This window comes from Salvelinus namaycush, chromosome 1, assembly GCF_016432855.1.
Source record: "Salvelinus namaycush isolate Seneca chromosome 1, SaNama_1.0, whole genome shotgun sequence".
Taxonomy (NCBI): domain Eukaryota; kingdom Metazoa; phylum Chordata; class Actinopteri; order Salmoniformes; family Salmonidae; genus Salvelinus; species Salvelinus namaycush.
This window is the reverse complement of record NC_052307.1, coordinates 83,224,563-83,296,651: the sequence shown is the minus strand read 5'-3', so window position 1 is coordinate 83,296,651 and position 72,089 is coordinate 83,224,563. Positions and strand designations below refer to the sequence as shown.

The 72,089-nt window shown below is 47.3% G+C and overlaps 1 protein-coding gene across 1 annotated transcript; it reads right to left on the bottom strand.

The window, feature by feature from the left end:
* Positions 1–20,407: 20,407 nt before the first annotated feature.
* LOC120049960 (transducin-like enhancer protein 3-B) lies at positions 20,408–67,652 on the bottom strand. The gene is made up of 21 exons (XM_038996494.1): positions 67,222–67,652; positions 66,335–66,540; positions 65,131–65,231; positions 64,763–64,826; positions 62,908–62,952; positions 52,344–52,406; positions 51,987–52,061; positions 41,158–41,371; positions 40,661–40,677; positions 36,965–37,087; positions 36,375–36,425; positions 35,703–35,855; positions 34,433–34,565; positions 34,098–34,270; positions 30,456–30,529; positions 30,078–30,327; positions 27,511–27,758; positions 27,181–27,328; positions 22,728–22,878; positions 22,366–22,442; positions 20,408–22,100 (listed from the first exon to the last, which is right to left on the bottom strand). The coding sequence occupies exons 2-21, from the start codon at positions 66,356–66,358 to the stop codon at positions 21,993–21,995; spliced, it is 2,292 nt and encodes a 763-aa protein (XP_038852422.1). The 5' UTR covers positions 66,359–66,540; positions 67,222–67,652; the 3' UTR covers positions 20,408–21,992.
* Between the last annotated feature and the right edge of the window lie 4,437 nt (positions 67,653–72,089).

Sequence of the window (72,089 nt, the reverse complement as noted above, 5' to 3'; positions counted from 1 at the left end):
TACTTGTAGTACCAGTCTAGAGACTGGGTGGTAGGATGTGAGAGGTATGTACTGTAGTATTCAGTCTAGAGAGGGGTGGTAGGATGTGAGAGGTATGTACTTGTTAGTATTCAGTCTAAAGACTGGGTGGTAGGATGTGAGAGGTATGTACTTGTTAGTATTCAGTCTAGAGACTGGGTGGGTAGGATGTGAGAGGTATGTACTTGTTAGTATTCAGTCTAAAGAATGGGTGGTAGGATGTGAGAGGTATGTACTTGTTAGTATTCAGTCTAAGAATGGGTGGTAGGATGGGGTTCTAGGTTGATGTCTCGTCTGTTTACTCTTAGTAATCAGTGGCTGTGTAAGACGTGGGAGGTAGCAAACACAAGAGCTTGGGGTGGAAGGAGAGACGTTGGGAATTGGCTTTCCACTCCAAGACATACACACACACACACACACACACTACGCCATCTGCTCCTGAGCAAAGAGCACCCATCGCGGGGGCAAGTTGAGCTCACAGGGGGAGCGTTCTGTTTACTGTGATGATGAGTGTGTGTGTGTGTTAAGAGAGGGGTTTCCAGCGGTGACATATCAACGATCACACACAAAGGCCAAGCAAACACACTAAAGAGCCCATCTCCCCTGTCACACACACACACAACACAACCCCTCGCTGTTCTGATTCCCTCAAGATATTATCAGAGAAAGAGACAAGGGGGAGGGAGGGGACAGGGACCATGGTGCTTTCTATTAAGCCACAGAGGCTTGATGTGATGTCATCAAGAGGAGCTTCAAAACAGCAGTGTGCCCCATCTGTTCCCTTCCTCCTCCTCTCACACACACACACACCCACACACACACACACACACACACACACACACACACACAGTTTTTTTACTTTCATATAGAAATGTGACAGTTTATGGACCATATGTACTGTATGACATGTATATATAGCATACAGTAAGAGATGATTTATTAACCAATCAGACCCGAGGGGGTGTGGTATATGGCCAATATACCACGGCTAAGGGCTGTTCTTAAGCACGATGCAACGCGGAGTGCCTGGATACTGTCCTAGCCGTGGTATATTGGCCATTTACCACAAACTCCCGAGGTGCCTTATTGCTATTCGAAAACTGGTTACCAACGTAATTAAAATAGTAAATACAATATATTTTATTTTTTTGTCTTAATTCTTGTTTGATAGACAATAAAAACTATTTTGCATCTTTAAAGTGTGAGCATGTTGTGTAAATCAAATGATACAAACCCCCCCAAAAATCAATTTAATTCCAGGTGTAAGGCAACAAAATAGGAAAAATGCCAAGGGGGGTGAATACTTTCGCAAGCCATGTACGTATGCTTGTAAGCATACACACACACACACATTTGACAATCTATTCGTTGAATCATTATCCAATCTGCAGTGAAACCCTGTGACACTCAGAAACTTGCCAAACGCGCTACCATTACCGCGGTGGTCCTAATTACCAATAAGGGCTTCCTCATTGCAGCTCAATTTGATGGAGTAGAAAAGAGAAAAGTTATAATCATGTTAAATTAGCGCTCCTTCACATTCAATCTCAGCCCTTCTAACGTCCTTAATGAATATTTGTACCAATTATTCGCTTTGCTGAACTCATTAAACCCCTATTCACCTCCTGAGTTAACTGATTGCTTCGACAAGTAGGCCTGCATCGAGTACCTCCTCCGATCCAGCTGCGGCCAGAACGTACAGTTACGTCAACTTTGGAGCGAGAGGATTGTTTTTTTTGGTTTCTTAAATGGAAGGATGAGAGACTTCTGGAGATGTGAGATGTTTATGGTAAGATAACGGTAACGTTAAAAATCCTGTTTGTTATTAACATTGTTCTGGATGTAGGCAGTAAGACGCGGTCTCTCTTGGTCAGAGAGTAAATGAACGTCAGATCTTTATAAGCAGTCAGTATCTGACAGATACAGCTCCTTAGTCACTGACTGACTGATAATTATCTGACGTTACTTTTGATGAATTAAATGGGTAGAATACTGGTAGTCCAGCATTTTAAATCTTCATGAAGAAAACATTTAGCAATAATATTAGATGAATGCTATATAATATGCTTCATTAGGTTTTGGCAATGAGGCATTCGGGCTAATTAAATCCATTTAAAATCCTGATAAAAAAAATCTTCTGAAGGACATCATTATTCACTTGTTGTTGACACTGCAGCTGTCCACCATTAGCTTGCTGTGCTCAATGCTTACTTGGCTAATTGCCTGGTTTCTATGAGTGGCAGAACAGTCCTATATATAAGCACACACAGACACACACAGACACACACAGACACACACACACACACACACACACACACACACACACACACACACACACACACACACACACACACGCCTCCAGACACACCGAGGTCATTGAGAGGGTTGTTGCAGGTTGTGTGTGAGCGTGCGTGTGTGTCTGGATGCGTGTGTGTGTCTGTGTGTTTGTGCATGCGTGCGTGTGTGTGTGTGTGTGTGTGTGTGTGTGTGTGTGTGTGTGTGTGTCTGGATGTGTTTGTCTGTATGAGCGTTCTTCTTCCATTTGTGGCTGCTAACAAGCTGTGCCCACAGAAAGACAGTGACACACACACACTCTCTCTCGCTCTGTTGGAAAGAGACGGTGATCTCTGCCACAGGCTGTCTCCACACTGACTGTCCCAGGAAGTGAGTCATCATCTAGCTGTTCCTCTATGTGTCATTACTTGTCTCGGTGCACCGATGCGTAGCTAATGTTACAACACACACTGCTTCTGCAATGAAAGCCTTCTCACAGGCACTGTAACCACTAAACCTCTGGTGACTACAACATCCCCTTTTGTAAATCTAGCTACTTACCGTAAATGATTTGTGACACTGTTGTGATGTACAGTTCAAATAAAGTGTCACAGATCAGTTGACAAATGTGGGGTCTTAAAGAACAATAAGCCTTGGTTGGATCAGGTTAATGGATGTGGATAATAAGCCTTGGTTGGATCAGGTTAATGGATGTGGATAATAAGCCTTGGTTGGATCAGGTTAATGGATGTGGATAATAAGCCTTGGTTGGATCAGGTTAATGGATGTGGATAATAAGCCTTGGTTGGATCAGGTTAATGGATGTGGATAATAAGCCTTGGTTGGATCAGGTTAATGGATGTGGATAATAAGCCTTGGTTGGATCAGGTTAATGGATGTGGATAATAAGCCTTGGTTGGATCAGTTTAATGGATGTGGACAATAAGCCTTGGTTGGATCAGGTTAATGGATGTGGATAATAAGCCTTGGTTGGATCAGGTTAATGGATGTGGATAATAAGCCTTGGTTGGATCAGGTTAATGGATGTGGATAATAAGCCTTGGTTGGATCAGGTTAATGGATGTGGATAATAAGCCTTGGTTGGATCAGGGTAAGGATGTGGATAATAAGCCTTGTTGGATCAGGTTAATAGATGTGGATAATAAGCCTTGGTTGGATCAGGTTAATGGATGTGGATAATAAGCCTTGGTGGATCAGGTAATGGATGTGGAATAAGCTTGGTTGGATCAGGTTAATGGATGTGGATAATAAGCCTTGGTTGGATCAGGTTAATGGATGTGGACAATAAGCCTTGGTTGGATCAGGTTAATGGATGTGGATAATAAGCCTTGGTTGGATCAGGTTAATGGATGTGGATAATAAGCCTTGGTTGGATCAGGTTAAGAAGCCTTGGGTGGATCAGGTTAATGGATGTGGATAATAAGCCTTGGTTGGATCAGGTTAATGGATGTGGATAATAAGCCTTGGTTGGATCAGGTTAATGGATGTGGATAATAAGCCTTGGTTGGATCAGGTTAATGGATGTGGATAATAAGACGGCCTCAGTGATCCTGATACACTGGTGATGATATCTCAGATCAGATAAACCAACCCATGTCAGTTCTCCTCCCATTAAAAAAATCCCTCAGATATGGGTTGATGTGTATACACACACACACACACACACACACACACACACACACACACACACACACACACACACACACACACACACACACACACACACACACACACACACACACACACACACACACACACACACGTGTGCTTGCAGTCCTGTGAACTTCTATGACACCGGTGTGGGATGCCTATGCAGTTGAATCACTTGTGGAATCCCAACACAGAACCAGTCCTGTATTGTGAAATGACTAACACCGTCCCCCGTCCCCCCCAACACACACACACATCATCCTCAGCATTCCATGGATAAGAAGGGTGCCTCACTATTGGGTGAAGCTCACCACAGAAAAAGTCTAGACTCTCAAAGAACCTTCTATCCCTCCTACCTCCCTCTCTCTTCAATGCCCACTCCCACCAACCCCCCACAGCACCCTGTATTCCCCCACTCCAAATCTGTTAAGCAGGGTCGCATTGGCAGTCAGGTGGTATTAGTGTTAGCTGGCAGGCTATGCTGTGACCCCCCCCTCCTCAACTCCTTCTCCATGCTTTGTGATGACAGTGTTTGATCAGGGTAATAATGTCTTCACTGTGGAGGAGAGAGAGACTGGTCTGGACCGGCTGGGCATAGAAGCAGGCAGGGAAACTCTAATCCATAACACTGCATTCCTACTGCCCCAATCGCCTTACACAAGGACCACCCAGGACACACTATGTTCTCTCTCTCTATTTTCACTGCCCCTCTCCCTGTCTGTGTGTGTATGTGAGTGAGCTCATTGGTCATCAGAGAGAGAGCAGTGAGAGAGGGAATGTGAGAGCATGAGAGAGAGAAAAGATGGCGAGGGAACAAGAGACTGACTCACCATTTCATCACCCTTCCTCTCCACTCTTCTCTCCCAGCCTCTTCCAGTCCCCCTCTCTAATTTGGGACCCGGCTCTGAAGTGGCCACTTGTGTCCGTGTGTCCGATGGCCCTGTGATGAAAGCACTCTAGTCAAGGGTCAGAGCTAGAGGAAGCTATCAGAACCTCCCCGGCCACTCTCACACAGATGACCTCTCAGAACCCACCGTGGCCGTGCCACTCACACAGATGACCTCTCAGAACCCACCGTGGCCGTGCCACTCTCACACAGATGACCTCCCAGAACCCACCGTGGCCGTGCTGAAGGAGAACAGATGACCTCTCAGAACCCAACATGGCCGTGCTGAAGGAGAACAGATGACCTCTCAGAACCCAACATGGCCGTGCTGAAGGAGAACAGATGACCTCCCAGAACCCACCGTGGCCGTGCTGAAGGAGAACAGATGACCTCCCAGAACCCACCGTGGCCGTGCTGAAGGAGAACAGATGACCTCTCAGAACCCACCGTGGCCGTGCTGAAGGAGAACAGATGACCTCTCAGAACCCACCGTGGCCGTGCTGAAGGAGAACAGATGACCTCCCAGAACCCACCGTGGCCGTGCTGAAGGAGAACAGATGACCTCCCAGAACCCACCGTGGCCGTGCTGAAGGAGAACAGCCCTCCACGGTCTGCACATTTGTGGCCTGCTGGAGGTCATTTTGCAGGGCTCTGGCAGTGCTCCTCCTTGCACAAAGGCGGAGGTAGCGGTCCTGCTGCTGGGTTGTTGCCCTTCTACGGCCTCCTCCACGTCTCCTGATGTACTGGCCTGTCTCCTGGTAGCGCCTCCATGCTCTGGACACTACGCTGACAGACACAGCAAACCTTCTTGCCACAGCTCGCATTGATGTGCCATCCTGGATGAGCTGCACTACCTGAGCCACTTGTGTGGGTTGTAGACTCCGTCTCATGCTACCACTAGAGTGAAAGCACCGCCAGCATTCAAAAGTAACCAAAACATCAGCCAGGAAGCATAGGAACTGAGAAGTGGTCTGTGGTCACCACCTGCAGAACCACTCCTTTAATGGGGGTGTCTTGCTAATTGCCTATAATTTCCACCTTTTGTCTATTCCATTTGCACAACAGCATGTGAAATTTATTGTCAATCAGTGTTGCTTCCTAAGTGGACAGTTTGATTTCACAGAAGTGTGATTGACTTGGAGTTACATTGTGTTGTTTAAGTGTTCCCTTTATTTTTTTTGAGCAGTGTATATATATATATATAAATGAGAGACAGAGACAGAGAGACAGAGAGAGACAGAGTGATGTTGCTGAAAGCATGGCACTCCCTTTCATCTCCTCTCAGCCAGTGGTAATGTATAGTGAGGAGACAGTAGAATCATCTCCTCTCAGCCAGTGGTAATGTATAGTGAGGAGACAGTAGAATCATCTCCTCTCAGCCAGTGGTAATGTATAGTGAGGAGACAGTAGAATCATCTCCTCTCAGCCAGTGGTAATGTATAGTGAGGAGACAGTAGAATCATCTCCTCTCAGCCAGTGGTAATGTATAGTGAGGAGACAGTAGAATCATCTCCTCTCAGCCAGTGGTAATGTATAGTGAGGAGACAGTAGGGAAGCTCTCAGCCAGTGGTAATGTATAGTGAGGAGACAGTAGAGTCATCTCCTCTCAGCCAGTGGTAATGTATAGTGAGGAGACAGTAGGGAAGCTCTCAGCCAGTGGTAATGTATAGTGAGGAGACAGTAGGGAAGCTCTCAGCCAGTGGTAATGTATAGTGAGGAGACAGTAGGGAAGCTCTCAGCCAGTGGTAATGTATAGTGAGGAAACAGTAGAGTCAGGAAGCTCTCAGCTCATACGGAGAAGAAACCTGCATGTGCTCCTCTCTAGAAACAGAAGACAGACTGAAGAGAGGAGAGGAAATGGAAGAGGAGAAACAGAGCCACCTTCATCTCTCTGTCCTCCCTTCCCCATCTATCCTCCAACACATAAGCACCGAGAGGCTCTTCAGACAGCAACGTCTTACGTCAGTCTCATCTACAGAACCCAAGGAAGATGAAACTATTTTGTTGAACAAAGAGGCTTTTTAAAACGCTACAAATAAACAGAGTTTCAGTTGAAAGGTCTGCCTATTCACCTGGGATCAGACAGTACGAAGAAAAACCAACCCAATGTTAATGGTCACTTCAGAAAATGACTTGTATCATTTCCTGTTTGAAGGTGAACTGGGAATCAGACGTCCTGCAGTGAGTTTGCAGCTCTGCCCAGGATATTCCAACAATGACAACCAGTTGCTGAAGACCAGAGTGTCACTTTACCCCCAAAATTACAAATTCCTCAAATGTTCTGGATATCAAGGATTTTAAGTAACTGCGAGTTCCAGTACTAACCCCAAGTTAAGCATCAGCTTTAAGTGCATTACAATGGGATTTTCTAGGACCATTGCGAACACGTTCCAACTGCAGCTCAGACAGAGGTGTAGCGGCAACACGTGAAGCAATGGGAAAAGCCCAATCATTCCTAAAGAGGTGAGACTGGCTCATTTGCTTCAGTTTCCTTCTACAGCTCCCAAGTGAGTCATCAGAGTTCAATGCAGCCTGGAACTCTTATCTCCCCACATACTGCTCTCTTAACGCTGCATTCAATGCAGCCTGGAACTCTTATCTCCCCACATACTGCTCTCTTAACGCTGCATTCAATGGAGACAAAGAGAAGCAGCACTAGTTTTATAGTGTCAGCAATGAAGCAAAGTAAAGGTCCTGTTGTCCCTTCTACGACCCGGTCACTGTGCCTCCTACGACCCGGTCACTGTGCCTCCTACGACCCGGTCACTGTCCCTCCTACGACCCGGTCACTGTGCCTCCTACGACCCGGTCACTGTGCCTCCTACGACCCGGTCACTGTGCCTCCTACGACCCGGTCACTGTCCCTCCTGCGACCCGGTCACTGTCCCTCCTGCGACCCGGTCACTGTGCCTCCTGCGACCCGGTCACTGTCCCTCCTGCGACCCGGTCACTGTCCCTCCTGCGACCCGGTCACTGTCCCTCCTACGACCCGGTCACTGTCCCTCCTACGACCCGGTCACTGTCCCTCCTACGACCCGGTCACTGTCCCTCCTACGACCCGGTCACTGTCCCTCCTACGACCCGGTCACTGTGCCTCCTACGACCCGGTCACTGTGCCTCCTACGACCCGGTCACTGTCCCTCCTACGACCCGGTCACTGTGCCTCCTACGACCCGGTCACTGTGCCTCCTACGACCCGGTCACTGTCCCTCCTACGACCCGGTCACTGTCCCTCCTACGACCCGGTCACTGTCCCTCCTACGACCCGGTCACTGTCCCTCCTACGACCCGGTCACTGTCCCTCCTACGACCCGGTCACTGTCCCTCCTACGACCCGGTCACTGTCCCTCCTACGACCCGGTCACTGTCCCTCCTGCGACCCGGTCACTGTCCCTCCTGCGACCCGGTCACTGTCCCTCCTGCGACCCGGTCACTGTCCCTCCTGCGACCCGGTCACTGTCCCTCCTACGACCCGGTCACTGTCCCTCCTACGACCCGGTCACTGTCCCTCCTACGACCCGGTCACTGTCCCTCCAATGATGTCCTCCTCCATGTACGCACACAGTACACACACCATATACCGTTAATGCATGGGTCCATATTTACACACACACACACACTGTTAGCTTGGAATAGAATCGCTCTGTGTCCCGCTATAGTCACCATCACACACACCAGTATCACGACCTGACAGCCAGAATCCCCCCACCCACACACACCAGTATTGCGACCTGACAGCCAGAACCCCCCCCCCCCCCCACCCACACACCAGTATCACGACCTGACAGCCAGAACACCCCCCCCCCCCCCCCCCCCCACCCACACACCAGTATCACGACCTGACAGCCAGAACCCCCCACACACACCAGTATCACGACCTGACAGCCAGAACCCCCCCACACACACCAGTATCACGACCTGACAGCCAGAACCCCCCACACACCAGTATCACGACCTGACAGCCAGAACCCCCCCACACACACCAGTATCACGACCTGACAGCCAGAACCCCCGCACACACACCAGTATCACGACCTGACAGCTAGAACCCCCCACACACACCAGTATTGCGACCTGACAGCCAGAACCCCCCCACACACACCAGTATCACGACCTGACAGCCAGAACCCCCCCACACACACCAGTATCACGACCTGACAGCCAGAACCCCCCACACACACCAGTATCATGACCTGACAGCCAGAACCCCCGCACACACACCAGTATCACGACCTGACAGCCAGAACCCCCCACACACACCAGTATCACGACCTGACAGCCAGAACCCCCCACACACACCAGTATCATGACCTGACAGCCAGAACCCCCGCACACACACCAGTATCACGACCTGACAGCCAGAACCCCCCACACACACCAGTGTCACGACCTGACAGGAGAGAGAGAGGCTTTAGGACCCAATAACTACATGTTGTTTCCTATCCAGGACAGGAGAGAGAGAGAGGCTTTAGGACCCAATAACTACATGTTGTTTCCTATCCAGGACAGGAGAGAGAGGGGCTTTAGGACCCAATAACTACATGTTGTTTCCTATCCAGGACAGGAGAGAGAGGGGCTTTAGGATCCAATAACTACATGTTGTTTCCTATCCAGGACAGGAGAGAGAGGCTTTAGGACCCAATAACTACATGTTGTTTCCTATCCAGGACAGGAGAGAGAGAGGGGCTTTAGGATCCAATAACTACATGTTGTTTCCTATTCAGGACAGGAGAGAGAGAGAGAGGCTTTAGGACCCAATAACTACATGTTGTTTCCTATCCAGGACAGAGAGAGAGAGAGAGAGGCTTTAAGACCCAATAACTACATGTTGTTTCCTATCCAGGACAGGACAGAGAGAGAGAGAGGCTTTAGGATCCAATAACTACATGTTGTTTCCTATCCAGGACAGGAGAGAGAGAGGCTTTAGGACCCAATAACTACATGTTGTTACCTATTCAGGACAGGAGAGAGAGAGGCTTTAGGATCCAATAACTACATGTTGTTTCCTATTCAGGACAGGAGAGAGAGAGAGAGAGAGGCTTTAAGACCCAATAACTACATGTTGTTTCCTATTCAGGACAGGAGAGAGAGAGGCTTTAGGATCCAATAACTACATGTTGCTTCCTATTCAGGACAGGAGAGAGAGAGAGAGGCTTTAAGACCCAATAACTACATGTTGTTTCCTATTCAGGACAGGAGAGAGAGAGGCTTTAGGATCCAATAACTACATGTTGTTTCCTATTCAGGACAGGAGAGAGAGAGAGGCTTTAGGACCCAATAACTACATGTTGTTTCCTATCCAGGACAGGAGAGAGAGAGGGGCTTTAGGACCCAATAACTACATGTTGTTTCCTATCCAGGACAGGAGAGAGAGAGAGGCTTTAGGATCCAATAACTACATGTTGTTTCCTATCCAGGACAGGAGAGAGAGAGGGGCTTTAAGACCCAATAACTACATGTTGTTTCCTATTCAGGACAGGAGAGAGAGAGAGGCTTTAGGACCCAATAACTACATGTTGTTTCCTATCCAGGACAGGAGAGAGAGAGGGGCTTTAGGACCCAATAACTACATGTTGTTTCCTATCGAGGACAGGAAAGAGAGAGAGAGAGAGAGAGGCTTTAGTACCCAATAACTACATGTTGTTTCCTATCCAGGACAGGAGAGAGAGAGAGAGAGAGGCTTTAGGATCCATTAACTACATGTTGTTTCCTATCCAGGACAGGACAGAGAGAGAGAGGCTTTAGGACCCAATAACTACATGTTGTTTCCTATCCATGACAGGAGAGAAAGAGAGAGAGGTTTTAGGATCCAATAACTACATGTTGTTTCCTATCGAGGACAGGAAAGAGAGAGAGAGAGAGAGAGGCTTTAGTACCCAATAACTACATGTTGTTTCCTATCCAGGACAGGAGAGAGCGAGAGAGAGAGGCTTTAGGATCCATTAACTACATGTTGTTTCCTATCCAGGACAGGACAGAGAGAGAGAGGCTTTAGGACCCAATAACTACATGTTGTTTCCTATCCAGGACAGGAGAGAGAGAGGCTTTAGGATCCAATAACTACATGTTGTTTCCTATTCAGGACAGGAGAGAGAGGCTTTAGGACCCAATAACTATATGTTGTTTCCTATCCAGGACAGGAGAGAGAGAGGCTTTAGGATCCAATAACTACATGTTGTTTCCTATTCAGGACAGGAGAGAGAGAGAGAGGCTTTAAGACCCAATAACTACATGTTGTTTCCTATTCAGGACAGGAGAGAGAGAGGCTTTAGGACCCAATAACTACATGTTGTTTCCTATTCAGGACAGGAGAGAGAGAGGCTTTAGGATCCAATAACTACATGTTGTTTCCTATTCAGGACAGGAGAGAGAGAGAGAGAGAGAGGCTTTAAGACCCAATAACTACATGTTGTTTCCTATTCAGGACAGGAGAGAGAGAGGCTTTAGGATCCAATAACTACATGTTGTTTCCTATTCAGGACAGGACAGAGAGAGAGAGAGGCTTTAAGACCCAATAACTACATGTTGTTTCCTATTCAGGACAGGAGAGAGAGAGGCTTTAGGACCCAATAACTACATGTTGTTTCCTATTCAGGACAGGAGAGAGAGAGAGGCTTTAGGATCCAATAACTACATGTTGTTTCCTATCCAGGACAGGAGAGAGAGAGAGGCTTTAGGACCCAATAACTACATGTTGTTTCCTATCCAGGACAGGAGAGAGAGAGAGGCTTTAGGATCCAATAACTACATGTTGTTTCCTATCCAGGACAGGAGAGAGAGGCTTTAGGATCCAATAACTACATGTTCTTTCCTATCCAGGACAGGAGAGAGAGAGGGGCTTTAGGACCCAATAACTACATGTTGTTTCCTATCCAGGACAGGAGAGAGAGAGGGGCTTTAGGACCCAATAACTACATGTTGTTTCCTATCCAGGACAGAAGAGAGAGGCTTTAGGATCCAATAACTATATGTTGTTTCCTATCCAGGACAGAGAGAGAGGCTTTAGGACCCAATAACTACATGTTGTTTCCTATCGAGGACAGGAGAGAGAGAGAGAGAGAGAGAGAGAGAGGCTTTAGTACCCAATAACTACATGTTGTTTCCTATCCAGGACAGGAGAGAGAGAGAGAGAGAGAGGCTTTAGGATCCAATAACTACATGTTGTTTCCTATTCAGGACAGGAGAGAGGGAGAGAGGCTTTAGGACCCAATAACTACATGTTGTTTCCTATCCAGGACAGGAGAGAGAGAGAGAGGCTTTAGGACCCAATAACTACATGTTGTTTCCTATCCAGGACAGGAGAGAGAGAGGCTTTAGGATCCAATAACTACATGTTGTTTCCTATCCAGGACAGGAGAGAGAGAGAGAGAGGCTTTAGGATCCAATAACTACATGTTGTTTCCTATCCAGGACAGGAGAGAGAGAGGCTTTAGGATCCAATAACTACATGTTGTTTCCTATTCAGGACAGGAGAGAGAGAGAGAGGCTTTAAGACCCAATAACTACATGTTGTTTCCTATTCAGGACAGGAGAGAGAGAGGCTTTAGGACCCAATAACTACATGTTGTTTCCTATTCAGGACAGGACAGAGAGAGAGGCTTTAGGATCCAATAACTACATGTTGTTTCCTATTCAGGACAGGAGAGAGAGAGGGGCTTTAGGATCCAATAACTACATGTTGTTTCCTATTCAGGACAGGAGAGAGAGAGAGAGAGGCTTTAAGACCCAATAACTACATGTTGTTTCCTATTCAGGACAGGAGAGAGAGAGGCTTTAGGACCCAATAACTACATGTTGTTTCCTATCCAGGACAGGAGAGAGAGAGAGAGGCTTTAGTACCCAATAACTACATGTTGTTTCCTATCCAGGACAGGAGAGAGAGAGAGGCTTTAGGATCCAATAACTACATGTTGTTTCCTATCCAGGACAGGAGAGAGAGAGGCTTTAGGACCCAATAACTACATGTTGTTACCTATCCTGGACAGGAGAGAGAGAGGGGCTTTAGGACCCAATAACTACATGTTGTTACCTATCCAGGACAGGAGAGAGAGAGGGGCTTTAGGACCCAATAACTACATGTTGTTTCCTATCCAGGACAGGAGAGAGAGAGGGGCTTTAAGACCCAATAACTACATGTTGTTTCCTATCCAGGACAGGAGAGAGAGAGAGGCTTTAGGATCCAATAACTACATGTTGTTTCCTATCCAGGACAGGAGAGAGAGAGAGGCTTTAGGACCCAATAACTACATGTTGTTTCCTATCCAGGACAGGAGAGAGAGAGAGGCTTTAGGATCCAATAACTACATGTTGTTTCCTATCCAGGACAGGAGAGAGAGGCTTTAGGATCCAATAACTACATGTTGTTTCCTATTCATAACAGGAGAGAGAGAGAGAGGCTTTAGGACCCAATAACTACATGTTGTTTCCTATCCTGGACAGGAGAGAGAGAGAGAGAGGCTTTAGGATCCAATAACTACATGTTGTTTCCTATCCAGGACAGAAGAGAGAGGCTTTAGGATCCAATAACTACATGTTTCCTATTCATGACAGGAGAGAGAGAGAGAGGCTTTAGGATCCAATAACTACATGTTGTTTCCTATCCATGACAGGAGAGAAAGAGAGAGAGAGGCTTTAGGATCCAATAACTACATGTTGTTTCCTATCGAGGACAGGAGAGAGAGAGAGAGAGAGGCTTTAAGACCCAATAACTACATGTTGTTTCCTATCCAGGACAGGAGAGAGAGAGAGAGAGAGGCTTTAAGACCCAATAACTACATGTTGTTTCCTATCCAGGACAGGACAGAGAGAGAGAGAGGCTTTAGGATCCAATAACTACATGTTGTTTCCTATCCAGGACAGGAGAGAGAGAGAGAGGCTTTAAGACCCAATAACTACATGTTGTTTCCTATTCAGGACAGGAGAGAGAGAGGCTTTAGGACCCAATAACTACATGTTGTTTCCTATTCAGGACAGGACAGAGAGAGAGGCTTTAGGATCCAATAACTACATGTTGTTTCCTATTCAGGACAGGAGAGAGAGGGGCTTTAGGATCCAATAACTACATGTTGTTTCCTATTCAGGACAGGAGAGAGAGAGAGAGAGGCTTTAAGACCCAATAACTACATGTTGTTTCCTATTCAGGACAGGAGAGAAAGAGGCTTTAGGATCCAATAACTACATGTTGTTTCCTATTCAGGACAGGAGAGAGAGAGAGGCTTTAGGATCCAATAACTACATGTTGTTTCCTATCCAGGACAGGAGAGAGAGGCTTTAGGATCCAATAACTACATGTTGTTTCCTATCCAGGACAGAGAGAGAGGCTTTAGGATCCAATAACTACATGTTGTTTCCTATTCATAACAGGAGAGAGAGAGAGAGGCTTTAGGATCCAATAACTACATGTTGTTTCCTATCCAGGACAGGAGAGAGAGAGAGAGAGGCTTTAGGATCCAATAACTACATGTTGTTTCCTATCCAGGACAGAAGAGAGAGGCTTTAGGATCCAATAACTACATGTTTCCTATTCATGACAGGAGAGAGAGAGAGAGGCTTTAGGATCCAATAACTACATGTTGTTTCCTATCCATGACAGGAGAGAAAGAGAGAGAGAGGCTTTAGGATCCAATAACTACATGTTGTTTCCTATCGAGGACAGGAGAGAGAGAGAGGCTTTAAGACCCAATAACTACATGTTGTTTCCTATCCAGGACAGGAGAGAGAGAGAGAGAGAGGCTTTAAGACCCAATAACTACATGTTGTTTCCTATCCAGGACAGGAGAGAGAGAGGCTTTAGGATCCAATAACTACATGTTGTTTCCTATCCAGGACAGGAGAGAGAGAGAGAGAGGCTTTAGGACCCAATAACTACATGTTGTTTCCTATCCAGGACAGGAGAGAGAGGCTTTAGGACCCAATAACTACATGTTGTTTCCTATCCTGGACAGGAGAGAGAGAGAGAGGCTTTAGGATCCAATAACTACATGTTGTTTCCTATCCAGGACAGGAGAGAGAGAGAGAGAGAGGGGCTTTAGGACCCAATAACTACATGTTGTTTCCTATTCATGACAGGAGAGATAGAGAGAGGCTTTAGGATCCAATAACTACATGTTGTTTCCTATCCAGGACAGGAGAGAAAGAGAGAGAGGCTTTAGGATCCAATAACTACATGTTGTTTCCTATCCAGGACAGAGAGAGAGAGGCTTTAGGATCCAATAACTACATGTTTCCTATTCATGACAGGAGAGAGAGAGAGAGGCTTTAGGATCCAATAACTACATGTTGTTTCCTATCCATGACAGGAGAGAAAGAGAGAGAGAGGCTTTAGGATCCAATAACTACATGTTGTTTCCTATCGAGGACAGGAGAGAGAGAGAGAGAGAGAGAGGCTTTAAGACCCAATAACTACATGTTGTTTCCTATCCAGGACAGGAGAGAGAGAGAGAGAGGGGCTTTAGGACCCAATAACTACATGTTGTTTCCTATCCAGGACAGGAGAGAGAGAGAGAGTGGCTTTAGGACCCAATAACTACATGTTGTTTCCTATCCAGGACAGGAGAGAGAGAGGCTTTAGGATCCAATAACTACATGTTGTTTCCTATCCAGGACAGGAGAGAGAGAGAGAGGATTTAGGATCCAATAACTACATGTTGTTTCCTATCCAGGACAGAGAGAGAGGCTTTAGGATCCAATAACTACATGTTGTTTCCTATTCATGACAGGAGAGAGAGAGAGAGGCTTTAGGATCCAATAACTACATGTTGTTTCCTATCCAGGACAGGAGAGAAAGAGAGAGAGGCTTTAGGATCCAATAACTACATGTTGTTTCCTATTCATGACAGGAGAGAAAGAGAGAGAGGCTTTAGGATCCAATAACTACATGTTGTTTCCTATCCAGGACAGGAGAGAGAGAGGCTTTAGGATCCAATAACTACATGTTGTTTCCTATCCAGGACAGGAGAGAGAGAGAGAGGATTTAGGATCCAATAACTACATGTTGTTTCCTATCCAGGACAGAGAGAGAGGCTTTAGGATCCAATAACTACATGTTGTTTCCTATTCATGACAGGAGAGAGAGAGAGAGGCTTTAGGATCCAATAACTACATGTTTCCTATCCAGGACAGGAGAGAAAGAGAGAGAGGCTTTAGGATCCAATAACTACATGTTGTTTCCTATTCATGACAGGAGAGAAAGAGAGAGAGGCTTTAGGATCCAATAACTACATGTTGTTTCCTATCGAGGACAGGAGAGAGAGAGGCTTTAGTACCCAATAACTACATGTTATTTCCTATCCAGGACAGGAGAGAGAGAGAGAGAGAGGCTTTAGGACCCAATAACTACATGTTGTTTCCTATCCTGGACAGGAGAGAGAGAGAGAGAGGCTTTAGGATCCAATAACTACATGTTGTTTCCTATCCAGGACAGGAGAGAGAGAGGCTTTAGGATCCAATAACTACATGTTGTTTCCTATCCAGGACAGGAGAGAGAGAGAGAGAGGCTTTAGGACCCAATAACTACATGTTGTTTCCTATCCAGGACAGGAGAGAGAGAGAGGCTTTAGGACCCAATAACTACATGTTGTTTCCTATCCAGGACAGGAGAGAGAGAGAGGCTTTAGGACCCAATAACTACATGTTGTTTCCTATCCAGGACAGGAGAGAGAGAGGGGCTTTAGGACCCAATAACTACATGTTGTTTCCTATTCAGGACAGGAGAGAGGGGCTTTAGGACCCAATAACTACATGTTGTTTCCTATTCAGGACAGGAGAGAGGGAGAGAGGCTTTAGGACCCAATAACTACATGTTGTTTCCTATCCAGGACAGGAGAGAGAGAGAGGCTTTAGGACCCAATAACTACATGTTGTTTCCTATCCAGGACAGGAGAGAGAGAGGGGCTTTAGGACCCAATAACTACATGTTGTTTCCTATTCAGGACAGGAGAGAGAGAGAGAGAGAGAGAGAGGCTTTAGGACCCAATAACTACATGTTGTTTCCTATCCAGGACAAGAGAGAGAGAGAGGCTTTAGGACCCAATAACTACATGTTGTTTCCTATCCAGGACAGGACAGAGAGAGAGGCTTTAGGATCCAATAAGTACATGTTGTTTCCTATCCAGGACAGGAGAGAGAGAGAGGCTTTAGGACCCAATAACTACATGTTGTTTCCTATCCAGGACAGGAGAGAGAGAGAGAGAGAGAGGCTTTAGGACCCAATAACTACATGTTGTTTCCTATCCAGGACAGGACAGAGAGAGAGAGGTTTTAGGACCCAATAACTACATGTTGTTTCCTATCCAGGACAGGACAGAGATAGGGGCTTTAGGATCCAATAACTACATGTTGTTTCCTATCCTGGACAGGAGAGAGAGGCTTTAGGATCCAATAACTACATGTTGTTTCCTATCCAGGACAGGAGAGACAGAGAGATGGGCTTTAGGACCCAATAACTACATGTTGTTTCCTATCCTGGACAGGAGAGAGAGAGAGAGGCTTTAGGACCCAATAACTACATGTTGTTTCCTATCCTGGACAGGAGAGAGAGAGAGAGAGGCTTTAGGATCCAATAACTACATGTTGTTTCCTATCCTGGACAGGACAGAGAGAGGGGCTTTAGGACCCAATAACTACATGTTGTTTCCTATTCAGGACAGGAGAGAGAGAGGCTTTAGGATCCAATAACTACATGTTGTTTCCTATTCATGACAGGAGAGAGAGAGAGAGGCTTTAGGATCCAATAACTACATGTTGTTTCCTATCCAGGACAGGACAGAGAGAGGGGCTTTAGGACCTAATAACTGCATGTTGTTTCCTATTCAGGACAGGAGAGAGAGAGAGAGAGGCTTTAGGATCCAATAACTACATGTTGTTTCCTATTCAGGACAGGACAGAGAGAGGGGCTTTAGGATCCAATAACTACATGTTGTTTCCTATCCAGGACAGGAGAGAGAGGCTTTAGGATCCAATAACTATATGTTGTTTCCTATCCAGGACAGGAGAGAGAGGCTTTAGGATCCAATATCTACATGTTGTTTCCTATCCAGGACAGGAGAGAGAGAGAGGCTTTAGGATCCAATAACTACATGTTGTTTCCTATCCAGGACAGGAGAGAGAGAGAGGCTTTAGGACCCAATAACTACATGTTGTTTCCTATCCAGGACAGGAGAGAGAGAGAGAGGCTTTAGGAACCAATAACTACATGTTGTTTCCTATCCAGGACAGGAGAGAGAGAGAGGCTTTAGGACCCAATAACTACATGTTGTTTCCTATCCAGGACAGGAGAGAGAGGGTTTAGGATCCAATAACTACATGTTGTTTCCTATCCAGGACAGGAGAGAGAGGCTTTAGGATCCAATAACTACATGTTGTTTCCTATCCAGGACAGGAGAGAGAGAGAGAGGCTTTAGGATCCAATATCTACATGTTGTTTCCTATTCAGGACAGGAGAGAGAGAGAGGCTTTAGGATCCAATAACTACATGTTGTTTCCTATCAAGGACAGGAGAGAGAGAGAGAGGCTTTAGGATCCAATATCTACATGTTGTTTCCTATTCAGGACAGGACAGAGAGAGGGGCTTTAGGACCCAATAACTACATGTTGTTTCCTATCCAGGACAGGAGAGAGAGAGAGGCTTTAGGACCCAATAACTACATGTTGTTTCCTATCCATGCTATTCAACACACACACACCTCATATACAGCATTAGTCTTTAGAACAGCCTGAGACCACAACACCACGCCTGGACAGCAGCCTACTGACTCCACTGCTATTCAACACACCTCATATACAGCATTAGTCTTTAGAACAGCCTGCGACCACAACACCACGCCTGGACAGCAGCCTACTGACTCCACTGCTATTCAACACACACACACCTCATATACAGCATTAGTCTTTAGAACAGCCTGCGACCACAACACCACGCCTGGACAGCGGCCTACTGACTCCACTGCTATTCAACACACACACACCTCATATACAGCATTAGTCTTTAGAACAGCCTAGAAGGAATCACGAGGCATATGTTTGAGGTTAGGTATTCATTATGAAACAGTTAAAGTGTTTAAGTATCACATCAAGTGTGGGGTATAAGTGGCAGACTCCAGTGGTTTAGACACTACACTCTACTTACTTACTTACTCACACTCCAATAACTACATGTTGTTTCCTATCGAGGACAGGAGAGAGAGAGAGAGAGAGAGAGGCTTTAAGATCCAATAACTACATGTTGTTTCCTATCCAGGACAGGAGAGAGAGAGAGAGAGGCTTTAGGACCCAATAACTACATGTTGTTTCCTATCCAGGACAGGAGAGAGAGGCTTTAGGACCCAATAACTACATGTTGTTTCCTATTCAGGACAGGAGAGAGGGGCTTTAGGATCCAATAACTACATGTTGTTTCCTATTCAGGACAGGAGAGAGAGAGAGGCTTTAGGATCCAATAACTACATGTTGTTTCCTATCCAGGACAGGACAGAGAGAGGGGCTTTAGGACCCAATAACTACATGATTTAAGAACATAACGTATCCATACGCCACTGCATCTGATCAGGTGTGGATAGTCCTGTAGTTTCGTCTTCGCTCTCTTAAGACATTCGGAGGAAACCATTAACAACTGGAGGGTCTCAACAGACAATGAACTGAAAACGTTGGCTTGACACACTAGTAAGTCTGTGGCAGCTACTGTGACTGGGTGTGTGTGTGTGTGTGTGTGTGTCGTGCCTGTGGTTTCAGCGAGGTGCTGAGGCAGCAGTGTGTGACACAGTCACACGGGTGGTTTGGCAACACACCCAGATCCTCAGCAATGTGTCTCCTCTCCCAGCATTAGTCTTTTGAACAGCCTGCGACCACAACACCACGCCTGGACAGCAGCCTACTGACTCCACTGCTATTCAACACACACACACCTCATATACAGCATTAGTCTTTAGAACAGCCTGCGACCACAACACCACGCCTGGACAGCAGCCTACTGACTCCACTGCTATTCAACACACACACACCTCATATACAGCATTAGTCTTTAGAACAGCCTGCGACCACAACACCACGCCTGGACAGCAGCCTACTGACTCCACTGCTATTCAACACACACACACCTCATATACAGCATTAGTCTTTAGAACAGCCTGAGACCACAACACCACGCCTGGACAGCAGCCTACTGACTCCACTGCTATTCAACACACACACACCTCATATACAGCATTAGTCTTTAGAACAGCCTGCGACCACAACACCACGCCTGGACAGCAGCCTACTGACTCCACTGCTATTCAACACACACACACCTCATATACAGCATCCAGTTAACTAGAAGGAATCACGAGGCATATGTTTGAGGTTAGGTATTCATTATGAAACAGTTAAAGTGTTTAAGTATCACATCAAGTGTGGGGTAGAAGTGGCAGACTCCAGTGGTTTAGACACTACACTCTACTTTCAAACCTTTTAAGAGGAAGTTAATGTCGGGGCAGACACAGACACCCACGGCTCTCGTAGAAGTACTCAAACACTCTTCCATACAACGACTGTGCGCTTCCTCAACAATGTGTTGCATTGAAATGAACTGGGAAGTCTTTCTACAAAACAAACACAGTTTATTGAATTATCATCAACTGTACATTATGTTCAGTGCTGACACAGTTTTGCTACATACTTTGGTTGTGAATTGGAGACGCTCACATTTCACCCCTCGTTATGACTGAAGGAAAGGCAGGTATTAGGGCGCAGTGAAGAATTTGTGTGTTCACCCCAACAGCTGAACGGTAAAAGAAGAAATTCCCCTTAGACACAGAGCATCTTACCCTCAGCACCATTTGGGGACAAAACAGATCAGTGTCTAGGGACAACTTCCTCCTCCTCGGTACTGAACATTATGTAGATGCTGGTCACAATGCTAACTTCTGTTTTACATTTTGAAAGATCCTAATAGCCAACCCTAGCACTTAACAGGCACTGTATATCGTTTGAGTGGAATCCAATAGTTTGGTTGACTTCCATCCAAGTCCGGTTAGTCCAAGATGATGTACTGATAAATGATAGAGGATCAAATCAATGGATTCCATAGAAGCATGTTCTCCTTAACCCCCCCGTCTAGATGACCCTGTGGCTTGTTCTACATCGGCAAGATTTAGGTCCAGACTCAATGTTCAGATTGTGTCAGGCTAGCCAAAGCCCGGTCTGTATTAGTAATAATCCAGTAGAATTTAAGTCCATCGTTAAACATCAACCAGACCACCCAAAAAATAATCCAAGACGTAAAAGAGACGGGTCAAAAAGGGCACAGAGAAAGTAGTACAGTTAGTTTCTTTAATATCGTTTTAATTTACATTGTTCTCCTCCTCTCGCCGATCCCCCAGTCTCCTCTGATAGGCCGGTCCAAGCGGGGGTCCTGTGGTATTCCACGGACTTCCGTGGCTCTGCCTGAGCCGGCAGGCTCCACTTCCCAGACATTTTCGTAGCTCCAAAAAAAAGGGCACCATCCCAAAACTCACATTTGAATCTGCAAAAAGTGTTCTGGTTGACCATTTCGTTTTTGGAGAGACATTTCCATTTGATTTGGAAAAAGGTCAGCCTGGAGAACACGCTTCAACAACCCCCCAAAAAAAAAATAAATCCTTAAAAAAAAAAAAGGCTTATTCTACTTTCTGTTCTCCCTTGAATATCAAGCAGAAGGGAGAGGCCGAAAGCAAAAACGTCACAAGTACACCAGGACATGAAAATAGATATATATATTTATAATATATATATATAAAATGTCTTTTACTCCATTATGTACAATTTTCACAAGACGTCCAGGGAGCAACTGTTGTAAAGACAAAGCGGCGCTTCGTCCAGTCACATGACAGAAACATTCATCACGTTAAAAACAAGCCCAGGAACCCATTAAAAACAGCAAGACAATTTACATCTTCAGTGCCCATAGGCTTACAGTCTGCAGCGATAGCCAATCAGAGCCAGGCCAACTGCCAATCGCAGCTCATGGTGCCTTCTGAGCACCAATCCGGGAGCGGTATCGGCCGACATAGTCTGTAGTCCAATCCCTGGTGGTCTTTGAGGTTAGGGGGTGTGGTGAGTGAAGTAAGAGGAGGAGGAGGGGCTAGCAGCTCCCCTTGTCAGGCCAGTAGGAGGGGTCAAACTGGTGTTTCTAGTAGATCACCTCGTACACTGTGGCCTTCTTGTCTCCGGAGCCCGTCACAATGTACTTGTCGTCTGCAGAGATGTCGCAGCTCAGGACGGAAGAGGACTCCTTTGACTGTTGATGGAAAGGGTCAAAAAAACATGTTAGCGATCCTATTCAGAGCATGTAATGTGTTTGCCTGAACTAACCTTGTCCAAAGTAACCATCTGTCTTGGTTGGTCTGAAAGACAATTCTCTGAACAATACTGTTTGCTTATGATTTACAGATTACAACTGACAGTGGTAGCTGGGGTTTCCATGCTGTTGGTCATGTCACAGGATTGTGAGCATCTATGCATGTTTGAGAGTGTGTATATTGATGTGTTATTGATTGGCGTACCTGGAATATGCTGGCACCATAGGGAGTCCTCCAGGCATTCAAGAGGTTGTCCTTCCCCGTGCTCACAAACCATTTACCTTCAAACACAGGACATGATACATGAGCTCAGAGTCCAGGTTGCCCTCACCAAGCAGGACAGGCCTGCACAAGACTCTCCAAGCACAAAAATGCAAGTCCACATGGTTTAAGATTTAGTAACTAACACAATACAACTGATGTGGGGCAGTTGGTGTTACTTGTTGGTACAGTAGAAGTACCAACTAAACAACATGGTTCAATTCCTTGAGAAAAAAGGTTTCTACACTTGAACTACATAAATACGGGTTATAAATGACTTATTGCACCCAGGACATGTTTCTTACCACAGTAGGCGAACTTAAGCGAGAGGACGCAGCTCTCATGCAGGTGAAGCTGGTACTTGTCAGGCTTGGTGTGATGGAGAACCTCCACGTTGCTGCTCTCCATGCCCACTGCCAGCCACTCCCCTGTGGGGCAGTAGCCTAGAGAGAAGATCTGGGAGGAGACGGGAGGTGGGGGTGAACCAGGGCAAAATAGAGTGTGTGTGTGTGTGTGTGTGTGTGTGTGTGTGTGTGTGTGTGTGTGTGAGGGATGCAACGGTACACTGTATGTTGTCGAACCGTTCGGTTCAATACGCACACGTGAACCACGGAATTACGATACGCCTGTCATTTTCCTATAACAAAACGTGCTTATTGCGCTGCAGACGACACGCACATTGTACATTCAGATCCGCAGAACCAGACACGCAGCTTGTGGCCGTTAAGGGGCTCCTGATGGCCGACAAACTTTACTCAACAGCAATGTCTCAAAATGTGGCAACCGCAGTGACAGCAACCCCCTCCCCCTTAAACAACCAATGGACGATTTGCAATGACATCTCAGTAGGAAACCTCCCTAAAAGGGGCCCCGTGAAGAGGGGAAACTAAAAACAAATATTCTCTCAGCTCCAACGTGACAATGGCGAGCGCTAGCGAGACAGAGAGAAGCAAATTTGAAGAGGCCCCGCCGTCTTTCAAATCCGCTATATGGGAACATTCTGGATTCAGCGTTCAATACGATGACGAGGGTAAGAAGACCGTAAACAAACAAAGTACAGTCTGCAAGCATTGCTTTTCCACTGTCGGCTACTCGAGTGGAAACACTTCTAACACAATGTGTCATTTACGTGGCCATCACTCAGCTGTATCCCTTGCAGGTGGAGCTGGAGCAAGGAGAGTCCACTCGTTAGCGAAAACACAACAATCTCTCATTGCTGCCTTCAACAACGTGACAAATTCAGAAAAACATAAAGAAGTGAGGTAGCTTCCAGTACATAGTTCACTATAGTTCAGCTACCTCACTGTGACGGTTCACTATGTACCGGAAGCTACCTCACTGACGGTTCACTATGTACCGGAAGCTACCTCACTGTGACGGTTCACTATGTACCGGAAGCTACCTCACTGTGACGGTTCACTATGTACCGGAAGCTACCTCACTGTGACGGTTCACTATGTACCGGAAGCTACCTCACTGTGACGGTTCACTATGTACCGGAAGCTACCTCACTGTGACGGTTCACTATGTACCGGAAGCTACCTCACTGTGACGGTTCACTATGTACCGGAAGCTACCTCACTGTGACGGTTCACTATGTACCGGAAGCTACCTCACTGTGACGGTTCACTATGTACCGGAAGCTACCTCACTGTGACGGTTCACTATGTACCGGAAGCTACCTCACTGTGACGGTTCACTATGTACCGGAAGCTACCTCACTGTGACGGTTCACTATGTACCGGAAGCTACCTCACTGTGACGGTTCACTATGTACCGGAAGCTACCTCACTGTGACGGTTCACTATGTACTGGAAGCTACCTCACTGTGACGGTTCACTATGTACTGGAAGCTACCTCACTGACGGTTCACTATGTACTGGAAGCTACCTCACTGTGACGGTTCACTATGTACCGGAAGCTACCTCACTGTGACGGTTCACTATGTACCGGAAGCTACCTCACTGTGACGGTTCACTATGTACTGGAAGCTACCTCACTGTGACGGTTCACTATGTACTGGAAGCTACCTCACTGTGACGGTTCACTATGTACTGGAAGCTACCTCACTGTGACGGTTCACTATGTACTGGAAGCTACCTCACTGTGACGGTTCACTATGTACTGGATGCTACCTCACTGACGGTTCACTATGTACTGGAAGCTACCTCACTGTGACGGTTCACTATGTACTGGAAGCTACCTCACTGTGACGGTTCACTATGTACTGGAAGCTACCTCACTGTGACGGTTCACTATGTACTGGAAGCTACCTCACTGTGACGGTTCACTATGTACTGGAAGCTACCTCACTGTGACGGTTCACTATGTACTGGAAGCTACCTCACTGTGACGGTTCACTATGTACTGGAAGCTACCTCACTGTGACGGTTCACTATGTACTGGAAGCTACCTCACTGTGACGGTTCACTATGTACTGGAAGCTACCTCACTGTGACGGTTCACTATGTACTGGAAGCTACCTCACTGTGACGGTCCACTATGTACTGGATGCTACCTCACTGACGGTTCACTATGTACTGGAAGCTACCTCACTGTGACGGTTCACTATGTACTGGAAGCTACCTCACTGTGACGGTTCACTATGTACTGGAAGCTACCTCACTGTGACGGTTCACTATGTACTGGAAGCTACCTCACTGTGACGGTTCACTATGTACTGGAAGCTACCTCACTGTGACGGTTCACTATGTACTGGAAGCTACCTCACTGACGGTTCACTATGTACTGGAAGCTACCTCACTGACGGTTCACTATGTACTGGAAGCTACCTCACTGTGACGGTTCACTATGTACTGGAAGCTACCTCACTGTGACGGTTCACTATGTACTGGAAGCTACCTCACTGTGACGGTTCACTATGTACTGGAAGCTACCTCACTGTGACGGTTCACTATGTACTGGAAGCTACCTCACTGTGACGGTTCACTATGTACTGGTCTGGGAGATCTATGTGTTGCAAACTCGGCCCCTGTATGAGAGTCATACAAGCGCAGACTTAGCCCTAGAATGAATGAATGCTGTGACTGAGTGGAAGCTAGAGACCAAATATCACAACCCCAGCCACTACAGATAACGCACAAAACATGGTGAACGCCATCTGTGAAGCTGATGGGTTTGAGCCCCACATTGGATGTTTTACAGACATCCTGAACCTCACAGCCAAGAGGGCAGTCTCTCTCAAGGCAGTGTCCCGCCTCCTGGGGAAGGTCAGAAAAGTGGGGACGTTTTTTCTCACACAAAAGCACTACCGCCCACTAAGTTGACAGTTAAGGAAGAGATGCTGAATATACCAAAGCACAAATCAATCCATGATGTCAGAAGAACCCGTTGGAATACCATATATAACATGCTGGAACGTTACGTGGAACAGCAACTGGCCATCTACTCTGCTGTATTGGACAAGGCTGTGAGGAAGTCGGTCAAAGACAGCCATGCTGACGGACAGTGAACTGAAGCTGACGGACAGTGAACTGAAGCTGACGGACAGTGAACTGAAGCTGACGGACAGTGAACTGAAGCTGACGGACAGTGAACTGAAGCTGACGGACAGTGAACTGAAGCTGTCAGAAGAACTCATTCAGCTACTCAAACCCCTGAAAACAATGACAACTCTCACGAGCAGTGAAACAAGTCCCACCTCATCAATGATTCTCAACTCCATGGCACCAGGTCCTGAGGACAGTGCAACCAACAGGGAGGCCAAGGCAGCCATCACTCAGGACTTGGAGAGAAGATACACAGAGCCAGATCTACCTTCACAGAGTTACAAGCCCTTGAGCCGAGGTTTAAATCCCAGCCTGCCTCAACAGGGATCATCAAAGAAACTGTGAAGAACGAACATCTGGTATCTGATCTATTTTTTTTTTAAGTTATGAGATAGTTTTTTATTGTTTTTATCATGTGTGTTAAAATGTGATGATGTTTTTTGATGAGATGTGTCACTTACACTTAATACGTTTTTTCTTCTAGTTTCAAGCAGTGCAAGCAGGGCCATCCACAGGGGAAGAAAATCCATCCTCATTATCCCCTCCTCAAAAGAAGACTCCCGTGTCAGAGTTATTTGGGGAGCTTTTCAGAGCAGCAGACAAGCTCTTTTCCAAAATGATTGAGGAGGTGGTCCCTCATACAAGGCAGCAGCTTCCTGTGGCTGCTGATCCTTGTGTGTGGTGGAAAACAAACCAGTCAAAGCTCCCCATGTTGAAAACATGCAGAGCCTCCGTGTCCCGGGAACCTCTGTTGTAAGTGGGAGTTTTCTCCACCGCAGGGCCGTTCTTGTCTTGCTTCAGAGAATGTTGACATGCTTATCTTTTTACAGAAGAACCTCAACATAGAGGAATAGATCTCTCATATAGGACACCAACTTGATGTTGCATTTTGTTATTTTTACATGTAATATTGCCTATACAAGTATGTACCCTGTTTATTTAAAATAGAGAAGGCAAAGCACCTACAGCTTGTCAAAGCTAAGAAGCACTTTTCATTTTATTCTCCCCTTGATGTCATACAGTAGAGACAGAAACCAGGCAGTCAGTCATGTTGCAATTTTTCTGAATGGAACGTTTCATTTGTCTATAGGCAAAATAAAAGAGTTAATTGTTTAAAGGGTGATGTGTTTATTTTGTTTCTTAAATATAAAGATACCGAAACCGTACCGAACCGTGGGCCCACTGTACCGTTGCATCCCGTGTGTGTGTGTGTGTGTGTGTGTGTGTGTGTGTAAACACATGTTCGTACCTGGGAGGTGAAGTCATGCTGCTGGAGCTGGCGTCCCTCCCTCAGGTCCCATGAGCGGACGGTGTTGTCCAGACCTCCGGTCCACAGCTTGGTCCCATCGTGGGAGATGTCAATACAGCTGGCTCCGTCCGTGTGGCCCTGGAACTGCCTACAACACCCAACACAAACACCGTGGACTTTAGTCAAGTGATTCCACTCACGTTTTGGACATTTCAATGTAATCCCACTCCAATCATTACTGCTACTCCATTCCTGCTAAAATCATATGGGTAGTAGTACATCCTTCCCAGCCCCCACCAGTCATCTGCTCTCTTCAGATAGATCACTCACCTGACCAGTGTCTGGTTGTGGAGGTCCCAGACGGCAATGTTCCCGTCGCTGCAGCAGGAGAAGCAGACCTTGGCGTCGGGGGAGATGGCGAGGGCATAGCAGGCCGGGGCGGAAGACGTTAGCTCTGCCTTGATACGCGGGGTGGGTGAGGCTAGGTCCCAGATGGTCAGCGTGCTGGCCTCACCACCCACAATCAGGGTGCGGCCATCAGGGAGGAGCTTACAGGAACGGATGTAGTTGTCCCTGTTCTGGAGACAGAGAGGGAGACACTTAAGATTTGGGCTTCAGACAGTTATCCTGATAATAGCTGGTATCGTGAGACTCTCAAATGTATTGTTAAATATTACTATACTGTTGGAGTGAGGAACACAACCATTTCACTACACCCGCAATAACATCTGCTAAATATTGTATGAGACCAATAAAATGTGATTTGATTTAAAAGCAGGTGTGGCGACAAAAGCAAGTATGGCGACTCCAACCACATTGGATGAATTGAACGGATGTGGGTGGAGCAGTATCTCCATAGGGATGCTGGTTGTGAACTCACAAAAGCTCTGATGAAGGCCTTGAGGTCGATACATAAAGCTTAATAAAGAGCCGTGGCCCTAGCGAGAGCCGTCTCGTGGCCCCAGCGAGAGCCGTGGCCCCAGCGAGAGCCGTGGCCCCAGCGAGAGCAGTGGCCCCAGCGAGAGCCGTGGCCCCAGCGAGAGCAGTGGCCCCAGCGAGAGCAGTGGCCCCAGCGAGAGCAGTGGCCCCAGCGAGAGCAGTGGCCCCAGCGAGAGCCGTGGCCCTAGCGAGAGCCGTGGCCCTAGCGAGAGCCGTGGCCCTAGCGAGAGCCATCTCGTGGCCCCAGCGAGAGCCGTGGCCCCAGCGAGAGCAGTGGCCCCAGCGAGAGACGTGGCCCCAGCGAGAGCCGTGGCCCCAGCGAGAGCCGTGGCCCCAGCGAGAGCAGTGGCCCCAGCGAGAGACAGTGGCCCCAGCGAGAGCAGTGGCCCCAGCGAGAGACGTGGCCCCAGCGAGAGACGTGGCCCCAGCGAGAGACGTGGCCCCAGCGAGAGACGTGGCCCCAGCGAGAGACGTGGCCCCAGCGAGAGACGTGGCCCCAGCGAGAGCAGTGTGCAGGTTTTCTTTTTTCTCATCTTATTCAACTGTTAAAATGCACCTGCAACAAAGACAGCTCAGATGTGTGAGTGCCTGTTGAAGCAGGTATGACGATAAAAGCATCAGAGTGTGTTTGAGTGTGGCTTCCCTCGACTGTGGTGGAGCGAGACTCATTGTCAGCTTTAACAAGGGCAGAAGAGTGTTAGCTGGACTCTGTCCATGAGGCGGGGGATGTGAATGACAGATCAATAGAGGGCCGGGGCTCTCAGATGAATTAAACAGCTTGCTGATGACTATATAAGACCTGGTCACACAGCCAGCACTCTCCCTCTTCCCTCTGCTCTTTCCCCCTCTCCAAAGTGGCCAGGAGACAGTATCAAACTGATGAATGGGGAGGATGGGAGAATGACTAATGTGGTGGGTAATGATGAACCGGGGCCGGACGATCAGAAGATCATTACTTTTGGTCTTTTTCCAAAACGTCACACACAGGGCCGACGAACAAGACGCTGTGCCTTGAATTATTACATTCACAAGAGCAGATGGAGGGAGAGGGTGGATGTGGGGTTCAGAGGGCTGGTTCAGAGGGCTGGTTCAGAGGGTGGATGTGGGGTTCAGAGGGTGGATGTGGGGTTCAGAGGGTGGATGTGGGGTTCAGAGGGCTGGTTCAGAGGGTGGATGTGGGGTTCAGAGGGTGGATGTGGGGTTCAGAGGGTGGATGTGGGGTTCAGAGGGCTGAAGGCAGCAGTGTAAAGTACTTAAGTAAAAAATACTTTGAAGTACTACTTAAGTTGTTTTTGGGGGTATCTGTACTTTACTACTTTTGACAACTTTTACTCCACTACATTTCTAATGAAAATAACGTACTTTCTACTCCATACATTTTCCCTGACACCCAAAAGTACTCGTTACATTTTGAATGATTAGCAGAACAGGAAACTGGTCTAATTCAAGCACTTAGAGAAAATCCCTGGTCATACATCAGCCCTATGAAGAGCATCCTCTGGTGCCCATCAGTAGGCTTGATATCTCAGTCCATGTCAAATGATAACCGTCACAGTATCATCTCAGATACATGGCTTGTTCAGCTTATCCTGTTAGCTAGCATACAGCCCAGCCAACCTAAGTTACAGCCTTCGTCCCACGTTGTCTGTTGTTATGCCTTACGCCATTATAACAACGATATGAGCATTCAACAGATGGCTTTATCCACAGTGACGCTCATCCAGTTGAAACATACAGTACCAGTCAAAAGTCTGGACACACCTTCTCATTGCAGGGTTTTTCTTTATTTCTACTATTTTCTACATTGTAGAATAACAGTGAAGACATCAACACTATGAAATAACACATATGGAATCATGTAGTAACCAAAAAAGAAAAACCCTTGAATGAGTAGGTGTGTCCAAACGTTCCTCTGGATATACAATACCAGTCTTTCTAACACAGAAATGTCTCCTTACCAGGCAGTCCAGTTGGGACACGGGGCTCTTGCTGCCCGGCTGGCTGATGTCCCAGATCTTGACGCAGCCCTTGCCGCCGGTGTAGACGTGGCGCGTGGGGTTGCTGATGGTGACGGCGCACACCACCTCGCCGTGGCTCAGCGTGTTGATCTGGCGGGCGTGGCGTGGGATGCCCGGGCCTATGAGAGCGTCCGGGGGAAAGGGCACCGGCTGCATCTGGCCGTCCGCGCTCACATGAAAGGAGTAGGCACTACCGTGGGGAGAAAGGGCAGTTGTTGTTTTAAGCCAAAATGAAACCTGGAACCAAAATGTTGGACTTGACCTGTGATGTTCAGGCTCTAGTGATAAACAGTTGAAACAAAGGGTTTGGAGACTTACGGCTTTCCTCCAGAGATGGACGTGAGGCTGGCTTGCAGGCCTGGTCTCATGTGGGAGTGAGGGTCAAACCCCGCCTGGGAAAACAGCACAGACAGACAGTTAGCATGTTAACACGATAGCCTAACAAACAGTGGAAAGCCTATCCATGCAGCCAACTAGGCTAAGCTAAATGTTCAAACAGGAAACTTAGCATCACTGCTTCTGTAGCGTCAAATAAGGCAGGGGTACTCAAGTACTATTTGAGAAGGTCCGATCACACAAATGTCCTATGTGGCAAACCCCCACCTCGCAACCCAATGCTACCCAGAACTGGTCACACCCATCTTGTTGGCAGAGAGATAGTTTTGCATCTTGTTGGCAGAGAGATAGTTTTGCATCTTGTTGGCAGAGAGATAGTTTTGCATCTTGTTGGCAGAGAGATAGTTTTGCATCTTGTTGGCAGAGAGATAGTTTTGCATCTTGTTGGCAGAGAGATAGTTTTGCATCTTGTTGGCAGAGAGATAGTTTTGCAGTTTTAAGTTACATTTTTCGCAATTCTATACATTTTGCACTGGGCAGAGATTTTTGTTGCTGTTTTAAAGCTCATTTCCTGCAATTCTAGATATTTTTCCAGGTCTTGTGTGCGTTTATAAACTGGGTGGTTCGAGCCCTGAACACTGACTGGCTGACAGCCGTGGTATATCAGACCGTATACCACGGGTATGACAAAGCATTTATTTTTACCGCTCCAACTATATTGGTAACCAGTTTCTAATAGCAATAAGGCACCTCGGGAGTTTGTGGTTTATGGCCAATATACCACGGCTACGGGCTGTATCCAGGCACTCCACGTTGCGTCGTTCAACAGCCCTTAGCCGTGGTATATTGGCCACATAACACACCCTCTTCTTGCTTAATTATACGACACCAGGGGTGGAAGCCTGACCTAGTTCAGTAGTACTAGTAGAGCCCCGCGGTCCGTACTGAACCAGTTATGAGTGTGGGGGACATAAGGGCTATTCTTACTATCATGTCATACTGTGGATTCTACATTCCTTTAAAGGCAGAGCCTTTGCCCAGGTTTGTGGTAACGGTGTAAAATCCCACTTGCTAATGCTAATGAGAGCCTGGGAGATTTCCACACACCGAGAAGTGTTTTGACTGAGCTGTTATTTTTCCCCTCCCTTGTAGCACCAGACATCAAAGAAGTGGAGTTAGGCAATAGAAACATTGGAGTTAGCTAACACTTTACACAGAGAGTAGAGAATTTATTTTTTATGCATTTCTAAAGAAATATTGAAAAAGTGAATTATTGAAATAGGAAATTCATTGTAAATTGGCTGCTAGTCATATTACCATAAGTCTTTTAGCCGACAGCCGTGTTGGCTAACTCAACGGTAGCGCTGCTGAGACGTAATATATAGTGAGAAGTGAGTCTGATGTACGTTTACATGTGTGTGTGTTTGAGTGAACACATTTTCTTTCCTCTTCCTGTGTTGTATTAGTAACTGTAGTCTGTGTGACTGTGTTGTATTGGTAACTGTAGTCTGTGTGACTGTGTTGTATTGGTAGCTGTATCCTGTGTGACTGTGTTGTATTGGTAACTGTAGTCTGTGTGACTGTGTTGTATTGGTAACTGTAGTCTGTGTGACTGTGTTGTATTAGTAACTGTAGCCTGTGTGACTGTGTTGTATTGGTAACTGTAGCCTGTGTGACTGTGTTGTATTGGTAACTGTAGCCTGTGTGACTGTGTTGTATTGGTAACTGTAGCCTGTGTGACTGTGTTGTATTGGTAACTGTAGCCTGTGTGACTGTGTTGTATTGGTAACTGTAGCCTGTGTGACTGTGTTGTATTGGTAACTGTAGTCTGTGTGACTGTGTTGTATTGGTAACTGTAGTCTGTGTGACTGTGTTGTATTGGTAACTGTAGTCTGTGTGACTGTGTTGTATTGTAACTGTAGCCTGTGTGACTGTGTTGTATTGGTAACTGTAGCCTGTGTGACTGTGTTGTATTGGTAACTGTAGCCTGTGTGACTGTGTTGTATTGGTAACTGTAGCCTGTGTGACTGTGTTGTATTGGTAACTGTAGCCTGTGTGACTGTGTTGTATTGGTAACTGTAGCCTGTGTGACTGTGTTGTATTGGTAACTGTAGCCTGTGTGACTGTGTTGTATTGGTAACTGTAGCCTGTGTGACTGTGTTGTATTGGTAACTGTAGCCTGTGTGACTGTGTTGTATTGGTAACTGTAGCCTGTGTGACTGTGTTGTATTGGTAACTGTAGCCTGTGTGACTGTGTTGTATTGGTAACTGTAGCCTGTGTGACTGTGTTGTATTGGTAACTGTAGCCTGTGTGACTGTGTTGTATTGGTAACTGTAGCCTGTGTGACTGTGTTGTATTGGTAACTGTAGCCTGTGTGACTGTGTTGTATTGGTAACTGTAGCCTGTGTGACTGTGTTGTATTGGTAACTGTAGCCTGTGTGACTGTGTTGTATTGGTAACTGTAGCCTGTGTGACTGTGTTGTATTGGTAACTGTAGCCTGTGTGACTGTGTTGTATTGGTAACTGTAGCCTGTGTGACTGTGTTGTATTGGTAACTGTAGCCTGTGTGACTGTGTTGTATTGGTAACTGTAGCCTGTGTGACTGTGTTGTATTGGTAACTGTAGCCTGTGTGACTGTGTTGTATTGGTAACTGTAGCCTGTGTGACTGTGTTGTATTGGTAACTGTAGCCTGTGTGACTGTGTTGTATTAGTAACTGTAGCCTGTGTGACTGTGTTGTATTGGTAACTGTAGCCTGTGTGACTGTGTTGTATTGGTAACTGTAGTCTGTGTGACTGTGTTGTATTGGTAACTGTAGTCTGTGTGACTGTGTTGTATTGGTAACTGTAGTCTGTGTGACTGTGTTGTATTGGTAACTGTAGCCTGTGTGACTGTGTTGTATTGGTAACTGTAGCCTGTGTGACTGTGTTGTATTAGTAACTGTAGCCTGTGTGACTGTGTTGTATTGGTAACTGTAGCCTGTGTGACTGTGTTGTATTGGTAACTGTAGCCTGTGTGACTGTGTTGTATTAGTAACTGTAGCCTGTGTGACTGTGTTGTATTGGTAACTGTAGTCTGTGTGACTGTGTTGTATTGGTAACTGTAGCCTGTGTGACTGTGTTGTATTAGTAACTGTAGCCTGTGTGACTGTGTTGTATTAGTAACTGTAGCCTGTGTGACTGTGTTGTATTAGTAACTGTAGCCTGTGTGACTGTGTTGTATTAGTAACTGTAGCCTGTGTGACTGTGTTGTATTAGTAACTGTAGCCTGTGTGACTGTGTTGTATTAGTAACTGTAGCCTGTGTGACTGTGTTGTATTGGTAACTGTAGCCTGTGTGACTGTGTTGTATTGGTAACTGTAGCCTGTGTGACTGTGTTGTATTGGTAACTGTAGCCTGTGTGACTGTGTTGTATTGGTAACTGTAGCCTGTGTGACTGTGTTGTATTGGTAACTGTAGCCTGTGTGACTGTGTTGTATTAGTAACTGTAGCCTGTGTGACTGTGTTGTATTGGTAACTGTAGTCTGTGTGACTGTGTTGTATTGGTAACTGTAGCCTGTGTATAGGGAAGAGGGGCTGAAGGTGAGTATGTGGCTTCATGAGGTGGAGTTTTAGGGGAGCGTACCATGGGCGAGCGTCCGTACGCAGCAGCGGCCACGCTCATCTGGGGGGAGATGTGGAGTCCGGCGTAGACCCCGGGGCTGGTCAGGGAGCCGTTCATCTCGTGGTGGCCCATCATGGCGAAGGGCGTGGCGTAGGAGCCAGCTATGGACAAAGGGGTACGCAGGGCTGGAGCTGCTAGAGAGAGGGAGGAGAGAGAGACGGTAAGAACAACTGATTCTGTCATAGGCAAATGGGCAGAACTACAAGGAAGTTATTTTCGTGTTAATCTATTCGTGGTTAGCGGGCGAGTGTGTTTGTATACATGTGGGTATGAGTGTGTATGTGTGGAGGACTCACCCAGTGCCTCCATGCCCGAGGGCTTGCCCATGATGGGCCGTAGACCAGGGGTGGTGCTGGTGCCTGGTGTGGGGGCATCATTACGAGGTGTGGGGGTGTTAGACTTCAGGCCCGGCGTGGATGACTTATCATTCTGACAGAGAGAGACTTGATGTGATTAATGTTGCTTAATTCCAGCGTGTTCCATTGTAATTCTAAATGATGCCAATTACAAAACAATAGAACCCCAACCCACCCAGTAAGGTCACTGGCACCCCACCCACCTAGATCACTGGCACCCCACCCACCTAGATCACTGGCAACCCCCCCCCAAACAAACTGAAATCAACTGGCAACCCCCCAAACAAAATGAAATCAACTGGCAACCCCCCCTAAACAAAATTAAATCAACTGGCAACCCCCCCAAACAAAATTAAATCAACTGGCAACCCCCCCAAACAAACTGAAATCAACTGGCAACCCCCCCAAACAAAATGAAACAAACTGAAATCAACTGGCAACCCCCCCAAACAAACTTGCAACCCCCCTAAACAAACTGAAATTAACTGGCAACCCCCCCAAAATAATAATAATTAACAAGCAGCTACCAAGAGACAGGGAGAGAGAGGGACAAATAAAAGACCAAATCCCAAAATAACTGAACCGCTTTCCCCCAAAATCCAGTGACAATTTGAGTGGTGAGTTGAACATAATCCAGTCTACTAGTGCCAGTTAGAACCCTGTGGGGCCACATAAACCTCTATTAGAGACGGCCTGTCAGAGCCCTAACATCCAAGATGGTGGTCCTTCTTTAGCCCTCATTTCCCTTTAATCTGCACCCCTCCACCACACCCCCAGACCTAAACATCAGTCCTGACTAGTTAAGCACATTATCACAGCCAAGGAGATAGGGCTGGTGAGGGAGGGAGAGCTCTGTAGTTTGCTCCCTGACTAGACCAGTAATTAAGCACATTGACATGGGGCCTGGTAAGAGAAGGAGGGATGGGAGAGAGAGAGAGATGGAGGGTGGGACAGAGCAATCTCCCTGTCATTGCCCCGGTTTATTTACGATCCGGGGCTGGGAAAGCAATGAACATTTATTCTGCCTGCCATAAAGGATATTGAAAGGAGCAGAGCACTGTGTGTCTCCTGTGTGCCTCCTCTCCAACCCTCATTCAGCAGTTTAATAGCTACACTTCCTCCCATGTATGAGCCCCTCACATTCACCCCTTGTCTATTGTTTTCCCCTAGCCCCTCCTTTCCCGTTTCTCACACACACACACACACTCACGTGGGCGTGGTCCTTGGCTTTGGAGGAGGGCGTGCTGCCGGAGGAGGCCACGGAGGCGGGGCTGTTGGGGGCGTCCTTCTTTAGGGCCCGTGATTTGTCCAGACCGTTTTCTGGAGGAGAATGGGCGGGGCTGGCCCTGGGAGTGGCTGGGTCCTAGAGAGAGAACAAGAGAAAAATGATGAGGGAGAGGAAGAGCGAATGAGTGAAAACACACTGGAACATGTAGATGAAGGTCAAACAAACCCAGGCCACATGTACACAGATAGACTTTGTTTCTCCTAGATAGACTTTGTTTCTCCTCCGTCTCCGTCACTCTGGGGGTTCCATCCCCTCTAGGTTTCTTTGAAAAGCATTTCTTTGTATAAGCATGTCTCTGTACAAATAAAGGTTTTATTTGGTACACATACACATAAGTGGATGTTATACACAACCACACGGTTCCATTTCCTTCTTTATTTTAGGAGAGGTTTCCCCGGTGACCTTAGTGAGGGTGTGACAGCTGTTAAGGTCTCTGTCAGCTCTGGTTCCTCAACAAAGACACCAGTGTTCAGTCACTAGCTACCAGAGAGACCAGGTGGAATGTGGCTCTGCAACTCAACCACACTAACATACCAACACACCCATACGTGTGTCCACTCAAACACACACATGCAAGCGACCAGCTGCTCTTACCTCATTGGACACATCCACGACCAGGTCGTCACTTTTGTCTCCATCGCTATCCTGTTGAGAGACAGTGTTAGACAGTGACCACACTTATATCGGAGTGTGTGAGCAGTACTTCTCCTTTTTAAATGTGCTGAGTGTATTATTTGTGTGTGTGTGTGTGTGTGTGTGTGTGAGCAGTACTTCTCCTGTTTAAAGGTGCTGAGTGTATTATTTGTGTGTGTGTGTGTGTGTGTGTGTGTGTGTGTGTGTGTGTGTGTGTGTGTGTGTGTGTGTGTGTGTGTGAGCAGTACTTCTCCTGTTTAAAGGTGCTGAGTGTATTATTTGTGTGTGTGTGTGTGTGTGTGTGTGTGTGTGTGTGTGTGTGTGTGTGTGTGTGTGTGTGTGTGTGTGTGTGTGTGTGTGTGTGTGTGTGTGAGCAGTACTTCTCCTGTTTAAAGGTGCTGAGTGTATTATTTGTGTGTGTGTGTGTGTGTGTGTGTGTGTGTGTGTGTGTGTGTGTGTGTGTGTGTGTGTGTGTGTGTGTGTGTGAGCAGCACTTCTCCTGTTTAAAGGTGCTGAGTGTATTATGTGTGTGTGCGCGCGCTCCCACTCACGTATCTGCTCATAGTGTCCTTCTCCTCCACCTTGCGTTTCTTGGAGTCCATGCTATAATCAGAGGAGCTGCGGTGCTTGTCGCTGGCTGCACGCAGGCTGTCCGACGGAGACACCGAGTTATTCTGGAACAACACGCAGACAGACGAGGAACCATGTCAGACACAGGAGTCTTCCCATGTAACAAAACGTCTAGGGGAAAAGTGCTCTGTTAGTTTAGGTCTTCAAGTGTGTCTTTGTGCTGTAGAGACAGCCATCTTAGAGGGGAGAGCTGCCAGGCCACCGATGGGGCTTTACCAAAGTCCTTCAAACACACACCCCTTGACAGAGCTACACCTCCCCTCAGAGTAGAGGATATCAGCTCAACAAGCACCATGATGCATTAGTGAGGGACAGGGAGTGAGCATGACTGAGTGAGCCCAGGAGACAAACTGCACAGACTCATCTTCTACCAGGCCTTCCATTGACTGAGGCTGCTGACACACAACGCAAACAATGCACAACTTGTTTTCCTGTCTCCCTCCTGCTATCTCTCCAAAACACACACACACCATCAGAAAGGAAAACACCAGGTGAACAGTGGTTCTTTCTCCAGAGCTGCTGGTTTGAACGGATGACTGCTGGAGAGAGGGCTGGAGTGGTGAGTTCTGACCTCACACAGGTCGACACCTTGCCAGGACCACTCAGTGGTTATACAGTACATAAACAAGTAGCGAGGGAGGGACAGGAAACTGCCTAAACCACAGGGACTGAATGACAGGAGAGACTCAATGAGTGAGTGAGTGAGAGCACAGAAGGAACGTTGACAAAGAGCAAACGGAAACGGCGAGAAAAAGTAGAGCAGGAAAGTTGTCGAAAAAGAGGGAGTGAAAGAAAGAGGAAAAGGCAGCTGGCATCCAATGAGAGGCCAGTAGTGATGCAGCTGGCATCCAATGAGAGGCCAGTAGTGATGCAGCTGGCATCCAATGAGAGGCCAGTAGTGAGGCAGCTGGCATCCAATGAGGCCAGTAGTGATGCAGCTGGCATCCAATGAGAGGCCAGTAGTGATGCAGCTGGCATCCAATGAGAGGCCAGTAGTGATGCAGCTGGCATCCAATGAGAGCCCAGTAGTGATGCAGCTGGCATCCAATGAGAGGCCAGTAGTGATGCAGCTGGCATCCAATGAGAGGCCAGTAGTGATGCAGCTGGCATCCAATGAGAGGCCAGTAGTGATGCAGCTGGATATCCAATGAGAGGCCAGTAGTGAGGCAGCTGGCATAGTAGTGAGGCAGCTGGCATCCAATGAGAGGCCAGTAGTGAGGCAGCTGGCATCCAATGAGAGGCCAGTAGTGAGGCAGCTGGCATCCAATGAGAGGCCAGTAGTGAGGCAGCTGGCATCCAATGAGGCCAGTAGTGAGGCACTGAGTTGAGCTCCCCACTTGTGGCCATGCTGGGCAGGCTGGGGGGGAAGGGTTAGGCTGGCACTGCCAGGATGCACTGGGTACACTGGGCCCTCCATGCCAAGCCCACACACTCATCCAGCCTTTCATTACCCACAGAGACAGAGAGAGAGAGAGACTAAAGAGAGGACAAGAGCTGCCCATTTTAACCCCTCACCCATGTCCACTGAGAAAGAAGAAACGAACGACAGCGAGAGAGTAAAGAAATAAAAGGAGCGAGAGAAAAAAAGAGACGGGGCCTTGTGGTTGACAGACAGAACGAGAGAGAGGAGGATGTGGTTGGGCAGCGTTGGGGTGCCCCCTTCAGAAGGGCTTTCTAGGCAACATGCCCTCGTCCTGGCTGCTGCACAAAGGAATCTGACTCTTCGTGACTCTAAGTCAAACCCTCCATTCTACCCCTCCCTTTTCCCCCATCCCGGCTCTAAATATGTACATGAATGTTGCCATTGTGGCTCCAAAATGCGCAGCTTATCATTTGGAGAGGATAAAAGGAGAGAGACAAATAGAGGTGGACTGGCCTGAGGGGGTGAAAGAGGGGAGGGGAGGTGGGTAACTAGCTAGCTACCTCCTGTGTGTTTTTGGTTTTACTATCCTTGTGGGTATCAGAAGTCCTGTGTCAGCATGCTTCAGTTCGGCTGGGGGATAGCTGAAGTCGACTAGGCGAACCGAACGAGTGTGTTCGCATACTCCCTTAAAGACATTCGCTTGAAAAAATGAGGGGGAAAAAGCAGCAATAGTAGTTTGTCCAATTTGAGACGCCGTAGCCAGTATACACTTCCTCAAAAGTCAGAATTAAAAAAGTAATTACATTTTGACGTTTCTGCCAAGGAGATCTTAGTCACGCAATTTTACATGAAATATGTTTGGTGCAATATTTCTCAATGAAGAAATGTGCATGCAAACGAGTCGTCTCTCATTGAACAACAACAAAGACTATTGAAGAATCCCTACAGTTGACCAATCACGGGCGAAGACGTCGGCTCCCAACTGGCCTCGAGAATAAAATGTGCCCGAAAAGCCCCAACATTTTGTCATACTATATGCATAAACTCTTCCAAACTGTTCCGTCTGGGAAGCATGCGGACACCTTTACAAGGATAGTAAAAACAAGGACAATTCTGACAAGTGGGGACATTTCACCAGCCCCCACAAGGGAAAAGGCTATTTTAGGCTTAAGGGTTAGGTTTAAGGTTAGGGTTCAGTTTAAGGTTAGAATTAGATTTAGGGTAAATATAATTTTGAATGGGAATACATTGTTTGGTCCCAACAAGGATAGTAAAACAAATGTGTGTGTGTCTAATACACAGTGGCCTTTTAAGGCATGATAAACAGACTGGATAACCTCACCCCTATCAGGTGACCTGAGAAAACAGGACAGGAAGGGAGGAAGCGATGGAGGAGATGAGGGAGGGGAGTGAAGTTAGCATTAGCACTGCTAATCACAGGGGCCCAGTTTCGTTCCCTTCAGACATGACTGCACCCATTCACGCTGCCCAGTCATTGGGAACCCAATCCCTGCGCTGTCGCAGCCGCCACCGCGTCGCTATCCCTGGCTATCAGAGAGATTTAATCCAGTCTAATAAACAGAGGCTTTAACAAGAGAAGAAGCCCGGGGGAAGGAGGGAGGCAGGAGGAAACTATTCACTATCTGTGTTCAGAAATATTTACTGGAAGTAGGCAGAGAGAGAAAGAGACAGAGAGAAAGAGACAGACCAAACGATTGAGTATGAACAGAAAGAAAGGAGAGAGAATGATTACAACAAACAGACAAAAGGAAAAGGAGCGCATTAGAAAACAAAGAGAAAGATGGAAGGAGTCAAAGGCAGAGAGGAGGGAGGAGGGGTGGATAGATGGGCGACAGGAAATCCTCTTAGGAGAGACGAGAGTCAAAGTCTCTTTTAATTGTGATGAAATTATAGAGCGGGCTAATCCTCGCCTGGTGACTGGAGTCATTTTCCACCTGGATTAGATAGTGTAGAGGGGGAAGCAGCACCAGCTCTATGAGGCAGACTCGGCTCCCCCCATTCATTATTTGATTGCAGAATAGCTTATACCAGACAAAACGTGTGTGTTCTACTGCAGGGATCAGGAATTTTACATTTCTAACAAGGCGTGGTGTTTAAAGTCTATGCAAAGTGCCTTAGTCACCAAACAGACTGGCTCAAAGTCAATGTCAAGGGAGGGCAAGGTGGGTGAGAGAGGGTGAGAGAGGGGGCGGTAGAGATGGGCGGGACCTCAGAAGAATAAAGGACAACTTACCGTGCTCGACTCTCGTTCTTTTACCAGAGGGATCGCCAGGGGGGAGTGAAAGGATGACAGGCCAAGAGGGAGAAAGTGAAAAGAACGTTAGTACGAATGGCAACATGTATTGTGACTTAACGGGTCTGCATTCACGAGAAAAATACATTTTTAAATACTTTGGTTTGACATTCAGACAAGTTAATTTAATGAGTGTTTACAGCCACTGTGGCCTGAGAGTACATGGACATCAGGCCACCCAACTCATACCCAAACAAAATCAGCACAGAACCAAAATGGCTGTAATTTAGAGCCACAAATGTCCACTGAGCAGGGACAAAATAGCCACAATATCAAATCAAGTTTATTTTATATAGCCCTTCGTACATCAGCTAATATCTCGAAGTGCTGTACAGAAACCACAATGCCTATTGTATGGATCCAAAATGGCCGCAATGCAAAGTGACACTGCACATTGAGCAGAACCACCTGACTATCCACACCCTCAAGCGCCTCACCTCTGTGCTCCAGGTCGTGGTTGTTCTTCTCGTCCTTGACGGAGGGCAGGTGGGCCTGGCTGCCCAGGGCGCCCAGCGCCAGCAGACCGGAGCCTGCCACGCCCGGGATGGGGGGTATGCCGGGGGGCTGCAGGCCCGAGGGGTGCGGGGGCATTTGGATGGGTGGCCCACCGTGGGCAGCGTGGGACAGGTGTTGAGCCTGGAGCTGCTGTTGCTGTTGGGGAACAAGACATAGGACAAGTGGGTCGGCTGGGAAGAGACCGGGGGACTGGATATACAACACATGGAGGGGGCTTAGTTCAGGTGGGCACAACGTTACACAAACTCTCAGAAATATGTACTGGCTAGAGCTGATGTCAATGGCACATTTCTATCTGCAGCGGTCTAAACATGACACTCCACTGGATAACAAGCCCTGGTACTGTGGTTCTCAAATCTCTTCTCCAGGAACCCCGAGACGTTTTACTATTGTGTTTTAGCATAGAACTAGTTCACCTGATTTACCTAGTCAAGGGCTTGATGATTAGTTGACAAGATGAATCAGGTGTGCTAGTTCTGGAATAGATCAAATATATTAACCGGCTGGGGGTCCCCGAGGAGAGGTTTGGACCGGCTGGGGGTCCCCGAGGAGAGGTTTGAACCGGCTGGGGGTCCCCGAGGAGAGGTTTGGACCGGCTGGGGGTCCCTGAGGAGAGGTTTGGACCGGCTGGGGGTCCCTGAGGAGAGGTTTGGACCGGCTGGGGGTCCCTGAGGAGAGGTTTGGACCGGCTGGGGGTCCCTGAGGAGAGGTTTGAGAACCACTGTCCTAGTACATAAAGTTGTTAGTCTCCCTTCCCTCCCCAATAACAGTCCTAAACCATGGGAAGGAGGAAGGATTGGGGAGTTGAATTAAATTGCAAAGTCCTGTTTGTTAGAGACCAGTAGGTAAGAACCATCCTTAGCAATAAGGCCATCTTCCTCACAAATACCATTCTCAGACTATTATGAGGTTCTGGGACACACACACACCTCGTATCCTTCACCCCCCCCCCCCCCCCCCCCGTATCCTTCACACAAACCCCCCATATCCTTCACACACCCACCCCCCATATCCTTCACACACCCACCCCCCGTTTCCTTCACACACACCCACCCCCCGTATTCTTCACACACACCGTACACACACACACACTACCTTCACACACACCGTATCCTTCACACACACACACAGACCGTATCCTTCACACACACACGCACAACGTGGGAATCCTTCACACACACATCCTTCACACACACACCCCATATCCTTCACACACACACACACACACGTCGCACTAAAGAAAGTCCACCTCATTTTATGAACAGAATATACTTGATAAATACTGGATGAACTGCGCCCAAACACCAGCTGCCTGCAGCAATTAGTGAGAAGCAGCCGGTAACACAACAACTGCTAGTTAACCGTCCTTCAAAGCAGGCTTCCTACTGGAAGATCTCTATTCTATGTGGACTGTTTTAGCAGACACTACAGACAGGAACATGGCTGGGGATGTATTCCCAGAGGGTTGCACATAGGGTTCATTTCACACACGACATGACCGCAGGTGAAAATCAAAACTGCAAACCCTTCAACACCCAACAAGCAAAGCCAGCCGCCCACCTCCTGGCCCTCTGGCAGAGCCTGTTAACAGGCAGAGAGGGCGGGACACAGACACTTAGCCCTCCCAAGAGCCTGTCAACGTCAGAGAGAGAGCGAGAGAAAGAGCGTGAGAGAAAGAGAGGCTGAGAGAGAGACAGTGAGAGACAGACAGAGGAAGAGGGAGAGCGAGAGAGGAAGAGCGAGAGAGGGAGAGCGAGAGAGGGAGACGAGATTGACTCAGGGATCCAGACTAACAGGCGGGAGTTAAATAGCCACTCAGCTGAAAAGGGGAAGCGAGTGCTTTAAAACGAGGTTAAATAACACTTAGCACATCCATCAACTGTCAGTCCCAAACCAATCTATTGACCTTCCTGATAGCTGGGAGTATTATACCCCTGACCCATACTACTCATTAGGAGAGGAGGGGGAAACACATACAGAGCTTGTAAGCCTTTTAACAGTAAAGGTTGATCAAGTCTGGTCTCAACAATAGGCCTATTATCCAGTAGGCTCATTATCTGGAGCTGAGGGGCTGGCGGTATAGAATGGATGGAACCCACTTAGACAGGCAGGATTGTTAATCAATATTGTGCTGGTGGTGTGTGGAGCAGAGGCCTATGTGTGTTAGGGAGGGAGGTAAGGATAGAGCAGAGAAGTCCCTGTTGAGGGTGCCTAATGAGGGAAGCATGCAGAGAAGCATCATCAAGAAGTCTCATTAAGGGGCCACCGAGGCGGACGAGGAGAGGAGTGAGGGATGGGGAAATAAACTGCCTCCGATTCAATATTCCTGGATAAAGAGGTGACCGACTTCCTTTCACACTTATCTGTTTTCATCTGTGTAAATGACTCCAAATCTTAGCCGGGTTTTGTCAGGAGGGGATGAGCAGGGAAGAGACTATTAAAGCTAACGGGGCAAATCACAGCTCCCACAGACAGACTGTTAGAGTCAGCTGGAACCAACATCAACACTATGAAAGAATAACTGACTGGCAGACTGGCTGGCAGACTACCTGACTAAAGAGCATAGAAACAAACGAGGCTGGGTTCCAATACTTTGAAGTGCTTCCTTTCCTGCACTAGCCTTTTTTTGGATCAAGGAAAGCAAACAAAGGGAAGGAAGCCAACTTTCAGTATCGAGACACCCAATGCATGCTTTAGTTCCCGACTTCCTACCACACAGTGGTTATCTGTCGTTACAAAACCACTTGACATGCTAACAGTGGCAGCAATTCAAACAAACGTCAACCACATCTCTTCTCATTCCCTCCATCCATCCCTCTCCCAAACACTGACCATGAAGGCTGGGTAGACAGCATGTTGCTGTTGCTGTAGGAGTCAAAGAAAAAGGGTGGTAAGAGGAGGTAGCTGTGGCTAGGGAAGATCTCAATTGCACACTCAAGTCGTCTCTTCTTCTCAAAACCCATTGAGGAGGTCAGAGGGGTAGGACCTCTGGCTTTCTCATCCAATGGTTTTTAAGGAGATGAGGAGAGAGGACGCAAAGAGTACGCAATTGAGGACTTCCCTAGATCTAGCTCAGTACTAATGCTAGCTATAGCTCCATGCTTGCTAATGCTAGCTATAGCTCCATGCTTGCTAATGTTAGCTTTAGCTCCATGCTTGCTAATGCTAGCTATAGCTCCATGCTTGCTAATGCTAGCTATAGCTCCATGCTTGCTAATGCTAGCTATAGCTCCATGCTTGCTAATGCTAGGAGCTAACCACAGGTGCACGCAATGCAGTACAGTTTGAGTGGTAAGGCTACGATAACACAATGTCCAAAGTGAAATGAAGTGTGAGAACACATCGTTGGTCAGCAGTATGAGAGTCCTTCAAGGGGGCTGAGGTACCTGCAATGGCTGAGGTTCTTATGTAAGAATCACACAGTGGCGTGTATTAATTTGTTTTCAGGTGTTGAGTAGAAAAATACATTTAAAAAATATTAAAATACTCATTAAATAGAGGGATAGGCCTACACATACTGACGTATAGGGCAAAATAAAAGTCTGGTCTTAAAATCAGTCTAATTGCTGTATTCTTTACAGACTATGTAGTGTCCATTTAGCCAGTTTGCTACGCTCCACCTAGATGGAAACCAAAGCCATATCTACGAGACATCTAATATGTAAATAATGAGGTACTACCCAGAGGTTTGAGCCAATGTGACTGCAGACAAATGCCCTCTGTGTGGAAAAAGGGGCACACTCAAACCAAATGGAAATGTGAATTTGACACTCAAATCTGCAGCAAATAAAAACATGCAAAGTGAGCGAGTAGTTCCTCCAAATAGCAAATGTTTGGCCAAGAACAACAACAAAACGGGCGCTGTAATACGTGTTTTACATGCATCGTGTGTCCGGTGTCCAACAGATGACCATTTACATAGGGTTTACTAGATCAGATATGCAAAACACCAACAGTAACCCATCTGTTAACCATTGATGTTGCCCTTAGGTACAAATCTAGGATCAGCTTTCCCTGCCCAAATCCCGACTTTAACCATTGGGGTGGAAACTTGCTAAACTGGTCTTAGATCAGTGTCTGGGGGTAACTTCATCCTGTCCTGTTAACCTTTATCTAAGAACAAGGTGGTGCTAAAAAGCTAGTAGCTTCACACACACTACCTAAATTAAAATGGGCACCTAGTTTTTCTACTTGGTAAGATTAACAATGAACAGATCCGTGATTACTTTGGAATGGGTTAACGTTCTGGAACATCATGTGCAAACTGTTTGTACACCAACTGTGCTGGTTGTCTGGAGAGCTAGATTAGTGCACCTGTGTTATGGGACACAATGGGGAACAGTGTGTAAACTGTTGTCTGTGCAGAGCGATATTACTGTAGGAACCATATAAACAGTTTGTATACAAACTGGCAGGAATGCAGTGTTGTGTTGGGGGTTGTCAGCCCTGTTGGAATATGTTGTTTATTGGAGCGCCCTCTCTCTCAGGTCACTCTGTGCCTGGGGAAGAGGACAGATTAGCAGGTAGTATATCTCCTGAGATAACACTGGCCTGGGGAGGGGAGACTGACTGACTACTGGGAAAAGAAATCTGACCCGGTCAGGGTGATTCGGTCAGGGTGCGCTGTGTGTGTGTCGCTCCCTTTCTGGAGGACTGGGTGTGTGTGTGTGTGTCGCTCCCTTTCTGGAGGACTGGGTGTGTGTGTGTGTGTGTCGCTCCCTTTCTGGAGGACTGGGTGTGTGTGTGTGTGTGTCGCTCCCTTTCTGGAGGACTGGGTGTGTGTGTGTGTCGCTCCCTTTCTGGAGGACTGGGTGTGTGTGTGTGTGTCGCTCCCTTTCTGGAGGACTGGGTGTGTGTGTGTGTGTCGCTCCCTTTCTGGAGGACTGGGTGTGTGTGTGTGTGTCGCTCCCTTTCTGGAGGACTGGGTGTGTGTGTGTGTGTGTGTCGCTCCCTTTCTGGAGGACTGGGTGTGTGTGTGTGTGTGTGTGTCGCTCCCTTTCTGGAGGACTGGGTGTGTGTGTGTGTGTCGCTCCCTTTCTGGAGGACTGGGTGTGTGTGTGTGTGTCGCTCCCTTTCTGGAGGACTGGGTGTGTGTGAGTGTGTCGCTCCCTTTCTGGAGGACTGGGTGTGTGTGAGTGTGTAGCTCCCTTTCTGGAGGACTGGGTGTGTGTGAGTGTGTAGCTCAAGTGTTTCCACACCAATCTTGACGAACCATTTCTGCATGGGGGCATTGTCATGCTGAAACAGGAAAGGGACTTCCCCAAAGTGTTGCCAAAAAATTGGAAGCACAGAATCGTCTAGAATGTCATTGTATGATGTAGCAATTTGATTTCCCTTCACTGGAACCAAGGGGCCTGAACCATGAAAAACAGACCCAGACCATTATTCCTCCTCCATGGAACTTTACAGTTGGTACTACGCATTCGGGCAGGTAGCGTTCTCCTGGAATCTGCCAAATCCAGATTCGTCCATCAGACTGCCAGATGGTAAAGCGTGATTCATATTTCCATTTCTCCAGAGTCCAATGGCGGCAAGCTTTACACCACTCCAGCTGATGCTTGGCACTGCGAATGTTGATCTTAGGCCTGTGTGCGGCTGCTCGGCCATGGAAACCCATTTCATGAAGCTCCCAACAAACAGCTATTGTGCTGAAGTTGCTTCCAAAGGCAGTTTGGAACTCTGCAGTGAGTGTTGCAACCGAGGACAGCCGATTTTTACGCTCTACAGCACTTGGCGGTCCCATTCTGTGAGCTGTGTGGCCTTATCCCTTCGCGGCTGAGCCTTTGTTGCTCCTAGACCTTTCCACTCCAAAATAACAGCACTTACAGTTGACCAGGGTAGCTCTGGCAGGGCAGACATTAGACAAACTGACTTGTTGGAATGGTGGCATCCTATGACAGTGACACGTTGAAAGTCACTGAGCTCTTTAGTAAGGCCATTCTACTGACAATGTTTGTCTATGGAGATTGCATGGCTGCATGCGATTTTATACACCTAACAGGTGTGTAACAGGTGTGGCTGAAATAGCCGAATCCACTGATTTGAAGGGGTGTCCACATATACTTGTGTGTGTATATACACACACACACACGTCTCTCTTCATCAGCGCTGAGTTAAGTCTATGGATCTTCTTTCTCAGACAAATTACTCTGCATGTCTGTCCCTCAGTGTAAAGATGACCTAGTTGAGTCCCTCAGTGTAAAGATGACCTAGTTGAGTCCCTCAGTGTAAAGATGACCTAGTTGAGTCCCTCAGTGTAAAGATGACCTAGTTGAGTCCCTCAGTGTAAAGATGACCTAGTTGAGTCCCTGTGTAAAGATGACCTAGTTGAGTCCCTGTGTAAAGATGACCTAGTTGAGTCCCTCAGTGTAAAGATGACCTAGTTGAGTCCCTCAGTGTAAAGATGACCTAGTTGAGTCCCTCAGTGTAAAGATGACCTAGTTGAGTCCCTCAGTGTAAAGATGACCTAGTTGAGTCCCTCAGTGTAAAGATGACCTAGTTGAGTCCCTCAGTGTAAAGATGACCTAGTTGAGTCCCTCAGTGTAAAGATGACCTAGTTGAGTCCCTCAGTGTAAAGATGACCTAGTTGAGTCCCTCAGTGTAAAGATGACCTAGTTGAGTCCCTCAGTGTAAAGATGACCTAGTTGAGTCCCTCAGTGTAAAGATGACCTAGTTGAGTCCCTCAGTGTAAAGATGACCTAGTTGAGTCCCTCAGTGTAAAGATGACCTAGTTGAGTGCCTCAGTGTAAAGATGACCTAGTTGAGTCCCTCAGTGTAAAGATGACCTAGTTGAGTCCCTCAGTGTAAAGATGACCTAGTTGAGTCCCTCAGTGTAAAGATGACCTAGTTGAGTCCCTCAGTGTAAAGATGACCTAGTCGAGTCCCTTAGGTTTAAAGAAAACAGGGTTAAGAGTACACTTCTGTCCGTCTCCCTATCAATTTAGTTTCTCCCTCTGATAGAAGTTTGTGTGTTATTGTGTGTATGTGCCTCTGTTTGACACGGGACATAGTTTAGTCAGACACACACATCAACTAGCCAAACCCTGCTGGCTTCTGATTACCGTCAGATATTTAATGACCTCCCTTCTTCCATCCCTCTATCCCTTGCTCTCTCCTCCACACAGTGGCAGCATGGAGATTGATTTCCTGCCATCTCTTCCTCCAACAAATAAAAGCCTGTTTTCATAGTGTTTGTGTGTATGTGTGCCAAGTTGCCGAGCTCAACAGCCTTGCCCCTGCTTAATGGCAAAGGCGTGTCTGTCTGTCTGTCCGCTGGACAGTCAAATTAAACTGCCTGGTGGCTGGGAGGAGAGGAGGAAGTAATTACCTTGGAAACGGGGGACACAGTCTTGGCTCATTGCCTTAATTGAATTCCAATATCTGCCTCCGGCCGGCTTGACCCCACCTACGGGGCTGGCTAACTGCTAGCTAAGCGCTAAGGGCTTCAGGATAGCTACTGGCAGCTAGGGGGTCAGCTAGCTAACCGCTAAGGGCTTCAGGATAGCTACTGGCAGCTAGGGGGTCAGCTAGCTAACCGCTAAGGGCTTCAGGATAGCTACGGACAGCTAGGGGGTCAGATAGCTAACCGCTAAGGGCTTCAGGATAGCTACTGGCAGCTAGGGGGTCAGATAGCTAACCGCTAAGGGCTTCAGGACAGCTACAGACAGCTAGGGGGTCAGATAGCTAACCACTAAGGGCTTCAGGATTGCTACTGGCAGCTAGGGGATCAGATAGCTAACCACTAAGGGCTTCAGGATAGCTACGGACAGCTAGGGGGTCAGATAGCTAACCGCTAAGGGCTTCAGGATAGCTACTGACAGCTAGGGGGTCAGCTAGCTAACCGCTAAGGGCTTCAGGATAGCTACTGACAGCTAGGGGGTCATCTAGCTCGAACTAGTAAAAACAGCTAGCATGTTAGCTTTATATAATAGGGCGGAAGGAACAAAAGATGTTCTACGAACTTAGGAAGACAAGGTGTTATCATTTCAGAGTGTTCAGATTCCCAGATGGATCTGACTGCTCCTAGAAACACACAACTCATCAGCAAGCCCTTGGTTAACTGGATCAGGTCTGCCACGACTGGAATAGATCAAATAAGTGGAATGAGGAGAGCTTTGACTTTCAGGGTTAAGGGATTACTAGGTGAAGCCTTATTACGATACAGCCACAACATGGTTAAGTTCTATAGCCTAGTTTCCATAGAGCTCTAAGATGGTGTGTGTGTGGGGGATGGGGAGAGGCTATAACAGTAAGTGTAATCTCAGCTTCAGGACACTACTGGTGAGCCTGTAGAGGAATAAGAAGGCTGAGAGGTAGCGATGAAGACTGCACTGGCTGGAGCCCCTTATCCAATTAAAAACATCCTTACTGGCAAAGTGGAATCAGAGCAAAGCTCCATGATCTGATCAGTGTTACCGCTCTAATCTCAGCCAGGTCTTTACGTTACCCTCTCTGTGAACATCTCAGTTCACAACCACCACCAGCCACTCTCTCAGTTCACAACCACCACCAGCCACTCTCTCAGTTCACAACCACCACCAGCCACTCTCTCAGTTCACAACCACCACCAGCCACTCTCTCAGTTCACAACCACCACCAGCCACTCTCTCAGTTCACAACCACCACCAGCCACTCTCTCAGTTCACAACCACCACCAGCCACTCTCTCAGTTCACAACCACCACCAGCCACTCTCTCAGTTCACAACCACCACCAGCCACTCTCTCAGTTCACAACCACCACCAGCCACTCTCTCAGTTCACAACCACCACCAGCCACTCTCTCAGTTCACAACCAACACCAGCCACTCTCTCAGTTCACAACCACCACCAGCCACTCTCTCAGTTCACAACCACCACCAGCCACTCTCTCAGTTCACAACCACCACCAGCCACTCTCTCAGTTCACAACCAACACCAGCCACTCTCTCAGTTCACAACCAACACCAGCCACTCTCTCAGCCATTGCAGGAGGGGGGCCCCTTGAAGGACTGATTGCTGACTGACCGACACACTGCTGACCAGTGGGATAGTATGTATCACCGTCAGACGTATGTATAATTGAAGATAAATTAATCAAAACCACCATGGTAACTGGTAAATCATATAGACAGTGCATCACATAAGGTACATCAACTCATAATGAAAAACCAGTGGTGACAGAGGCAACGCTGCACGTGGGAGGGGTATGGTGGTGACATAGTGTGGCAAGCTAGTGCACCCCTCCAAAGATCCCCTACCAGGACACTACAGTAACCATCCTCTACCAGGACACTACAGTAACCATCCCCTACCAGGACACTACAGTAACCATCCCCTACCAGGACACTACAGTAACCATCCCCTACCAGGACACTACAGTAACCATCCTCTACCAGGACACTACAGTAACCATCCCCTACCAGGACACTACAGTAACCATCCCCTACCAGGACACTACAGTAACCATCCCCTACCAGGACACTACAGTAACCATCCCCTACCAGGACACTACAGTAACCATCCCCTACCAGGACACTACAGTAACCATCCCCTACCAGGACACTACAGTAACCATCCTCTACCAGGACACTACAGTAACCATCCTCTACCAGGACACTACAGTAACCATCCCCTACCAGGACACTACAGTAACCATCCTCTACCAGGACACTACAGTAACCATCCTCTACCAGGACACTACAGTAACCATCCCCTACCAGGACACTACAGTAACCATCCCCTACCAGGACACTACAGTAACCATCCCCTACCAGGACACTACAGTAACCATCCTCTACCAGGACACTACAGTAACCATCCCCTACCAGGACACTACAGTAACCATCCCCTACCAGGACACTACAGTAACCATCCCCTACCAGGACACTACAGTAACCATCCCCTACCAGGACACTACAGTAACCATCCCCTACCAGGACACTACAGTAACCATCCCCTACCAGGACACTACAGTAACCATCCTCTACCAGGACACTACAGTAACCATCCTCTACCAGGACACTACAGTAACCATCCCCTACCAGGACACTACAGTAACCATCCTCTACCAGGACACTACAGTAACCATCCTCTACCAGGACACTACAGTAACCATCCCCTACCAGGACACTACAGTAACCATCCCCTACCAGGACACTACAGTAACCATCCCCTACCAGGACACTACAGTAACCATCCCCTACCAGGACACTACAGTAACCATCCCCTACCAGGGTATTACAGTAACCATCCTCTACCAGGGTATTACAGTAACCATCCTCTACCAGGACATTACAGTAACCATCCTCTACCAGGACATTACAGTAACCATCCTCTACATCAGTTTCCCAAACTCGATCTTCTTCCCTCCCCCGGGTGCACGTTTTGGTTTTTGCCATCGCACTACACCACGAATTCAAATGAGTTGGTTATTTGAGTCAGCTGTGTAGTGCTGGGGGGACGGCCGGACAGTGTCTGGGAAAACCCTGGTCTACATACTACTAGTGTAACATCCTCTACCTAGCTACCAACTCCACACTGGGCTATATATATATATAAATATATCATCAAACAACATGTAATGTACTTTGAACAAGAGAGAGATCTATGAGATAGATGGGCCTAAATCTTTGTGAAATGAGAGTTGAGACAGTATATTGCTAGTGGACTAGCGGTCCCCTCCGTACATGCAGGTTTACCCCCGTCTCTGGCTGAATGAAGTAAAGTAAGAGGGGTACACACGGTGAGAGGCAGATTGGGAAGTCCACGTACCCCGATGATGGCATTGAGCTCAGTCATCGTGACCTGCTTGGCACGCTCAACAGCCTGAGCGACCTGCTGCTGGTGCTGTTGGGGAGAAACACAGAGACAAGGTTTAGCCAACTTTAGCTGGGCCACTGTACAGCAAGTCTCGATGGTTATAGAGCCTGTTTCATAGACAGATTTATTAAGACAGAATTAGACTCATCTTGGGTTAAACTAATCAAAACCTTAACATGTGAACAGGGATTAAGCTTCAATAATATAGGGCCTGAAAAGAGGCTCTATTCAACAGGCCTACACAACCATGGGAACACCAGAAGTGTTTTATGTTAAGACAGCATTAGGATGGATGTGTGGGGCACTCACCTCTTGTGACAGGAAAGGCATGATCTGTGCGAGAATTGCGTTGAGCCGTTTAGCAATCTCAGTCTGGAAGAGAGAGGAACATGGTGAGGACTACATCAGCAGCCAGCTTGGATTACTAACAGAGAGAGAGAGGACTACATCCGCAGCCAGCTTGGATTACTAACAGAGAGAGAGAGGACTACATCAGCAGCCAGCTTGGATTACTAACAGAGAGAGAGAGAGGACTACATCAGCAGCCAGCTTGGATTACTAACAGAGAGAGAGAGAGGACTACATCAGCAGCCAGCTTGGATTACTAACAGAGAGAGAGAGAGGACTACATCAGCAGCCAGCTTGGATTACTAACAGAGAGAGGACTACATCAGCAGCCAGCTTGGATTACTAACAGAGAGAGGACTACATAAGCAGCCAGCTTGGATTACTAACAGAGAGAGGACTACATAAACAGCCAGCTTGGATTACTAACAGAGAGGACTACATAAGCAGCCAGCTTGGATTACTAACAGAGAGAGGACTACATAAGCAGCCAGCTTGGATTACTAACAGAGAGAGAGAGGACTACATCAGCAGCCAGCTTGGATTACTAACAGAGAGAGAGAGGACTACATCAGCAGCCAGCTTGGATTACTAACAGAGAGAGAGAGGACTACATCAGCAGCCAGCTTGGATTACTAACAGAGAGAGAGAGGACTACATCAGCAGCCAGCTTGGATTACTAACAGAGAGAGAGAGGACTACATCAGCAGCCAGCTTGGATTACTAACAGAGAGAGAGAGGACTACATCAGCAGCCATCTTAAGTTACTAACAGACAGAGAGAGGACTACATCAGCAGCCAGCTTGGATTACTAACAGAGAGAGAGAGGACTACATCAGCAGCCAGCTTGGATTACTAACAGACAGAGAGAGGACTACATCAGCAGCCATCTTAAGTTACTAACAGAGAGAGAGAGGACTACATCAGCAGCCAGCTTGGATTACTAACAGAGAGAGACAGGACTACATCAGCAACCAGCTTGGATTACTAACAGAGAGAGACAGGACTACATCAGCAACCAGCTTGGATTACTAACAGACACAGAGAAGATGACAATGTCAATGTTTACACCTCCACCGCACCTTCCAAGAAACCATTTCAGTTTTGGTTGGTTGAACACAGACAGACAGACACACACACACACACACCACTATGCTTGATAACACAGCAAGGGGGCATGTTTTTCCCCTCACACACACACCTAAATCCCTCAGTCCACTCCAGAGTCCATCTAGACGCCGGATGTCCCATTACTCTTAACTGAAATTAATGGGGGGGGGGGGGGGGGGGGGGGGGGGGAAGAGCTCTCCTTAAAACAAACCAACTCTGGTCTCCCTCTATCCCACATCCATTAGACAGCTGGCCTTATTTCATTAGCAGTTTGAAATATGATATTACCATTTGGGAGGAGGAAGACAAACCAGGGTAATACTTCACAATTACTACGCAGCCATTTCACAGAAGACAGGGAGAGAAAGGAGAGGGGAGGCTGGCTGACAAGCAATATCTATCACCAACATCATTGGTATAGAGCGGGGGGGACAATACCTCGGGCCTGATTCAGACAGAGCACTTTAGAGCCCCACATTTGGAGTTCTGGATCCAGTTGTGCTGCTCTTGAATATCCACAGACATAGTCGCCAAAACACCTTTTCCTCCTAACTTATTTCCAGAGAGCAAAAGAGGGAGAGACTTGACACTAAGCTAATCTAATTTGACTGTGTTGGGGAGAGAAGAACTAATGGATTGTGGGGCAGATGGCCCAGCAGGTGTATGTGAGCGTGGGACAGAGAGACGGGGGCTTTTCTCCTTTGTTTCTTCACGCATTCCTCTCATTTTACCTCGTTTAATAGTAAAAGAGGGGATGGAAGAAAAAGGGGGTGGTAGTGGCCTTTTGCCCTGCTGTGGTGTCACTCTTCTGTTTGACTCGGGGGAAGGAAGGAAGGAAGGAAGGAAGGGGAATGAGGGGGTGTGGGGGGAGAGAGACCTATTCTGACCTGTCAGGAACTCACAACCCCCTTAACCCCAGGCAGACTCCCCTCACATTTCTCATTCCCCTCCTGCAATCCCTCCATCTACATCCTCCCCCTTCCATTCCTGTCCCCGCTCTCTCCTGTTGCCAGGGTAACGGCGGCCCAGCAGGCCCTGTCTGACGGTGGTGATCATTATGTAAATTGGGCCTGGGCTTGACCATAGCAGGCTGTAAAATCATATTACGCGCACAGAGGCAGGTCATTAAATAGAATTTTTCTGGGCTGTCGATCAGATCAGAGGGAGAAATTAATGGGGGATAAGAGGGAGGAGGAGGGGAGCGCGGGGGGTGACTAGTCTTCATCCCTGGAAACAAGAAGAGACACACAGCTAGATCTGTAGAGGCTGGACTCGACCTAACAACCAAATATCCTCAGTGTTTCAAACACACTACACATAACATGCACAATAGACAACAAAACAGCCACCATTTTCAATCGTTCATTCACTATTCCTGGTATAAAGGGACTTGCATGGACTGGAAGGTGTTCTGAGTTGAGTATACACGCTGTTCTTTCTGGATGAGCAGCTCGCTGGCACAAGCCGAGCTGGAACACCAGGTGCTCAGACAGCCGTGACCTCACCAACGGCGTGTTGCCTTTAGGGTTCGTCCAGGTTACAACATTCCTGGAACGTTCTCCCGCCCTTAACGTCGACTCTGGAGTACCTGTTCCTGTTCTGGTCAGCTGGTGAGGTACTCCTGGCTCTGACCAGGATGTAGAAAAAGTATAAAAATGTATGAACAGAATGTATGGAAAGTGCTCTATAAATACTCAGGGGTAAGAAATCCTTGAGCAGCAACTGTCACTAATCTTCTCTTTTCTCCTCAGAGGCAGGCATCCTCTCTCCTTTGAAAACGCCTAGGATACCGACTGACCAAAAGCATCCAGGGAACTCCATTCAAAAGACACAGAAACACTGTTACATCGGCTGTCAAAAGGCCAAAACTACTCAGATGTCAGGAGCGAATCACTACCCAGTAAACAGAGGGGACAAGTAGCAGAGTTTCAGTACAATACTAGTCAGATGTCAGGAGCGAATCACTACCCAGTAAACATAGAGGGGACAAGTAGCAGAGTTTCAGTAGAATACTAGTCCGATGTCAGGAGCGAATCACTACCCAGTAAACAGAGGGGACAAGTAGCAGAGTTTCAGTACAATACTAGTCAGATGTCAGGAGCGAATCACTACCCAGTAAACAGAGGGGACAAGTAGCAGAGTTTCAGTAGAATACTAGTCAGATGTCAGGAGCGAATCACTACCCAGTAAACATAGAGGGGACAAGTAGCAGAGATTCAGTACAATACTAGTCAGATGTCAGGAGCGAATCACTACCCAGTAAACATAGAGGGGACAAGTAGCAGAGATTCAGTAGAATACTAGTCAGATGTCAGGAGCGAATCACTACCCAGTAAACAGAGGGGACAAGTAGCAGAGATTCAGTAGAATACTACTCAGATGTCAGGAGCGAATCACTACCCAGTAAACATAGAGGGGACAAGTAGCAGAGTTTCAGTAGAATACTAGTCAGATGTCAGGAGCGAATCACTACCCAGTAAACAGAGGGGACAAGTAGCAGAGTTTCAGTACAATACTAGTCAGATGTCAGGAGCGAATCACTACCCAGTAAACAGAGGGGACAAGTAGCAGAGTTTCAGTACAATACTAGTCAGATGTCAGGAGCGAATCACTACCCAGTAAACAGAGGGGACAAGTAGCAGAGTTTCAGTAGAATACTAGTCAGATGTCAGGAGCGAATCACTACCCAGTAAACAGAGGGGACAAGTAGCAGAGTTTCAGTACAATACTAGTCAGATGTCAGGAGCGAATCACTACCCAGTAAACAGAGGGGACAAGTAGCAGAGTTTCAGTACAATACTAGTCAGATGTCAGGAGCGAATCACTACCCAGTAAACATAGAGGGGACAAGTAGCAGAGTTTCAGTAGAATACTAGTCAGATGTCAGGAGCGAATCACTACCCAGTAAACAGAGGGGACAAGTAGCAGAGTTTCAGTACAATACTAGTCAGATGTCAGGAGCGAATCACTACCCAGTAAACAGAGGGGACAAGTAGCAGAGATTCAGTAGAATACTAGTCAGATGTCAGGAGCGAATCACTACCCAGTAAACATAGAGGGGACAAGTAGCAGAGATTCAGTACAATACTAGTCAGATGTCAGGAGCGAATCACTACCCAGTAAACAGAGGGGACAAGTAGCAGAGTTTCAGTACAATACTAGTCAGATGTCAGGAGCGAATCACTACCCAGTAAACATAGAGGGGACAAGTAGCAGAGTTTCAGTACAATACTAGTCAGATGTCAGGAGCGAATCACTACCCAGTAAACAGAGGGGACAAGTAGCAGAGTTTCAGTACAATACTAGTCCGATGTCAGGAGCGAATCACTACCCAGTAAACATAGAGGGGACAAGTAGCAGAGTTTCAGTACAATACTAGTCAGATGTCAGGAGCGAATCACTACCCAGTAAACAGAGGGGACAAGTAGCAGAGTTTCAGTACAATACTAGTCAGATGTCAGGAGCGAATCACTACCCAGTAAACATAGAGGGGACAAGTAGCAGAGTTTCAGTACAATACTAGTCAGATGTCATTTTATGGACACTTGTGGAAGATCTACTTATGGTTTCACTACACTCGTTCAGTAAATAACGCTACCTCATAACGCCTAGGGCTGGCAATTACCAGGGACCTTTAATACAATATTATCCCAATACATAACGGTATAGAACCCCCCCATCACATTCATATGTTGGAGAGAGACCAGAGAAACAAAATGGTGCCAACGAGTGTTGACGTCGTGGGAAGACTTGGACTGCCGACCACCTAATGGGTCCAATTTCCAGTGTACGCATGCACGGCGTCGACTCAACGCCAACAGCTTTTAGGCCAGGAGGCGGATAAAATAGGGTATTGTCACTTTAAGCCAATGAAAAGCAAGCCCTTGAGCGGCGTGCCAGTAAAGGCTGTTCACTCCGGCTCCACAATTACAGGTACTCAGTGGCTCAGAGCTGTCTGGTGCTGCTAGTATAGAGGCCTCTCAGAGGATGGCCTTGTCAATAGCTCTGTGTTGAAAACCATTTGCCTGTTTGTCGCTGGAAGCCGCTAGCCGAGAGGACGAGACTGATGAGGTTTCAATTGGCAGGAAAACAACTGGTGACAGGAAGTCACAGTGTCACACGTTGAACCAGAGAGCCACAGTGGTTTATGATCCACACACACATTTCCCTATCCGTCTCAAAGACGTCACGCTACTCGGCCATCATTGCAATCCTCTGCCTCAGTAGCAGCCCCTCATTTTTCATGTGCAGCAGATCCCGCCTCCCGGCCCCTCATTGTTCATGTACAGCAGATCCCTCCTCCTCCCGGCCCCTCATTGTTCATGTGCAGCAGATCCCTCCTCCTCCTTCCGGCCCCTCATTGTTAATGTGCAGCAGATCCCTCCTCCCAGCCCCTCATTGTTAATGTGCAGCAGATCCCTCCTCCTCCCGGCCCCTCATTGTTCATGAGCAGCAGATCCCTCCTCTTCCCGGCCCCTCATTGTTAATGTGCAGCAGATCCCTCCTCCCGGCCCCTCACTGTTCATGAGCAGCAGATCCCTCCTCCCAGCCCCTCATTGTTAATGTGCAGCAGATCCCTCCTCCCGGCCCCTCACTGTTCATGTGCAGCAGATCCCTCCTCCCGGCCCCTCATTGTTCATGTGCAGCAGATCCCTCCTCCCAGCCCCTCATTGTTCATGTGCAGCAGATCCCTCCTCCCAGCCCCTCATTGTTCATGTGCAGCAGATCCCTCCTCCCGGCCCCTCACTGTTCATGTGCAGCAGATCCCTCCTCCCGGCCCCTCATTGTTCATGTGCAGCAGATCCCTCCTCCCGGCCCCTCATTGTTCATGTGCAGCAGATCCCTCCTCCCGGCCCCTCATTGTTCATGTGCAGCAGATCCCTCCTCCCAGCCCCTCATTGTTCATGTGCAGCAGATCCCTCCTCCCAGCCCCTCACTGTTCATGTGCAGCAGATCCCTCCTCCCGGGCCCCTCATTGTTCATGTGCAGCAGATCCCTCCTCCCAGCCCCTCACTGTTCATGTGCAGCAGATCCCTCCTCCTCCCGTCCCCTCATTGTTAATGTGCAGCAGATCCCTCCTCCCGGCCCCTCATTGTTCATGTGCAGCAGATCGGGGTCTAACAGTTTATTGATGTATGCATTTACCTCCCTGTTGATTGGCTGGGAGCTGGGCCAGGGGCCACTCCTAATAGGCAGGGACACACTACTGAGACCTGACAGACAGACAGATGCTACTGGAACCTGACACACACATACACAGGAGGGAGGGCTAACTCACACAAACCTCCATCCTGTCACAAGGAGCATAGAAAATTGTTGCTATTTTTCTACAAATCACTAAGTTCATTATAGGGGCCTGGAGAATGGACAGACACACAATATTTCCTTTAATTATCCCTGCAACCAGACACTTGTCCATTCCACTGGATCAGCATTCTGACTGACACATACACAACCACCCCACTGGGTTTTAACACAAAACGGCTTCAACGAGACCTTCATCATCTTGTGTGACTGTAGCAGCAGATCCAGGCTGACCAGAATGATGAAGCACGTTTCACAGACACTAGTAACCTCCATCCATGTGTGTGTTCTCCCAGGCCGTTTGTTTTGGCTCACAGACAAGTCGACTATCATCACCTTGGCAAACAATTCCTAGAATCCTGTGGAAATAATTCATTTGAACAAGCTCTCCCTCACACACCTCTCTCCCTCCCACTCAGGCCACAAACAGGACTTCCCTAAATAAAGCTCCCTCTCTGTGAAGCCTCGTTATCGACAAGCAGGGGAGGAATTGAGCAAGCACAGTGGAAAAACTGAGCGCCTGAGGAAGAAAGCCCAGGTTCTCAATCAGAGCAACAGAGAGAGAAAGAAAATATGAGAGAGAAAATATGAGAGCGAGAAACTAAGCAGCGAATAAGATGGAGTACCCTCTGAACTGACACACTGAGACACAGCGCTCAGCGGGCCTCGTTGCCGTGGCAGCCTAATGAGCTGCGCTAATTAAAATCACTTATTGACAGCGAAGTGAGGGTGATTATCTCCACCCCGCACCACCCTTGACACCCCACGCCGCCGCATCATAAGAGCTCTGTCAAAACAAAATCACCCCCATGGCTGCCATAGAGCCCTGCGCTGCCTAACCACCCGGGGCACCGCCAGGATGTGTTAGACTATAAGTATGTTTATATTATGTACATGCAGCTTTGCATGTACACATATCCATGCGTGTTTGAAGGGAGCACACACACACAAACTAGCTCCACTGAAAAAAGGGGGCAAAGACAGATAGCCATGTTTCCTCCACTACCAAGTAAATCCTACTCAGAGCAGGGAGAACAATATGCTGCCTGCATCCAATAATACAGACCAACCCTCCTCTCCCCCTCCCTTCACCACCAGCAACCAGGATAAGAGGAGAGAGATGCTCACTGTTTACACCACACTGATGTCATCATAAACACTAGTGTTCAGTGGGGAGCGATGGGGGGGTCATTCATTATTCACACCACTCACTAGACTCCATTGGTCTTATTGCTAAAGAAAAGGCGAGCGAGGGAGAGGGCCAGTCCATTAACCTGTTTACACAGCGGTTTCATCCTTCACCTCCCATCCTCACTGTTTACCTCCCATCCCACCGCTGTTTACCTCCAATCCTCCCTCGCTCTTCCCACTGTCCACCTCCCATCTATCCTCGCTCTTCCCACCCCCCATCCTCCCTCGCTCTTCCCACTGTCCACCTCCCATCCCACAGCTGTCCATCTCCCGCCCTATTCCCACCCCTGTCCATCTCCTTCCCTCCCACCTCCCTCCCTCCCTCTTCCCACCTCCTGTCAGTGATAAGAGCCTGACAGAACCTTCTGGGGGATCTAGTTCCCCGTGGGACACATTTGGCACACACACACACACACGTATATAGGCAGCCACAAAAATATGCAGACGCACATACGCACGCACACACTTCTCATCCTGATAAATCAGCCATGCTGCTCCAATCCACCATCCTCCCACTGCTGCTATTAACCTTGCAGGCCCGGAGGGTGAGTCAAAGACAGCCAGTCCCCCTCTCCTCCTCAACCAGCCTGCCTAAAGCCCATCCCCCTCTCCTCCTCGACCAGCCTGCCTAAAGCCCATCCCCCTCTCCTCCTCGACCAGCCTGCCTAAAGCCCATCCCCCTCTCCTCCTCGACCAGCCAGCCTGCCTAAAGCCCATCCCCCTCTCCTCCTCGACCAGCCAGCCTGCCTAAAGCCCATCCTCTCCTCCTCGACCGGCCTGCCTAAAGCCCGTCCCCTCCTCCTCCTCGACCGGCCTGCCTAAAGCCCGTCCCCTCCTCCTCCTCGACCGGCCTGCCTAAAGCCCGTCCCCTCCTCCTCCTCGACCGGCCTGCCTAAAGCCCGTCCCCTCCTCCTCCTCGACCGGCCTGCCTAAAGCCCGTCCCCTCCTCCTCCTCGACCGGCCTGCCTAAAGCCCGTCCCCTCCTCCTCGACCAGCCTGCCTAAAGCCCATCCCCTCCTCCTCGACCAGCCTGCCTAAAGCCCATCCCCTCCTCCTCGACCAGCCTGCCTAAAGCCTATCCCCTCCTCCTCGACCAGCCTGCCTAAAGCCCATGTTCATACATCATATTACAGTGCTAATGACACACAGGCACAGCCCATCTCTCACTGCACATCCCACTGAGAAGGGGGTGGGGGGTAAAGAGGAGGTAAATAAATAACAAGGAAAGAGCGAGAAACCAGGAAAGACAGAAGAGAGATGAAAGGAACCAGAGGGAGACTAGAGAAGACTGCGTGATAGATGCCACAAATCACCTCGCCACTAAAAAGCCCGCTTCACAGCCCGGTGGATATTGACAGACTGTTTGACTGAGCACTGTTCCCCCTTCCTCTCTCTAAGGCGGCCATTTTGTCTGTTTCTCCAGTAGTGAGGCAGGTCTAATGTCTCCTCCACTCACAGCCAGGCTGAGGCGGAGGGAGCCCTCTGGTTGGCTTCTACTGCTGATTAATACTTTCTGCTGAGAGGCAGCTGACCTAATGAGGTTTTAGACTGGCTGGCTGGCTCTGCATGCTGCCTTTAGTGGAGTCAGACTCGTCACTGGGAGAAACACACACACGCAAACACACACTCAGTCCTTGCCAGACTTCACTTTAATCTTATCAAAGCAGCCCCATCAGGCCGCCTGCCCCGCTCGCTATTTAGCCCGTCAGCGTTTTCACAGACAGGAAGGGAGTCGGTGTGTGTGTGTGTGTGTGAGTGCGCATGTGTTACTTTGAGGAGTGTTTATGACTGAGGGCATAGACTAAGGTCTCGTATGTGTGCGTGTGTTTTTCAGGAGGCAATGAGAACGTGAGGTGTGTGTCTGTGCCTGTGTGACTGAGAAGCATTTAAGACTGAGGGCATCGACTAAGGTTGTGTGTCTGTGTCATTGAACAATCATAGGTCTTGCTTTCCAATCCCCTACAAACAGACACAGCACAATGTGTCAGACATAATGAGTACATACATACATGCACACAGTGTGATTATTTGTGAATAATCAGATTAATATAATAGTTTGATTAAAACATTTACAAGCTTTGCAAGAAAAACACATTCCCTAATAATAATAATCCTGTTTCCATGGACAAATCTGAAATCAGGCTACCTGCCGGCACTCTGATAAATGCAGAAAATCACCAATCAAAATAAACGTTCTACCACAGCTATCATGTTATTTTGGGGAAACAGATTTGATTCTGAGTTTGGACATATAAAGTTTGTATGGGAAAACTATTTCTAAGACATCTATTCAGAACTCACTTGTCTGGCGCTAAAGAGGGAGGCTCTCGGCTGGTGCCAGCACAGGCGCAGATTAAATACACCACTGGAACACCGGTGTTTACATGTCCTAATAATTCTAAAGATTGCTCAGAAAACCAGGTGCCTACTGCCATAATCAGATTAATATCACATTATTACTGTGCATGTAAACATACTCAATGACTCACAAGCTGATGTCCCCATCTTCCTTCATTTAACTGACAGACGCTGGACTGATAGAGGTCCCATACGCTGGACTGATAGAGGGCCCCATACGCTGGACTGATAGAGGGCCCCATACGTTGGACTGATAGAGGGCCCCATACGCTGGACTGATAGAGGGCCCCATACGCTGGACTGATAGAGGGCCCCATACGCTGGACTGATAGAGGGCCCCATACGCTGGACTGATAGAGGGCCCCATACGCTGGACTGATAGAGGGCCCCATACGCTGGACTGATAGAGGGCCCCATACGCTGGACTGATAGAGGGCCCCATACGCTGGACTGATAGAGGGCCCATACGCTGGACTGATAGAGGCCCCATATGCTGGACAGATAGAGGCCCCATATGTTAACAACCACACTTTCAAAGTAGACAGATGAGGATAATGCTACATACCTGTTTGTGCATCTCAATGTTCAGCCCATAGGACATCTCATAGTACTGGAAAAGACAAGAGTCACATATAGAAACATTCATATCCCATTCATTTACTAGTTAGAATATCAAAAAAGATAAATAGTGGACAAGTGAAAGCTGAGTTTTCCATGGGAAGCAGTCTGCATGTCAGAATGCTGGACTCCTGAGCAGGGCTAGGGGGAGAGAACTAGCTGTCCTAGCCCGTTACTGATTAACACTTCAAATCCTCCACCCAGGCCGGCTCAAAGGCTGTAGTGATCCCTCTATTTCTCCCTCTTTTTCTATCCCTTTCTTTGTTCTTCGAGCTCTTTTTGGGAGTCTAGGGGGTGAGCGAGGTGAACCGTGTCTGAGTGGATAGGGTAAATGCTAAGCTACAGGACTCCAATCCACTTCTTTTGAGCACAGTCCGATTTTAAAATGCTAAGTTGCTAACTCAATCAGTCTGGCGAAATACGAGTCTTTCAAAACAAATAGATTGTTGTCAATCGTAGATTAGACATCCGTAGCGATACTCACTATCAGGGCGTGAACCGGCGGCTGCCAGATTTGGCCTAGTTAGTCCATCCTGTTTATCTAACAACCCCCCTCTCACACACTACCTCTAAACCGGTGCATGCGTTTCCTCAGAATAAAAAAATAATGTTTAACTAAAGTACCAGTGCGTTTGGTTAAAGTCATCCTGGCGTGGACAAATAAGATAAGAGGAGTTTATATGCACGGGGCCTCAGCTCAGAGTTGGGCCTCTGTTACATCATGTCTAGGGACTGACTGGTTATTTTCCATTCATTCACCAGCCCTTCTTGTGTTACCCAGAACCTCAGCTAGGCTCTGAGTTGGATCAATGTTGTAGCTTGACAGTAAATAGTCAGGCACAAATAACTTTGTACTATCTACACTTACAATTTCTATTTGATCATGGGGGGGGGGGGGGGGGGGGCTTTGAAAATGAAAAAAATTATTTAACAAGGGAATGTTTGAACGTGGATCAGGTGGAGCTGTTGTTTTGGAGTTAAGTCACACATTCTAAAATGGCAACAATGTAAAGGTTAATACTGCTATTTGTTTTTTTACATGGTAATACTTCACTTGACTGTGTCCTCTACTTGATGAGGTCATTCAGCCATAGGCCACAGTATTGTCTGCAAGTCATCCCGGATAGGAGGCCACCGCTAAACAGCTAGGCTAAAATAGAAATGTCATACTCCACCGTGACTAACTAGTTGTCTACCTGGCCAGGGGGTCCCTTCTACCCCCCCAACTCTCTCCATCCTTAATGAGATGTCTTAGAAGGCCCTGGATGTGTCAGAAAGGCCCTGGGTATGTGAAGGCCCATAGGCCATAGCTCACCCTGGGAGAATACTGCCCTAAATAAATCAGCTTCACACACAAAGCCAGCAGGCCAGTCATTAACCCTTAGGGGGTCAGAGACATAAAAGAGGCCATGGAGCCATTATAACCCCCCCCCCCCCCCCCCCCCCCCCCCCCCCATCATCACAAAGCCCCGTCCGTCACGCCCTTTTATCAACGGCCGGACATTTGACCTCTGATGGAGTTTCACAACAACCCCCACGCACTCCTTCTCTATAGGCACACACACACGCTTCCTCCAATCACAGGAGGCCCAATGTCCCTTTCTGGCCAATCACCTCACAGGGATGATCATGAGTCAACAATCTCAAATGCACCCAAAAATGTCACTCAAATTGCCTCTGCAAACAAACACGGTTGCTACCGTTTTATCTGAGGGAAAATAATAGCACAGCTTACTAACCATCACATGCAGGGTTTTAGTTCCAGGAAGTGATTGTACTTGTATGTAGTGTGATATTCTTACCATGACATAGTGACGCTGCATCTCTGTCTTCTCATTGGCCAGTTTGTCGTACTCCACTTTGAGACTGAAAGAGGAGAAATATGGTCCATTATTATTAGCCAATATTTATGCTTTATTACATAATTAATACATGTTAGTCCACTTCACAGAAATCTATGGTTTTAAAAAGACAATACACCATAACCACTCAATATAGTTGTACCATGTGAAAAATCTATTTTTCTAGATATTACCAACAGCACCTTCACATTTCCCATAACAAACATGCCATGTAAAACACAGTGTTAGCAGACATCGCTAACTAGATTGATCACGAGTAGCCTAGTTCTTTCAGTTGAAGTACATCCTCTAAAAGAGGATGTCATTACCTGTGGTACTGGGCCTGCAGGAACTGAAACTCGTCTTTGATCCTGTCGCAGGACTCGGCCACGGTGAACTTGAAGCCAGGCTGCCCTGGTTGGTGTGGTGCCTAGAGAAAAGCAGTGTTGATATCAATAACCCCAATGGAGTGGTGGTGCAGCCACACCCATTACATAACGCCTAGATCTCAGCCCATTTCTATAACATAGACTGTAACACATCACGCCTAGATCTCAGCCCATTTCTATAACATAGACCATAACACATCACGCCTAGATCTCAGCCCATTTCTATAACACATCACACCTAGATCTCAGCCCATTTCTATAACATAGACTAACACATCACGCCTAGATCTCAGCCCATTTCTATAACATAGACCGTAACACATCACGCCTAGATCTCAGCCCATTTCTATAACATAGACTAACACATCACGCCTAGATCTCAGCCCATTTCTATAACATAGACTATAACACATCACGCCGAGATCTCAGCCCATTTCTATAACATAACAGTCTATTTATAATCAATAGCAACATGGCAAAATAGTATCATCATCCTTCATCATGCTTTCTTAGCCTCCCTCTCCTATAGGCCTCTCTCTTCCGTGTAAAATGATTTTTTGCTGCTGCTGAATGGTGGTTTGTCAGTGTGGTACCCAAACGTTCCCTTGAGCCCTGCCTGGTGGCCGCTTTTATAATGGTGGGAAGAACCACTATCACTCAAGAGTGCGATGACAGAGGCGGGTCAGTGCGCCCGTCCTCAAAGAGCACGGGAAGGGGGGTGATCGGAGAGAGAGAGGAAATCACAACCTGATTTGTGAGGAATTCAATGCATGCCAATGATGCCGTGTAGTAAGCTTGATAATTACAGCATATCCGCTACTGCTTCAATGCAGCAGCTTGGAGGAATTTAGAGGGTAAAAAAAAAATATTCGCCCAGAAAATATTTTTTTCACCTCTTACATATTGGCCCGTCTTTTGTTATTAAAACTGCTCATAAGAATCTTATACGTGAATCGATTGTTTATTTGCAGTTTCCTGTCGAAACGTGTTGTCGAGTGTCATAAACAGAGAGACTAGGCTACTCGACGTGCAGACCATAAATAGTAAGGTGCAGATCACGAGCTCGTGTCTGACAAGCTAATTATTTTGAAGGCGGTACATTTGCATTATTTCGCATAATAATCTCAAGAGCTGGGATACTTACCGGATGCCGGCCCTGTGGATACATCTTGAATGTATCCTTTTTTGAGGGAAATTGGGGGATACTTCAGTAATCCGAGTTGATGTGCGATAGTCCGCCACCCCTCCCTGTGCGCACAAGCGGTCGGACAATGCCAATCCTCCGCGGCGGAGAACACACTTCGACCCTCCGATCTCTCGATCTTTATTGTTGATTTTTAAGCCCCTTTCCTTTCACCATCACAAACAAACATAACAAAAAAGCACAACAGAATGGATATTAGCTAAATTAATGTAGTAGGCAATAGGAACACGCACATAGCTTCAAAATATGTTCGTGACGACAGCAAGGAAATACTTGCTGAATTTAGTCAATGGCATGTGCAGATTATAGCCTCTATAATTTAACTCAATATCATCGCCTGGTCTGTCTCTCAAAAATACATGCCATAATAAACCGCTATTCTCGACTTGCACATATTTATCCGACATGTTGGGAAATGGTGATATCTAAATGGGTTTGTTTGACAGGTTTGTTGGCGTGTCAAGCCTTCACGCTAGAGTGATAATAGGCTACACTAGCAGACGGAAAAAACTACAATAGCCGCGTAGCACGGGTAACAATTTATCCAAAACCAAAAAGACCAGCCTCGCTACAATCAGAGTTGATACATTGTATCATGTTTTTGTATTATCTGTATTCGCAACAAATGTAACAATTTGCTGTTTCGCCGAGCTGCAGTGTTCGAGCGCAACTGGAAAACAGAATATTTGACAAAGCGGGCTGCGGGATTATGACATTCAGTCCACCAAGCTTGGTTATAAAACACAATGCTGTTTTCAAAGTAGCCCAGCCATGAAAGCTACACCACCCGTCTTGTTAGCGGGCTCTTCTCGGGTCTTCTTCTGTACCTTTGTCTCGATTGATTCCCCTCCCCTACGACGGCAATAATCCCTCTGTTGAACGAATTTTCACAATCCTCGGCTGGTAACCTTCCTTATGAGAATGAAAAAATGATCCAAAAGTAATCGCTGGTTACATGGAATCCTTGTCCCAGCCGAGCCCTTTGGAACTTCGGCGATCTCGTGGCGCCGCACGACCTGCCTCGACAATGCCTTTCCGATCCGACGTCGGAGAGCCGTCGATTAGAACGAGTTGTTGACCGCATAAAACTTCCAAGAAAGCCTTTCTTGACTTAATGCAATTATTGACGAGTCTTCTAGTAAATCCAAATACAATTTTGTAAGTTAAAAGAGGTTAAATCGTAGAAAAGTTGGATGTTGTAACGAAGCAATTGCTTGCATTCGATGTACCCAGTTTCTCCAACGCTTGCTGTACCACACACAGACTGTGCACTGACACGAGGACTCAACTGCCGCGAGAGGGCCTCTCACAAGCCAATCGGATTCTCCGAAGGAGTTTATCCGCATTGGCCTATCAGAGAGGGATGTCCCCACGTGGGGTACATAGTACCCTTGTGTTCCCATTGGACTGTGATATATGACCTCATATATTCGCCATTTTGGATCTAAACTGGTATTCAACTGACGAACTTGTAATAAACAAAGGTAATTATAAATGTTTCTGCCACAAATGTCAGAATATACTGTTTAACTTTTAATCATTGATATATTAAATCCCTCATGTGATGCAGACATGGGCATGTGCAGCATGGTACACATGGTTAAATCTCCTATAATGTTAGATACAATGTAACAATCAAATTGAATGCCTCGCATGCCTGTGTTTCTGGACTAAAAAGTGTCCTAGCAATTAAGCAACTATTTTTCTATATCAGCCAATTACTTGTCTCATTTAAACGTTTAGAATAGGCTATACTGCAGTTTATGAAATCTGAAACTCACAAGCACATTAAATGTGCTCTGAAGAAAGTATGTGTTCTATAATTTGCTATCTTAGAAGATCCAGCCTACAAATAGCTTAATCATTTAGGACGGTAGTGTTTAATGTATGATTTGCTCCATCGCATAGTTTTGAAAGCCTATAATTAAGAACGATTGAATTTAATAAGCATAGCCCTTGCATAAGTCTAACACGAATACTAGAAAATGGGGATTAAATGTATTCATTGATCAGACTGATTTGATCGACCTACATTTTTAATAAGACCTCAACCATCAACAAGCTTTCATATCGGCAACGCTGAAAGGTACAACATGTCTGCGCCCGAGGAAGTCAGCCTATCACGTGTTGCTCGCTATACTCAGCCCCACGTGGGGCTCCCCTTCCCCGTCACTGCTCGTTATCCAATGGCTGTGCAGCTGTCTTACCTCCTCGCTTACAATTGGCCAGAGGCAGCAAAGGCTGTCAGTCAGGATCCCATGCTGTCAATCAATACCACGCGGGGCTCAGCGCTGACAAATGCCTGTGCTTCTCTCCCTCCTGCCTGCAAATAGTCCCTGGAATGGCTGCTTAATTAGCTTCGAATGGCTTTTCCTTCCAGCTCAAACAATCTGTCACTACCATGTGGTAAAAAGAGCCTTGCATAAAACAAAAGAGGGGGGGGGGGTGGAGTTAGTAGGGGCTAAATATCAGTTTGATTCCCCCCTCCTCCACCGAATACATTTGTATTACCGCAAAACAAAGCATTTACCTCGCTCTAACATTGGCTCATTGCAGCCAACAGTTTCTGTCTTCATTGGGGTTTGATTTTTTTTTTTCTCCTTAAAACAAAAATTTGAAATTATATGCATTTTTAATTCCTTGTTTTTGGAAAGCTAGCCTATAAGCAAGCAGGATGAGGTCGTGATGGTGTACTTCGTGGCCTTATAGAAATTTAAATATAGGGTATAAACGTGTTTGCTAAATAAAGGTAATGATTTATTACCAAAGTCGACATCATGTCTGTGAACCTAATTATTGCTCCTGTTTACTCAACATCACTAAATTATTCATCGCGCTAGAGAGCTGTGCGAATTATACTAGAAGTCAAATATGGAATGGGCCTATATTTTTCATCACTAAAACGACCTAGTTTTATACATGGTTAACAAACTAATATTTCATTCTGACTTTTCCACTATGTGAAAAATCCATCTTTTTTTTTTACCATAACATCTGTGCAGACCGGAAAGCAGGAAAAAAAATAAACATGGTATACATTTTAAAGTGTAAGCTATGTGTAAATTATAAGTTAACGGCATTTGCTTCAGATGAACCTTCAAACGCCTGGAGATATCACCACTTTAATTGGATGCCTCTCAGATGTTTATGCTCAGTGAGGCTAGCAGGGTTATTCGCTTAAAGGAGGGAGAAAATGACCACTCCTCATTGGCTACCTCATTGTAAACTTTGGACTGGCCCACGTGGGCTAGTTGAGGGCTGGAACAAAGACTCTGGGCTGAGGTCGAATGCATAACAAAAGGCCCCAAATAGTAAAACTGGGCCAAAGGGCTGCTAGTCTACCAATTTTACTAAAGTATGGGAAAGAAACTATGTAAATAACCCAGATCAGTTTCCATTAAAAAAAACCCGATCAACGAAAACCATTACCTGGCCATAAGTGCGCTGTGGTTGGAGTTCACAACATGGAGAAGACCTGAAAGTCTTGATCCCTCACACACACATGCATTCACACACACAAGTACATGGTGGACCTTGCATTCTAATATCACACACAGAGACCCACTTTTCCCTCATCCTCAATAAAGAGTGGCCTGAATTAGGAGGCAACAAAGGCCAGGGCTTCACCTCTGGGAGAAGAGGCCCTCCACCCTCGCAGACCTCTGCACTGTTTATTTACACTGGAACCATGGACGCTGTGAAACTCCCACCCCGGGGCTCTACACACACTGGGGCTATTTGCAGAGGTGGTTTTAATTCTTTGCAGAGCGATGATCGGCCTCCCGCTTTCACTCCATCTCCAGGCTTACAATCGGATTCCCACAGCCCTACCTGGCCCCGCAAACCAGCCCCCAAATTAATAGAACAGATGTCTGTTTTCAGTGGTTTTAGTGGCCGCTAAAGACCAGAATCCCATTTGTTCTGCCTGCAGAATTACGCTCTCTACTCAAACAAACCTCCGGTGCCGAAACCACAGTCTCACGGCCAAGCCTACTGCTGGTTCCTTCCAGCCACTACTACCGTCATCTCAGAACTGATACTTCCTGAAATGAGGTCCAAAAGGTTTTATTTTTTATTGAGACCTCAGTTGTGAAGTGCAGAATGGGCTATGTTAACTCATGCAAGATTTCTCACAATTTTTATTACGTAACCAAATGGGGACTTTGGATCCATTTTTACGAGAGCACACACAATACACTCTCGCTCTGTGGATCATGCACATATTCATTTAGCTAAATGCTAGCATTATGCCATTTTAGCTAGGCTATCGCCCCCACCCAGAAGCAGGGATGGTGAGCTTGGGGTTTGATGTTCCGCGTCCATCCGTCTGCTCTCTCCTATCCAGCCAGCACTCTCCCCTTAGTGGAGCGGAAAATGAGGGCCTTATTTCCATGGCGAGTCGGGGTATTGTGGAGCACCGCTGTCTCAGGATTATTGACATGCTTTCATAGGCGGGCTCAGGCCCTGAAAGGAGACACATTCCTGGCCACAATGGGCCCAGTGTGCAGCGAGGCCGGCCTGAATAGGGCCCCGAGTGTATCAGGGTGACTCGTCAGCCAGTAATCAATGCAAACAGGATGAAAGGGTCTTATCAAAAGGGACAAATGCAGACATGAGCAGTGTCGCCAAACAAAAAAAAAGTGAGCGAGGGAGGGAGGGGAAAAAAATAAAGATGGAGGCTTTTGGCAGAAGTCCCAGGCCCACATTGGTTCGAATGCTGCTGTCGAGCGAACTAGGGGAACGGAGCCAATTACCATTCTGCAATTCTCATTCTCTGACATCAACAGCCACTTAGCCATATCTTAAAAACACAAGGAGTAGCATTATCAAAGCCCTCGCTGCCAAAAATGTTTTACAAAGGCTGTGCACTGCGGATTGTATCAAATCTCTATATAAAAAAACAACAACCAGAGAGACTCTTTGTTAATCTTACACGGCCAGATTTCACAAACAGACGTCTCAAAAAGTGAAGCCAGTTCTTGAGGAATTTCCCTTCAGAGAATCCTATCTGGGGCTGATGGGTTTGCCTCTAATCCTGCCATGAAAGAGGCCGTCCTCTCCAAAGAAACCTGTGGCGTGTAAGCCTTTTGAAAACACAGCTGCCTATCAGGCCAATTCGTTCTGGCACTAAAGGTAAACGGGGACAAGAGGCTCCTGGAAAAACTCTGTCACAATGAGCTCTTTCCCACATCGTTAGAGGAATCAATAGCTGCCCTCGGTTCAGATGGGGCCTGCTGCTTCAGGAGACACAGAGCAAGAGAAGACTCGATTCTAGCTGGTATAGGGGGTCGGCTCACTCGGATGTTCATTTTTCTCTCAGCGAGACACTTTTTCAAATTGCAATAACATTCTCCAATGAGAGGTCGAAGTGCAAAGTCTCACACGTTCCAGATGCCCAGATACAATTTACAACTTTTTAGTTTTACTAATGAATCCCTTTGTCAGTTATTTTTTATAACCTGTCAAATTGTGTAATAGAGTAGAATTGGGGCCTATCATGGGGTTTATCACTTCAACACAATGTCATTTATATGGGGATGAGTTTTATATTCCAATAATTCTATTGGCACTGCGGAGGCTTGGGCGGCCATATTTGATTTATTTGCACGCTATTGTTTACCCCCTCCTCTGGTTTGATATCGAAACACACAGGGCCCCGGCGCCAGGTCGTTCAATGACTTTTTAGCATAATGCA

Coding starts and splice junctions, on each gene's coding strand:
- LOC120049960 (XM_038996494.1), bottom strand. CDS start 66,358: ATGTATCCACAGGGCCGGCATCCG. Junction 36,426..36,964: donor AGGACACTATGAGCAGATAC/GTGAGTGGGAGC, acceptor GTCTCTCAACAG/GATAGCGATGGAGACAAAAG. Junction 35,856..36,374: donor TCGTGGATGTGTCCAATGAG/GTAAGAGCAGCT, acceptor TTCTCTCTCTAG/GACCCAGCCACTCCCAGGGC.